At 45.3% G+C, this 71,590-nt stretch overlaps 1 protein-coding gene across 1 annotated transcript; it reads left to right on the top strand.

The window, feature by feature from the left end:
• The first annotated feature begins 18,598 nt into the window (after window positions 1-18,598).
• Window positions 18,599-53,938, top strand: CCDC3 (coiled-coil domain containing 3). The gene is made up of 3 exons (XM_084205508.1): window positions 18,599-19,303; window positions 20,260-20,434; window positions 51,658-53,938. The coding sequence occupies exons 1-3, from the start codon at window positions 18,891-18,893 to the stop codon at window positions 51,931-51,933; spliced, it is 864 nt and encodes a 287-aa protein (XP_084061634.1). The 5' UTR covers window positions 18,599-18,890; the 3' UTR covers window positions 51,934-53,938.
• The last annotated feature ends 17,652 nt before the right edge of the window (window positions 53,939-71,590 follow it).

The following is a 71,590-nucleotide window of genomic DNA, read 5'->3' as shown; positions in this document are numbered from 1 at the left end:
TTTGCTTTCATCCTTGAGCACAGGACTTGGCTCCTGAGCTACCAAGCTCCTCAGTCTCCCCACTGAGGGATGAAGCACAGAGAAATGATTCTCCAGAGAAACAGCAGAGCATGTTCCTCTTGTCCCACTGCTCTCTTCACTGAGAAAACATTATTTCTCAGTGCTCATAATGTGGGATTCCCAACCCATCTCAGCATTTCCAATAATATAAAAAATGCCTTTGTCAACACATAAGTTCTTCATGGTAGAGCCAGGCAGCACAGGGACCATCTATTTTCTCCACATGAAGAAATACCTGGGTATTAAAGGGAGAGACACTCAAGAAATCAAGTCCAGCTGCCTGATGAGATGCAGACTGATACCCAGATGTCAAATGGTTGAATTCACGTTTCAGCCTGTCAGATCTGTGGGGGGTGATTCAAACTGGATTTATTTCTCAAGGGGTAGCCTGTGGGTATTCCCAGTGGCAAGTGATCTCTCTCGGGTGTCTCCTGCTTAATATTTTGTCTGTCTTTGGCCTTTGTGTGCTCCAGCCAGCACCACAGCTATCAGACCCAGGGGCTGTTTGAGGGGCACAGGCCTCTGGGCAGGTCAGTATCTCACAGGTGTGATGACCCTTGAGCTCTGTGGGATGCAATGACACAAGACAGAGGCATTTTATCCCTCCAGCCAACCTTTCTGCCTTCCTCTGCAACTCTAATCTCTCTTCAGCCAGGACCAGATCCAGGTGGGGTTGATGGCTGGAGGCTCTGTATCCAGCTACTCCACTGGAGGCAGACTGCACCTCCTGAATCAGGCAGCCTTAATGGCAAGTCAGGGAGGGGATGGATGCCACAGCCGCCACTGTAAATCCCCACAGCTTCCTAAAGTGACATCCAGCCAAGGAACAAAGCAGATGAGGGAGCAGACCTTATGATCAGGTTTACAATTTGATCAATTATTATCATGGCTGCAATAAGCTAGTTACAGAGATGGGAACAAGCTGGTGTCATAGAAAGTCAGCTTCAAAATTGTGTTTCTAGACATGCTAAGTTCTGTGAAGACAGAGAAATAGCCTATTAAATGTCTTGTTAACACACAAGTTGTAGCCTCAAAGCTGCTGCTTGCTTTATATGTGTTTTATTCTTCCTCTCATTTTCACTTGTTTCTTTGCTGTCTTATGTAAAGGGATATTGTTTTATTTGGGTAGGTTATTGGATAATATAGTGTACAGGAGGTAAACACTTGTGGATACTTCTATTTGCTCAGCTCCCTCAAGGTGAGCAGGACATGATGCAGACCAAAACAGGAACCCAGGCAGTTTCTTTGCAGTAATTACTATCATAGAATCATAGAATATCCTGAGTTGGAAGGGACCCACAGGGATCATCAAGTCCAGGTCCTGACCCTGCACAGGACAAACCCAAGAATCCCACCATGTGTCTGAGAGTGTTGTCCAAGCACTTCTTGAACTCCAACAGGCTTGGTGTTGTGACCACTTCCCTTGGGAGCCTGTGCCCAGCCACCCTCTTGGTATGGTGTTTACTGTCTCACTCACAGCACTCATCTCTTCTTATTTCTGTTTTTCCCTAGCTACCTGATTTTTCTGGTTGGCCATTGGGTTAGAGGTTACAAAGGAAAAAGGATATCTGGCCTCAACTCCACGCTGAAGAGAAAGAAAAGTCACTCTTGTGCTTGACTGAATTACATCACGACTTCTGTCTGTTCATTGATTCAAGAGATAATGAAAGGGGAAGGAAATGTAAAAAAATTTAGGCACTTGCTCCTACTGAAGGGTTAGGATAATAAATGAGTATAATATTAGTTTGACTATTACCTTATGCATTTATTAGCATTTCAATGTCAGAGTAGGGTTCAACTGACAGAGTTCCTGTCCAGGTCCCATTGCTTTGATTTAGCCTATCATTCTTCAGGAAAGGGACCTGTGACAAAATCTGAATCAAGCCCAATGTCAAACATCACTAATATCAAATATCACTGCCATTATTTCCAACAAGGTTTCCATTTAAGAGATTGTTTCTACTTGCAGTTTTTCTCTAGTGCATCACTGTAGGTCTGAGCTCCCCCTGATGCTGTAGTAAAAACCTATAGATCTATGCACAACCTGTTCTATTTTCTGCAAAGTTTTTTTCTTGGCCTGATAACTTTCCCTTTGAAACCATCCCCTTTTTTATAGGCTGTGCTCTGGGTGGGGATTTAGTACAAATATCTTATTTAAAAGCCGCAATAGTTGCTCCTTGAGGCCAAATCTGAGCTGAACACAGTGCTGCTGGAGTCACAGCTGGATATGGTGAGTTTTGGCAGCAATAGTGTGTTCCAGAGTAGAGAGAAAATAGGGGAAGGTGCTTTAGGGTCCTGGAGGATTTTTGTATAGGATATGTGAACTTAGGACTGGGTCCGGAGACCTCAAGAAGGTCAACTTCTTAAGAGGCATTTTCTTTATTCTTTGAAAACAAAGAGCCATCTAAGATTTTGGGCTGCCTGAGACTGCAGCCAGTAAAGTACATTTTGGGATTAAGCAGTGGAAGATTGTGTTTGGGAGTGAGAGCTAGGTTAATATATTACTTTGGTTTTGCCCCTTGTAAGCTCTTCAGGGTGTTAACTCTACAAACCAAATCTCAAAGAACTTCCTAGATTACAGCCAGCTCCTGTAAAGGTATCATTGACCCAAACCATCACCTCAGACACATCTCATCCTTGAACCTGGGAAAGAAGAGTAATGTTGAGTGAATGTAACTAGAGGAATTTGAGAGAGAAAAAATATGGGAATGATTTTACACAGATTGATGTATTTCATGGACCACTTGGATTTCAGGTGACTGAACTGCTTTGGAATATGCTGTTTTCTCCCTGTTCCTGTGCTTGCCACTTCCATTTTTCAGCACTTGTTCACCATTAAGCTCAGAGAGGCAAAATCAATAGTGCTCCAACATTAATAATTGAGCAAAGTAGGCAGCCAGCTGAGTAAACCCCATCTCACTTGAAATCAGAGCAGTTACTCCTGGCTTGAGCTAATATATCTGAGAATTAGGTGCAGGCTGAGGTGGAAAATGGGATGAAAACACCAAAATAAAATAAAAAAGCCAAACAGCTGGTTCCCTCCTGTGCTGTGCTGTCATGATTCTCACCAAAGGAGTGGCAGAAGTGAATAAGGATTGCTCTCTTGAATCATTCTGTATCGGGATGCAATCAGGCAGAATGGTTTGAAAGCATCTTTAGTTTGGAGGAATGAACTCTCCAGGGGTCTGAGTGCTATTTCCAGGTTTCATCCTAAAGCATAAATCATGTACTTATTGAGAGCTGATCAGGTAAAGAACACAAAGAAGAAAAGAGTCGGAGCTTTTAACTTGGGGAGTGAAAAAAAAAAAAAAAAAGAAAAGAAAAAGCAATAAACACACTACTGGAAGTGTTTCTGAAGGGCATTTGGATACTTTCACAGTGCAGGGTGAGAACCCCACTAGAATGGGATGCTCCACAACATCCCCTCACCAAAATGCTGCCATTTCTGGAAAAGACTGCAATAAATTCCTAACATCCCTGGTGAAATTAAACAGTGCTTAAGTGACGGGGTCTCTTAATCCCAGTAAACTATTGAGCAATAGAATGTCACATCAGATTGTCATATCACCCTGGTGGCTTCTGCACTTTATGAAAGTTGCCTACATGATGTCTTCTTTGAAAGTACTGGGTTTGGGAATCTCTAGATCAAACCTGCTCATAAATATTGAGAAGAGGGGGCTTCTCTGAGGGATAGTCTTGTTTTAATGGGGCAGAATATCAGTAAATGCATAAATCATATCTGAGACAGCAGGATATACCTGGCAAAGGAATTCAATGAGAATTAATGCCAAGGTGTCAGCAATCCAGGAGATGCATGATAGTATCACTGCAGAGCCAACAGATAAAAAATACCATGTAAAATTTTCCTTTCTTTCAGGGAATCTCCTGGGTTCCTCTGGCAGTGTCTAGGAAAAGTGCTCTGAATCCTAAGTAGTGTGCGGAGGCAGACAGCCTGATTTAAAAGTGTTAAAATATTGCCAAGGGATGGGAGCATCCCCAAGGACAGCACTCTGGGGTGGTGCTGAGCACTCACTGCATCAGAGCTGTTCGGTGCTTGTTGAGGATGAGCTGTGTGATGCACCAAGCTATCCCATCAGGAACTGTGCCATTTCTGCAAGGAGTAAAAACTGCCTGTGATCTCTGTAAGGGGGAACAATCAAGAAAGCATTATGAGCTGGTGCATGGGAGAATCCTACTACTGTGTGTCAAAGTGTCCTTTAAAGGGACAGCACAAACTCCAGATGGGGACCCACTTTGTTATTTGGATGAAGCCTGTAGGAGTGAGTTTATGAAAAGCTCAGCTAGGGTGGAGTTTGTAGCAGGGTGGAGTTTGTAGCTTTTCTCCCAAACAGTAGAAGAAGATGGAATAATTTTATTTTCATGGCTTACAATGTTGGTTTTTATTATTTCTTTTCAATGGCCTGCAACGCAACAAAAGTTGCGGCACGAAGAGATATTCAGAAGCAAATGAAACAAAAGCTTTCTAGGATCCATCTGTATCTCCTCTCTGAGCTCTATCTTTCCCCTTTGGCTTTTTGTGCAGCATTTGGCAGTATGTATAAATCCAGAAAAGCCTTGCAGAGCCAGGGAAAGCCAGAAGGCAATTAATTAATCTTGAAACAGCGCAGCCTAAACAGTCACCAGTGACCTGGACTGTCTATACAGAAAGTTTAAGTAATTGTGCTGCCAGCTTGCCATCAGGGCTGGGTTTTTAAGAACAATTTTTTGCAGTGAGTAGCAAATATTGTCTTTAAAGATGTCAGTGAAGGAGCAATTGCACAGCAACCACTTCTGGTCTTGTGGGTGCTGCCCATTACTCTTTGAGACCAAGGTGGCTCCAGCAGAGACCACTAGGTTGAACAAGACTCTCCAACCATGAACTCAAGGGCCAGAGGAAAGGAAAATAGAGGCTTGTTTGTCCCTGATGATCCTCTTGGATGTGTGCAGCCTGGAGGTGTACAGCTGGAATGGAAAATAAGACCATATAGCATGATTCAGCTGATCCCAAGCAAAGGTTAGGGGCAAGGAATTCCTATGTGAGCAGAGGGAAGGCTTGCAGGGAATTTCCCCTGGCTGCCTTTCAAAGTTCTGGCTGCTGCATATTGACCTGTGAGGCATTTGTTTGGTTTGGCTTTTATCTTCTTTTTCTTCCTTTTTAATTTTTTTTTTTCCCTTTTGGTTCTTGTCTGTTTTGTTTCTGAAAGAATGACATCCTGGCCCCTCACATTTCTGGAGGCAACACACACATTCCTTGCAGCTCTCTGTTACCAAGAAGACAGAAAATATTCTTCATAATTACACATGATTTGATCATTCCATCTTTTCTACCTCTTCCCAGAAGTTTTATTATCATAATTAATTTCTCTGGCATCTACTTACAGCTCTAGGCATTTTCCCAAACCTTTAAACATACAGTTAGCAGTTCTGAACATTTCGCTGCTGTATTTCTTTTCCTCAATTTGCTAGTTATAAATTCTTTGCAAGTAGTCTTTCCTGCAACAGGAGCTTTATTCATGTAGTCCCCATCACTGTAATATCATCATACTCCAGGAACTCTTCACCACAGCACCATGATCAAAGAAAATGGAGTTATCCCTAGTTACAAATGAGAGTCTGGGATACAGTGGGACTAAGATTCATCTTTTGGTGACTTGACCAAAATGCCACAGAGGCAGGAAAGAGAATTACAATCTGGTGTCCCAACTCCAGCTCCTGCTGGGCCAGCTGGGTTTTGCTGTCTTATGATATATTTCTCTTTCACAAAATGTTCTGCAATTTCCAGTCTATGCAGAACGTATCACTTTCTCAAATGCCTTTAAGGAAAGATGAACCAAGAGAAGAGCGATCTTAAGATCCAAGGATTCCTCTCGGAAAATTGTTTTCTAGCTTCTGGATATTGGGCAGAAAATGATCATTTACTTAAGAGAGATCTGAATGCTGATCTAAACTGTGAAGTATTAATCATATGTTCATTATATCTGTATATAATTGCACTTGTCCATAGTAAGTTTCTTCGATCTCAGAGGGATGTAAGAGAGATGATCAAAAATACTGTTGTGTTCCAACAGGCAACCCAAATCACATTAAGGACATCAGTTTCAGCCTCCTGTTTGTTTCAGTGAGGGTTGATAGATTACTGAAATGAGAAACTCCAGTCACAATCCAGCACAACTCTTGGTGTGATTCAGTGTGATCTCTCAGTCCCCACTGTACATTAGCCTGGACTGCATGTCCCCAGGAAAAGCCATGTACTGCAATAGTGGAATTCATCCTACCTCTGTCATTGCAAATTAATTGTACAGGCTGCCAAAATTCCACAGATTCTCACTTTTCATCTGTTTAAACTCAACCCCATGTAATGCTCTTGACACAACTCACAAGATCCACAGGTATCCTCAGCACAGGCCACCTGTGCCTTGTTTGCTGGAATGGGAGCAACAGCCTGAAAACAAAGCTGCTGATGGAGATGCCAAAATCGTGCTCTTTGTCAGACAGAAACTGAGTCAAAAAATCAGGTTTCAGTCTATGCAGGACTTGGCCAACCCTTACTATTAATTTGGCTTCCAGCACAAGCAGCACAGCACTGTAACACAAAACTCCCTTGGTGGGTGAACCATTTTCCACATACTGTTGGGTTATAGCTGAGTAGGATTAGAGATGTCCTGGGGTGGGCAGCTTTCTCCAATGTCACAGAGAGAGCTGGGTCTCCTGGATTAGCACCCTGAGTCCTGGTGTGGTTCAGTGTGAGTAATCTGGGGTCTCCAGTCCCATCAGGTTGTGCTCCTCAGACTGTCACAGGGGAGGACTGGTCACCAAGTCCATCATGGCTGGAGACAGCAGCTTGCCAGACTTAGACATGGTGACTAGTAGTACCCAACAATGTCCTAAATAATTTCACTGCATATACTCCAAATATACTTTTACCAATTAACTGGGCAAAGCCTTAAAACAAACAAGTAAACAACAACAACAACATAAAAAATCCCCCCAAAAAACAAACACAGCCTCAAAAGAAGAATAAAAAGGACTTCAAAGCATTTCACTTCCATTAATTAAGCTATTTGTCTATGTCAGCCCCTGTCAGCCAACAGATATTCAGCAATCCTTATCTCTACACCGTTGAGCCTGATAAAGGTCTAATTGCCTGAGAAATGTACAGCCCTTGGGACTGCAGTGGCAAAAGCAATTTCCTTCTGCACAATGGAGCCTTAAGGAAAACACCTCCTGCTTAATGAAAGCCTGGATGATTAAGGGACAAAGGTAGGGGTGTGGAGCTGGGCTGCAGCCAGAGGGGTCCGTGTGGGATGGCTGGGGGCAGGAGGAGCCCCAGGCAGGGCAGGAGGTGCCTGTGCCATTCCTGCTGGTGCAGGGGGCCCTGCCGCATGCCCCAAATCCGGGTGCCACCAAGGGGCAGCCCCTGCCTCCAGGTGCTGTCAGTCCTGCGCCGCCAGCAAAGATGAGCTCAGTCCCCACAGCTGCCTCCACTTCCCTCAGCAAAATCTGGCCACTTGTTGCAGAAGCGTTTGGAGGTGAAAGGATTGAGGGCAGAAAAAGTGTTTGTAACAACAGTGTTTTCTTTGTTGGGAGTTAAAGAGCCGAGTTTAATGCAGGATGCAAAGCTGACCCTGGGGTGAAACATCACTGAGTGTCCTCAGAGGCTGCCTTCCCACGCAGGAGCCAAACTCAGAAAATCTTTGATGCATTCGTGTTTAAAAGCAAGGGCGGGGGGGGACCCTACAAATTATTCTAGAGGGAGAATAAAACAGCAGAAGCAGCAAAAGAGGTTAATGTGGATTTTGCAGCAGATACTGATAAGGGACAATTTCCCCATTTCCTTTCTGGTTTAGAAATAAGATTTCATGGACACAGAAATAGTTATGGTAGAGCTAATGAAGCATAAAGCTGAGTGACTTACAAGAAAAGGCTTTCTCCCTTTTTTTTCTCCCCACAACTAAAAAAAGAGGAGTTAACACCTGTGCTTGCTTTACTCTGCCATTTTTCGCATTTGCAGTTGTTCTCAGGGGAATCAAAGTGACAGATTTATGCAAAGCTGCAGTTTGGATCTTTTCTTGCCCCGGAGCAAGGCTTTTATCCAAGCTTTTCTTTCCCCCTTCATGAGGGGATGGTGAAGAGGAGGAATGCATCATACTTAAAAACAGCAAACAAACAAAAAAATCTTTTACAGCTGTTTCTAGCAGCTGAGATATATTTAATCCAAACTAGAGATTAATATGCACCTCTGTGGAAGAGATATTTTACCTCCCCCTGTGGTTGTTATCACCTGTTTAGCAGACAGGGCTTGGAGATGAACTCATGGTGAGAGGATGGAGGGCTGCAATGGGAAAGCTGTGAGCAAGTGACTTTGTGCTCTTATTCCCAGAAAGTCCTGCTATTGATTGACTCTCCAAATAAGGTGGACAGCTTCTTTGGCTATCTAAATTATGAATGTCACTTCTAAGTGCTTCAGGACCTCAGGTTTGCCTGTGCCCAGCTCCAGCAAGCCAGCTACAGCAGGGTTTTTAGCAGGTTATCTGCAGGGTTTTTAGCAGGTTATCTGCAAGAAGCAGCTCTGCTCTGTTGCATTGGAGATGGGATGAGCAGAGGAGGTCTCTCTCTGTCTCAGTGCTACGTGCACATAGATGCAAATGAGTAATGATAAATCTTCAGTAGCACAAGAACTCCTGCTGTCTCTTCAGGGCGCTGAGCCATGAGCAGCAGTTTGGAATGTGACCTCCTAGTGAGCATTTATGTTTTATCTTCACTGCTCAGTGTGCAAATGTCCTGAGATCCCATCCTTGAATCTGAAAGGGTTTGAGAGGCAGAACCTGGGAGGCAGAACTATTAACACCTGTATGGGCTTTCCAGTGGTGCTTGTCTTCATATCATCTGAGTGCTGCAAACAAGTTAATGGATGTGAAGCCACAATCCCTTTATGAAGTAAGAAGCTGGTACCCATGTGACCTACCAGGCTTGGCATTTTTGTCCCCAAATCTTATCATTCCAGTCAATCTCCTTCTCCAGCCTCATGTTTCAGCCAGATATGAAAGTCTTGCCTCTACTCATAGGAAAAAAAGTCTCCTACACAAGAAAAAAAAAAAAAGGCATTACTCTTTAGACTGCCATGATGAAGAGAGCATTGAAATCTTTTCTACAGAAATCTCACCCAAGATAAGCATGTAAAATGGCATATTTCAGCTCAAACAATTAATGCAATCCAAGGAGAAACCAGGCAGCTCTGCTGACAAGCCATTTAATCCAGCAAATCATTTGCTTTGGCTGCTGCTGCTGGACCTTGTAGCCTTCACTGGCTCCAACAGTACCTGTTCTGTACATGTGTCACCAGCCTCTGAAATGGTGGCCAGGGGACAGCTGTCCTGGCCTTGATATATGACTTTGCACTGGCTGCTGTGTGTGGGTGCAAATGCAGCAATGCCTGTGCAGCAGCACAGCCGTCAGTCCCTGCCACTGGGTCATCAGCAGCTGTGGGGGTGAGTTAAGGCTGAGGAAGGTTCTGGAGCTGTTTCCTCTTCCTTTGCAATTCTGATGGTGTGTGTGAGCATCTCATTGCCGAGGAACTTGGGAGCAGAACTAAAGTACCAATAGGAACCCATCAGCAGCATTGCCCTCATCACAAGCAACCAAGTGAATTCTTCAGGAATGTCGATGACACTGCTGACCCAGTTCTGGAGGAAACACATTCCCCTGAGTCAGGAGGATAGTTGTGCTTAGCACCAAGCCAGCTGATTGCCATGAGAAGAGGAGGATTCTTCTCCTGGAGAGGAGCTGGAACAGAGCACATTTCACTGCCTTGGCCATGTGCTTGGGTTAACTCACTGGGTTAAGTGAAGCCTTTTTATCCTTTGCAAAGGGTAATTTCTAAAATCCAAAGAGACCTCCTGCTCAATGGTGGGGGAATGTGCTTTCATGTCAGAGCTCTATTCTAGAGCGTGGCAGAGATGAACAAGACCTACTTAAGGCAGAAAAATACAAAGCCCATATGCTGATAGAGCAGGGCCTTGACCCATTTTGTGAGTTTTTTCCTAGGTGGTTTGATGCCCTCTCAGCAGCAGTTAAAGAGAGAAACTTGCTGCCTGGTGGTTGGGGAATAGGTGGCTTGTGGGGAGTGGACACATCTCATGTGAGTGTTGCTGGAAGTTGGTGGGAAGGTTATGACCCAGGACTGTCAGGGACACAGTTTATCAGGCCACCCCAGACATGAAAACTCACCTCCCTCCTCTTGGTACTTCCTTTAAAATGGCCCAGAAATTGAGGGAGGTGCAGGGATGCCCATGAGAATAAAGGTGGTTTGGGGGTGATGGTGGGGCTGTGATGGGGCAGGCACAGCAGCTCTCTGGCTGCAGGAGGGTCAGGAGCACAGGGAGCAGCTGAGAGAGGGCAGGAGGCAGGGCATGGCACTCAGGCCAAGCCCAGCTTTCTGCAGGACAAGAGGCCATGCATGATGGCCAGTGTGAGAGGGAAAGCTGGTGTTACAGAAGGTCTGACAGCTCCTGTGGGGATGTACAAGTTTCTCTGATGGGGTTTGGACACTGAATACATCCAGTTGGTGGCTGTGTAAAAAAAAAAAGGGTTTCGGGTTCTCACTGTTCTTTTTTTTCCTTCCTTTCTTGACCTTATTTCTCTAGTTTTAGCATATACTCCTCATTTAGTGAATTTAATTCCTTCATTTGCTCCCTCTTTGCTTTAAATTTTCCTTGACAAGCTACTTCCCTTAGTGCCCTTTTCTTCCTGTCCTGAGTCTCTTTCTCCCACTTCCTCTGCCTTTCCCCACTGTCTTTAGCTTTCTGTTGGGCTCTGCATCCCTGTCTGCCTCATCCCTCATCATTTCCTACCCCTTCATCTGTGGGGCTTCCTGGGGTGCAGAGGCACTTCTTACCCCATGGTAGTCCAAAGTAATCTATCCCTCAGTAATCAGTGCTGCCTTGCCCCTCTTTGCCACAAGTCTCCCCCTCCAGATGTGTGTGCACATCTGTACACAAGGCACACACAGCCCCAGAGCCAGGAGATTGAAGTCAGACCCAGTTCAAGGAAATGCCAGCTTCAGTGGGATTCCCCACTCCAAATCCAGAGCTCTTTGGGTGTTGAATGAGACATGGGATGGGAAGCAGCTGTTTTTCTTACCCCATCCCATGAAAAATAATCAGGTACTCCATTGATTAGTGCAGTTTGAGAGAAGAGAATTGTGCTGAAAATTAGGCATCCGTTGGTTTATAATGGAAAATATTTTAAATAAAAATGCTTTAAATTATATAGAGGTGTTTTGTAATAGAACTGTCAATGCCATGAGACAACTTCACTGGAAAGAACATCTATAATGAGAAACAAATCACACTGACCTTTGCTATAGGCTTGAAAGCAGGTTTCTTCGGGGTTGTGGGGACTCATTTGCCCTCCAGCAGTGGAAGAATTAAAATGTTATGTTTAACATAAACAAGAGAGGTTTAATCCCAAATCCTTGTGGGAGAGCACTTTGTGTTCTCTTAAAAGTTCAGTAATTCCATAAGCAAGATGGACAGTTGGGTTATTTTAGACTCAGTGAAAACAGGGGGGGACAGAAGGGACGTCAAAGGGAATTAACTCATCAGACTAAGAACCCAGTTGTGAAAACTGAGCAGAGAGTGAGTTCAATTGCATTAACCATACATGGTGCCAAGGTCTCTCATTTATAATGAGAGATGCCCTTTTTCCCCTTTTTGCTCTGTCCAGCCAAAGAGCAAGAAGAAATGTTTGTCTATGTGGGATCATCCCAAGCTGGGACTGGGCAGCCTCCTGTGCACAAGTGCCCATTGCTGTTCAGGCAGTAACAGCATGAGAGCAATGGTTCTCATTTCCATTTGGGCTCTACACTTGAGCCTCTGAGGGCAGGTGCTGGTTTCTGAGTGATGAAGGAAGGAAGAAAGGCTGCATGGGGACATTTGCTGTCTTGGATGATCTGTCTCTGCTGGATCTACCTGCACGTCTTCTCTGCACTCACAAAGACAGAGTGGGCTTTGTTTGGGAGCATCTTGGCCCTTTTGAAAGGGAGCCCCTTCCCACAGCTCTGATGTGCCCTGCTTCTGTTCTGCTGGGGGCACAGACAGAAGTCAGGCCCAGCAATCTGTTACCACTTAGCACACTAAATTCACTTTAGAAGAAGACTCTGTCAAACATGTTACCTCCAGCTGTGATTCAAAAACTGAAGAAAGTTCAACTCTCGGGAAGCATAGGAGGGACAAGATATAAATCCAGAGAACTTGAGCAAAGACAAAACATTTCACATCTCTATCTTTTAATTTCCAGAAAAGAAGCCAAAGTCTTACAATATGACTGTTACTTTAGGACTTAGATATGTAAGCATCACTTTCTTCATCCCTCTGCTGTGATCCTGCAGCTGAAGAGAACTCACCCAGTGTGAGTGACTGGGTGCTGGAGGGATTATTGCTCTGGCCCACAACCAGGCCAGAATTGCCTTCACTTGATAAGTGAAGTTTGGATTGAAGTTGTACTTTGCCAATACAATTTTTCTTCAGGAGTGACCAATGAAAATTGTTCCATACTCATGTAATGCTGGCTAGCAGAATAAATGTAGTTCTTGGTTGAAAGAACAGAAAACCAAAGAGATGTGGTGGTGCTGCTCTTTCCCTGGCTCTTTGGAGACCAGGCTTTATGATCCTGAGTTCATCTCTGGGGTCTGGTGAAGAAAAGAATTTTAAAAATCTGGGGCAATGAAGATACAATAATGTCCAGTTATCCTGCCACCAAGCAAAGGAAAGTGTATTCAATTTATTTAAGGGAGTACTTATATTGGAATATAAATGCCAAAGCTGGGCGAGAATATCTAATAAGAGGGTTTTTTTTCACATAGCAGACAACAGCATGACATGAAGCTATGGATGGAATCTGAAGCCAGGCAGATCCAGAAGGAGAAAAAGCACAAGATTTTAGCATTGGAACAACTGACCAAGGGATGACCTATCTTCTCCACCGCCTGAGATTTTTAAGTGAGAATTGTGTGTCTTCCACTTTCTTCTTCTAAATTCAGTAATGATCATGACACAGAAGTCCCTGGGTGACATCATCAGTGTGGACAGGTTAGATTTCCTGACAGTCCCTCTGCCTTTAAAACCTCTGATGCTTAAAAAGTACATTTACCTGAGCCAGGGTTCAGCCCCGGGATAGGGGAGTTAGATGTCTCTATTCCCTTCTCCCCAGCTGTGGGAATGCTCTGTTTGGATGTCTTTCCCATCACTGGTTGTGTCAGTGGTATGTGTTATGCAGATGCCTGTCTACTGGGAGCAACGTTCAGACAGCACATTTCACTCTGATTTATGAACAGACTTATGAGCACAGCAACTTCTGGCCTCTGCTGACTTGGGCTGGAATCAGCTTGCATGTTGTTGCTATTCTCGTTCTCAGACCTGCAGTCACAGCTCACAAACCATTTCTGCTGCAGAAATGCAGAGCTGAGGAAGTCCCTGCCTCGGAGCTCTTCTGTAAGCAGGGGTGGAGGAGGCAGGTAGCCAAGGGAACCCAGGGAAAAGATGGGAGGCAAACCTGCCTGGTCATGATGAGCTGGAAAAGGACTGGGTGTGGCAATAAGCTGGCGAGGCAGTGGTGGGCCAAGGCTGGGTCTGCCCAGGAAAAGATGCTGCAGGACTCCAGGCATGAGACAAAAAAGCATCTTTGTTGTGTGAAATAACAGGAAAGGGAGAATGACTGGGATACAGGGCTACAGGGAAAGTGCTGACACAACCTTGAGAATAGAGAGATCTCTATTCTCAAGTCTAAAGTGAGGATGTCCTCCAGGTTGTAAGTCCAAGTGATGGATAAGAGAAACAGTTCCCCTTCAGACAAGATGGGGCTGAGATGGGGACCAGATGTCCCCAGATGCTAGGGAGACAGGCTAAGATGGGAGATTCAGTGGCAGAACACAGGTAACAGGACAGAGGCCAGATCCAAAGGAAACTGCATTTGAATTGGTGACAGAATTTGAATTTGAATTCAATTTGAATTGAAGTGTCAGAGATCAGGGCAGAGCGAAAGCAGAGCAGGACTCAGTGACCGCAGTGAGGGCAGAATGGAGAAGGGGGATTGGTTTCAAACTGAGAGTGGGTTTATATTAGATATTAGGAAGAAACTCTTTACTGACAGGTGATGAGGCACTGACACAGGTTGCCCAGAGAAGCTGTGGATGCCCCATCCTTGGGAGTGTTCATCAACAGGCTGCATGGGATTTTGAGCAACCTGGTCTAGTGTAAGGTGTCCCTGCCCATGGCAGGGGGTTGGAACTTGGGAATCTTTAAGGTCCCTTTCAACCCAACCCATTCTATGATTCTGTGAAGATGGAAAGGGAAAAGGGTAAAGCCCAAAGAGGACAAGAAAGGGCAGAAAGATACAGTGAAGGTGTAGCTAAAGATCTCCATCTATACCAACTACCTGATCCTTCTACTCCATTTTAAATTCAAATTCTAATTGATATTACAGAAAGTCTTTTTACTGCTGTGCATAAAATAAATATTTCCAAACTCTTTGAGACAACAGTGTATTCCCAGCTGAGCCCAAAAGACAAGTCCAGTTTCTTAATGGTCATGATTACTCTTCAAAAGAAAAAACATTAACAGCTATGGCCAGGAAATGTAATTTATTTTTTTTAACAGGAATCAGCCAGCCCAGTATTGGTACAAAAATAGTTAAATACAATGGACCAAATGTCAAACTATGAGAAGAATGACTCAAATTAGAGAAGCATAGATAGAAGAAGCTAACAAAAACATCTCTTCCTGTGGGGATGCTAACACGGCCAAATACTCATCTTTGTAGGTCACCCAGTTTAAAGAGCAGTGCATGGGGGAAAAAAAAATCTGGGTTTGATATTTTGTACCCTGGACTACAAAGGAATCACTGCACATATATAAATAAAAGACAGCTGGGCTGAGGTTTCAGATCACCTACACCCATCAGAAAGGCAGCCAGACCGAGCACTGTGCTCTCCTGTTGGATATCTGGACTAATGCTCAACTCAGTCAATACTTTAGAAGCAAAGAGAGAGTAGAGCAATGTTTTATTAAAAGGTTTCAATCACCTGCATTGCCACAGAAACAGCAGAGAAAATTACATAACCCAGGGGAAGAAATCTTTGATTTAAATATCTGTAAAAATGTGGGGAAAAAAGGGAAGAGCTCCTGCCTGGGAAAATCGTGAGCCTGTCTCAAAGTCTACAAGACTATCTAAGCAGAGGAAGTGAATGAATAACTGTGGCACATGCATGAGTGGCTGAAAGTGCAGCCTGAGCAGTAATTGGCTCTATTGGTGCTCCTCTGATTAGCTGGTTTTGGCTACAGCACTTGTCAGACCCACGCTGAGTTCACAGTACAAAAGTATTCACACTGCACTGAAGAACGTCTCAGATCAGCTGGTGGATCCCTGCAGAGAAACAGCAAACACAGATCTGAAGGATGCAGTCTCCAGGGAGGGCTTTAAATCCTTACTTCATGTCACTAAATCCTCGTTATCTAGAGCTGGAAGAGAAAAGACTCCTGGAACGGATTCAGATGCTCCTGTTACTTTTCACTACTTCAGAAATGAAGGAAGAGAGAAGAAAATTGATGGTGCTTCTGTGGAGAGAAATTTAAGAACAAAATCACATTAATCACTGAACTTAGGTGGTTTGAATTCTTTACCAAAATACCCATCTGAGTTGCTAATGAACTGAAACAGCAAAGGGATCAGCTTATTGGTATGGGAAGGAAAGGTGACACACTGATAAATCTCCAGAGAGACTCCTGACAGGGAGAAGTCTCAGCTGGGGACATGTCACAAAGTGCAAGGGAGAAAATGAGCCACCCCAATTCCTTACAGTGACAGTGGGCACAGCACCAGCAAACATTAATGGAAGAGACCAAGGAAATCAGGCACTTCCAAACAAGAGATATTTTTATGTGTAGACTTGCACACCTACTGTGTCTGCTCCAGGGTTATGGCTAAGACCCCCTTTCAGCTCATTCAGCTCTAAAATCAACTCCATGGATGCCTGCTCTGTCCTCAAAATGCTGACATGACCACTCTGCAGAATGACAGAGAAATTCCAGAGGGCATGAATTACTTGCATCCACACTCTGGTAATCACCACCAAAAAGCAATTTGGAGAGCATCAGCCAGCACCACAGTATGCCAGCAAATGCTGTTGTGTTTTCAGAGCTGGCTCACTGATTCCAGCACCCTGATCAAATATGAGCACTTTAGGCTATTAATAGTAGCATTAAGGAGAGACTTCCACATTTTGCTTGTGAGCTGCCTGTCCTTTCTCACCCTGTCCTCCCTCCCAGCTAAATTATGTTATGTTTTGTGGTGGCTAAATGAAATGTGAGGAACAGCAGAACAGATCACAGCTTAGATCAGATATGTCCAAAAAGGTTTGAGGACAGTTGACCATTATTTACTTGCAACACACAGTAAGCAGTGATGAAGGTTAAATGTGAAGCTTTTCTACCCAGAAGATATCAATCTTGTATGTACACACAGAGGAAATAGCAACTGCATTTCACACTAGCTGAGAATTTGGTTCCCAGGACAAAACCAACCAACCTGTGGTAACAAACACCTCTTCAGCTTCTTGGGGCTCTGCCTCCAGACAAGTGGCACTCAAGTAATAAAACTCTATAAAGCAGCATCTTGCTGCCCACACTGAACGCAAGATTTGTGTGGGTGAAGCTGCCAGGCTCTGACACCATTTGCACCACTCGGAAAGACATGGACAGACATGGAGACACCACCCTGGATGGGCTGAACATCTCCCCCACCACTTGCAGCTTCTCTATTCATTGCCAGTATCCCAAGACACCATTTCTCATAGAAACCCGAGGTTCATATCAAAGCCTCCATTTACACTGGATTGCACAAAATGCCTCCAAAGCTGTCTCAGCTTTATCTGAAGTCAACATCAGCCTCAATTCTTTGTTTTACTCTTTATTTTTTATTTATTTATCTAAAATCTACTGAAAGGGGCTCTGAAATCTACCACAGTTTTGTCCCTTCAGGTTCCAAAGCAAAAAGCAGTTTTTCTTAATGGTTAACATTAAAGAAATACTGAGCTGGTTGGTCTTTTGGGATTTCTTGAGGGTATTTCTTAAAAAAATGCAAAATTGTCTTTAAAACTTTTTTTCCTGAAAGTTGGAAGCAATTTGTTGAAATAGGGGAAAAAAACCAGAAAAACTCTATCTGCCATTCTGAATTTTTTTTTAGGGAAAAAAAATCAAAATCTATTTATCTTTGAGCAAGAACCAACTTTGCTGTTCATGCATAAAGCTATGGTGAAATATATTGTAGCATCTTGCCATCATGAAATATGAATACTACTTTGTTAAACTCTTCAGCACACAGGTGAGACTGATGAAACTATTCCAGAGGAAGACACTTGTCACTGAAGCTGTTTTGTCTCGCTGTTATAAAGTTGACTCAGCATTATTTAACTGCTGATTCATTATTTTGCACATTATTTTTGAACTCCAGTCCTGCACAAGGACCCTCCTATACCAGGAGCAGCATGAACATGGAACAAAGAGGCACCTTCTGCTTCCAAGAGCTCCAAGTCCTTGTAGGGGACTGGAGAAGCATATGGAGACAGATGGAGGGTGAAATTAAAGGAACCAGCCATGACATGCTGCCAGACTTTGGGTAACCTTTACAGCCAAGGAGAGATTTAACTGTGACTGTGTCTCCATGATATTCATATCAAAAAATACTTCCAGAAGATTTTAAGTGTCCCATGCCCATTCCTGACTATTATTCCAAGTGAGATCAGATGTGGGAAAAGGAGAATACTGAAATAGAAAGAGGCTGTTGGAGGCTGTGAGTGGTGCAAGGCCCCCGGGGATCCTTGGGAGAAGCTCCACAGCAGTTTGTATGTAGGGAGAGGGTCAGTCTTTGAGCTATCTGGCAAAAAGCTGCGTCAGACTGCTCTAGGATGAAGCAGTGGGCAGCCAAAATATATTGAGACCTGACTTTTTACTTTTACTTTGCTCACCAAATGTATTTTGGAAAATGATTGCAGGCTGGTCTCCTCCACTTGCAAGTTTTTCTCCAGCCTCATTTGAAGTGGGAGAAGTGGATGACTAGAGTTACAAGTTTCTACACAAACACATTCTAAGTTTCCCAGGATTTTCTTTCCTAGGGGAGCCTTGCACAGCCCCCTGCTCCACTGGGACCCTTGCACTTCCAAAACCCTACGAGCCACACCTTCACCTTTCAAAGCCCGGGGTGCTCACCCCGAGTCCAGGGAGTGTCTGACAGCAGCTGGGCTCACCTCGGAGTGTGCCTGCCTTTCGCATCTCTGGTCTTCTACATCTTCCCTCTTTTGCAATCTCCGTCCTGTCCACCTCTTCCCTTTGCATTCCTCCTCTTTGCAACTCTGCCTTTGCATCCCTCCCCTTTGTATCCCTCCCTTTTCACCTCCCCCTTTGCACCTCTCTCACTTACAGCCCTCCCCTTTGCCTCTCTGCCCCCTTCGCATCTCTGCCTTTTCCCATCCCTCCCCTTTGCATCTCTGCTCCTCGCATCTCTGCCCCCGTACACCTCCTGCCCCTCGCCCCTTCCCGCTCCTGCCTGCCCGGCTCTCAGCGCTCTGTGCTCTGCCCCTGGCACCCTCCACTCCTCCCTCCCTCCCCTTTGCACCCCCACCCCTCCGCATCTCCGCCTCGCCGCCTCCCTGCGCTCTCGTCCAGCCCCGGTCCCCCGCAGCCTCCGGGGCAGCTCGCAGCGCCTCCGGGCCGTCTGTGCCCCGCTCCAACCCCCGAGCCCCGGCCCTCCCCTGCCCGCCCGGCCCGGAGCCGCCCGCGATGCCGCCTCTGCCGGTGCCGGTGCCGGTGCTGCTGCTGGGGCTGGTGCTGGTGCTGGGGGGCCGGGCGGGCGCCGGGGGCGGCTGCCAGCTGCCGGCGGAGTGGCGGCCGCTCAGCGAGGGCTGCCGGGCCGAGCTGGCCGCGATCATCGTGTACGCGCGGGTGCTGGCCCTGCACCCCGACCCCTACGGCGCCTACAACTACCTGCCTTGGCAGAGGGCCCCCGCCGGCGGCCCCCAGCAGGGAGCGGGGGACCTCTTTTACTCGGCCGAGATCGAGCTGCTGTGCGACCAGGCGTGGGGCAGCATGCTGGAGGTGCCCGCCGGTTCCCGCCTCAACCTCACCGGCCTCGGCTACTTCTCCTGCCACTCGCACACCGTCATGCAGGGCTACGCTTATTTCTTCTTCCTCCGGTGAGTCCCGGGGCAGCGGGGTCCGGGGAGGGGTTGGGATGTCGCATCCCGGCTCCGGCTCCGGGGGATGCGCGCCCGACCCTGCCCGCAGGGTTCGCTCCGTCCCGCGGCCGCTCTCCGCGCAGCGCCTGCTCCTTTGCGCTTCCCCCCGCAGTTTCTTAGGGAGAGAAAAGCCCGGAACACCAAACTCCCATGGTATTCCAGCATTGTCGGCCGGCACATGCACAGGGAGATGCTGTTGAGTAGCTCGTGGGTGCTGGTGCTTTTGTTATTACGGCGGGACGGTCACAGAGCTGGAAAGAGACCAGCGGCTGTTTGCCGAAGTTTGTCGTGGGAGTTTAAAACCCATCCCCAAGTACTCACCCGATAGCTTTCCATCGACTCTCCTGAGTCCCAGCCAGACCCTGAGTTTAGGCTCATCGAAAGAATAAGAAAATAAACCACAATGTGGGAACAGAGCCATCTCTGTGACCTTTCAATTTGAGAGCATTTGCGAAATACTACTCAGTGGCTTGTTTTGAAATACTTGGTATATTCTTAGACTGGGTGCACGACAGAACTCATTTTGATGCTGTCTAGGGCTTAGTCTGCAGCAACATCTTTAAACACATTTTATTGAGACAAGTTATTTATTGACTGCTTGAAGGAGTACTTAAACTCTGGGCTCAAGGGCATAGTGATGCAAATTCAGTAGAAACTATGGCCCAAAATACAGATTTACCTCCTTCATGGTGTCTGCAGGGTGGAAGGAGCAGCTTGGTCCTTACTGCTGCTGCCTGATCCAGTCCTTGTGGTGGAAATTGTCATTTTGGTGCCAGGAGAGCTGAGAGCTACTTGCAGGCTAAAAGTCAGTGTGACTTTTTGTCGAGCCAGGCTGAAGTAGGACAGGTGACTTCTGCAGGAGAGAAAGTGCTGCTCCTTCTCACAGTGGGCTGCCCCTGCAATCTGTGTTCCAGAATGGATGAGAACTACATCCTCCTGCCGCATGGAGTCAACTTCCAGGAGGCAATTTTCCCTGACACCCAGGAGAACAGAAGAATGTTTGCCAGCCTTTTCCAGTTTTCAAACTGCTCACAGGCACAGCACGTGTTGAGCTTCTCCAGTGACTGGGAGATTCAAGAGGACAACCGGGTAAGGGATTTGTTTGCTTTCCAGTGCTTGTTTTCAAAGTGGGCACAGGCATTCCCATGTCCTTTGTGAACATATGTACATGAATGCAGAGCAGCAGGTCCCTGATTTTCCTGTTCCTTGGGTAGTATCACTAGCAAAGTAACACACTGGTGAGGAAATATTAAACTGTTTTCAAAGCTGACCTCTCTATTAACCTCTTCAGCTTCCCATGGACCTGAGCAAAATTTGGTATCAACTTGTTCATGAACAAAATAGGTTAAAATAGTATTACTTGTGATCTTGTCCTCCCCCACCCAGATAATTTCTGGGTTTGCTATCTCTTGACCTCTTTTTTTAATTTCAGCTGAAATGCTCAAGAGCAGATCTTTGCTTTTGAACTTTGTGTTCATCTCATGTAGTGAGAGCAGTGCCTGGACCATGACAGACTGTAAGGGATTATTCTTGCCTGACTCCACATAACAGCATAAACATCTACTGAACTAATCACCCTGAGCTGCCTTTGTAGCAGCTGGAGAAAAAAAGACTCTTTAAGGGCACATTTCATGTGAGTGATGAGGGCAGGGTTCCTCTGAGGGATGCCAGCACTTACTTCTGAACAAGACAGATGAAATGTCTCTTTCTCCTTTCAGGGAAGGCCACAGAAAGCATTTCACCCTCTAGGCAATCCTCCCGTAAGAACATCCAAAGATGCTCACTGCTGGTGGCTTCTGGCCTCTTTATGGGATTGCAGTGTGTGTAATAAATGCAGGATTTTAACAAATGCTTACTTGCATTTGGCAGAGAGGAGCAACATGTTGTCATGTGTGTGCATGTTCTGGATGTGCATGTACTTTTGAGAAAGTGGAACTTGGAGAGCTGGTTTTATGCCAGACTTTGTTTTGTGAGACTGGTGGCTTCCCCTGGTGTCTGAGAACATTTTAAGCACCTCTCTAGGTCAGGATGGACAGGACAGGTGTCATTGCTTCTGTCTACTGTGGATTTACCCAAGGCATGATGTTTATGTATGACAGCAGATGTGTGAGTGGCTTGCTTGGGAGATGGATGGAGGGAATTCAGTAGCTGGCTGAGCCTTTTCCTTTCACCACCTGGCCAAATGCCAGCATACAAAGTTTGAGCTGCTGTGTGGCCATCTGGCCAGTGACACAGCTCTTCTCCTTGGGATGCCCCCTGAGCAAGTGTTTTCTTGATACTGATATTTTTTGGGGGGGGAGTGTGGAATGGTGCTGTTCAAATATATGTGTGGTAGCAGCAGCAGAAATTGATATTTAAGAGGAAGTTAGTTATCCTACAATTAAATTGCAGAGCTGTAACCCTGTCCAGGCAAGAAGGGGGAGGTGGAGAGTCCTGGTCCCAGCCCTGCCTCCTCCCTCCCAACCCCTACTCCCCAGTGCCACAAGCAACACACTTGGCAAGTAAAGGTGCTGCTGCTGCCAAATCCACAGATTTTAGTGGCTTTGGGAGGCCACCAGATCCAACTGCCAGTGTCTGTTGGTGATGCCTCTGCCCTGTTTATTTCATCATGCTGAGCTAAATGTAGGGGATCTTGATGGGCTGGTGCTCATTTATGCCAGTAGTGAATCTCACCAGTCAGCCTTAATGGAAATCACCAGGCAGAAACCCCCAGGGTAAGTTGGGGCAACCCTCAGCATATGTATCAGAAGTGCATTTCAGCTGTTGCACTCTTTGACCCGTGCAGCTGTGAGCAGACTGGGAGGGATCAGAGCTGCTGGTCTCACTGCTGGGGCCGGGGGCTTTACAGGCTTCAGCCCCCACCCATGCAGTGAACAAATTCAGCACAACTGATGGACTCTTGTCTCGCCCTCATAATGAAAAGTAAAAGCTTCCTCTGCACCAGTTAAAAATAGATGGGGCTGACTGTGCTCCCATTCAGCTCCTGCATCTGTGTTTGCCCAGCCGAGCCCCAGCTCCCGGCGCCCGCGTGCCCCAGCCTGGGAAAGGGATAACATTTCTGCTGCTCCAGGATTAGGAATTTGATCCTCAGCTCTTCCCAGGTACAGGTCTCTTTATGTCTCCCCCCTCTCTCTGCCTTTTTACCTGTAGTGGTGTATTTCCCAATTGTCACTGTGTCTGTTCACATCCTGTCACAGTGTGAACAGTTTCTGTTTCCGAATGCGCTCAGCCAAGCTGCCCCATGCTGGCTCCTAAGCTGAAATCTGTGGTGTGTGCCAGCTTCATGGCACAGACAGTGAACATAACTTACAGCATTACTCCTGAAGTTTTTGAAAAAGATCCTCTTTGGGAACTTGGGTACATCCAAAGGGAGGTTCTGTGATGGTGTCAAGTTGGGAAGAGCTTGGACAGAGAGAGAAGGGCTGTCTGATGAGGCTCATGCTGTAGTGAGGAGTCAGGGATCTCACTAGCTGCTGTGTACTGATGTAAATTGTTACTTAAAATTCATCTTGGATGTTTTGTGCAGTCACAGAGGAGAGGTGGAAATGTTGAGACATTCTGAGCAGAAGGCAGCTGGGATGAGAGTCTCATCCAGGAGTTCATAGGTAGGGTCCTGACTCCAGGTGTTGGAATAGCTACATGCAGGGACAACTTACAAAGCAGCAGGCCAGAGGAGGTTTGGAATAAAAGAATTATGAAATTTTCTGTTTACAGACAAATCCCATACTCTGAAAGTTTTTTGGAATCCTGCTCTTGATATATTTCTGGGGAACTTTAAGAGAGACTTTGGTGCTAGAAGCACGTGCAGTTGCAATGGATAATTTGTGTTTACAGCTCTGGGATGCTCAGCCAGAATGTGAGAAAAATCCCATAATGGATGAGTGTCTTTGCCTCATGTAATACTACACCAAGCAAAGGGTCCCTTCTGCAGGGTGTGCTTGAGCTGGCCATGGAGCAGGTGACCCAAAAGTGACCACTAGCATGTTGCCCTCCTGCTTGGCCTCCTCTGTCTGCAGTGCTCCTTGCATGCAGGCAGCCTTGTCTAGGCTGCCCAAGGGGTAAAATGAGGAAAACACTGACAGCTCCTTCTCCTCCTTCCAGCAAATGTGTCTGATGATGCAAAAAAAAAAAAGCAAAGAGATGTGCAGGAACTTTTTGGATGCACTGGGATGTGCCACCTGCCTTTTCCATCATGGTAAAATGCTTTTAATTTTCTGAAAGTCCCATGGTGTGTGATGAAAAGAGGTCAGACCCAAGGCACATCTCACTGAGTATAATACTTTCCTCATCCTGGGCCTGCTGCTTTTGCTGTAAGCTAATTCCAGCTGCATTTTTAAGCCCCTTGCAGTCTGGGCTATGAGCCAAATACTGCTTTCCATAGTTTTCCAATAACCCTACAATCTCATAAATTCACATAGGCTCTTGTTCTGGCCATTTCAGAGTGCAGTGATTGCTCCTGCTGTTGTTTCTTTAGGCACTTGCATTTTGGCCTCCATGTTTGCAGAGGCAAATACTAATGTGGCTTCATCTTGACTTTTTGTCTCAGCTCCTTAGTGATGTTTGCAGATCTCTTGCTTTACTCCAGCTTGTTGTTGCAGTGGTTTCCACAAGGTTGTTTCTAAAACCAAGGGATGATGCAGTACATTGGGATTGAAATCTAGCCCCTCTGCAGAATTTCACCATTTTAGTGCAAATCTAGGAGCTGTAATTTCTCCTTCTGGCCTTCTGCAGGGTTGTGTGATCTCATCAAGAGGACCTTGTTGCTTTGTCTGCATACAAGGGATTATAGGAGAAGTGACTTGAGGTCTGGTGTCAATAAGGACAGTAGAAATCTCTAGCAGCACTTGTAGTTATTGCTCAGAGGGGCTTGAACTGGTTTTGTCAACTGGTTGGTTAAGGAATTGTGTTCTTTTGTCCTCCCCCTTTATGTGTGCAGGAGAGCTGCAAAATGACCCCACGTGCATCACAACAAGGGATTGATGTCAAGGTGTCAGCCCATTTGTGAGCAACAGTGACAGCAGTGAGATAAAGTCCATGAAATTAAGGAGTCCAATAACTTCAGTTAAGCTCAGAGATTGCAGGGGGAGACTCTACCTTTTATTAAACCTCTCTCTCTGCATTGACTCAAGCAGCAGAGCCACAACCACACAGTTATCTCAATTGATTTAGATGAATGGACTTGCCTTCTGAGAGACCTCCAGAGCTTTATCTGGAGGTATTGTCTCTAATAACAGAGCTTTTATGGGAGTAGTCAGTGTCCCAAATAAAAAGCAAGGTAATTAGTGGGTTAGCCTGGCAGTCTATAGATATCTGTTTAGCATCTTTGGGTTTGGATCTTCTCTGGTGGCACCATGGCTGCTGTAACAGACTAATGACCTGACTGGGACATCTGGAAGACTTTGGAGCAGCTGAAAATGGAACTAGATAAGAAAAGCAATGTAACTGCATAAATGGCCTTGCCATTACTATGCAAATCAAAAATTAAATTAAATTACATTCTTCCTCTGTGGAAGTAGAGGAAATGGTTTCAGAATTATTTGTATTTTAGCAACTCCTGTGTGCATAGACTGGGTGCCACTGGGTTGGGTGAATCCCTGAGCCCATCTGTGGGCAGCAGCATATCTGCTGGTCCCAGCCTGTCTCTTCCCTGATGCTCTCAAACAGGTGAGTGGTAGAGGGTCTCAGTCAGGGACACTTCACAGCACCACGAGGACAGAAGCCACAGAGAAATAGCTCCTTGCCTACCAGACAAGGGCTTGTTCATATGATGTGGGCTAAGGGGAAGTTGGGGAAATCCCTGTAATTTGTCAGATCACCCTGATTTTGGAAGTGATTAAATAGTGTCTTGTCCAGAGAGAGCCTGAGCTGCCTTGGATCCGTGGGCCAGAGGTCTTCGTGTGGTGGCTGAGATGGACACTGCTGATGCCAGAAGTGACTCTGCTCTGTGAGTCTTGCAAATCCTGGCCACTAGGAAAAATGAGCTGATAACTGTGTTCTCCATGTTATCCATAAAATTAAAATTAAAAAATGATATTTTTTTTCTCTTATTAAAGTTAAGAGCTTCTGCTCTTACAGAGTTCCCTCTCTGCCCTGAGTGCTGGGAGATGAATTTCAAGACTGGAAAATGCTGCTCAAGGAGTCCAGAGCCAGCTGTTTTAGGAGAAGAAGCAGTTTGAAAAAGCAGGTAGCATCCAGGCTTGGTGGAAACAGTTCTCTTTAATTCCCACTTACTGAGTTTTTGTGTTTGCTTGTGGCATGAGCTGCATAAGACATTCTCCCTTCTCTGGTCTTAAGGCACTAGGGAAACACAAAAATAATCTCAGTTAAAAACAAGTGCTACGTGACAAGGGCAGTACAAAAAGACCTCAAAATAGAATTGAAGTGAGGTCCAATATCTAGAAGTTTGAAAATCTTCTTTTACATGTGGTTTCCTGCCCTGCCATTGGTTAGAGGAGCTGTTTCTCCATGAGCCTAATAGCATGATAGAAAGTGCCATCACTTCTGGGTTGTTTTCATAGTGATTTACAGAGCTTTTGTTTTCCTCCCAGAAACCACCCAGGGTGAACCCCCTCCCTACGATCTGTGTTTAATTTGAGTACATGTAAGCAATATCAGATGAAATGGAGAACTGCTGACAAGTGTCTGGGGCAAGGGAAGACCACGAGACAATTGATACATTTGGGTAACATCCCCAGGAGCCTTTTGGCACAGAAGTGGAATTGATTCTTTCCCAAATCTTCACACCCAGGCTGTGGTAGGGGACTCTTAAGAGTTCTGACTGGCATATCCCTACCAGTTTTCTATCTTTCCACACGTACACAGGCTGATAAAACACAGAGTAAAAGATCACAAAGGAATACACAATAGCCTTATCCACAGGATGTTTCCATTGCATATGGTCTTTATAATATTTATAGCACCCAGAAGGTGCTCTGAGCAGTGATTCCCAGAAGAAAAATGGGCAACATCTCTGGTTTTCAGTTGTTTCTTAGAGGCACATTATTTCTGTTGGGGTAGATTGGCTGGTTTTCATACACAATGCAGGAGGGATGACCTGATATAACATGGGAGCCTTGAATTTGGTATCATTTGTGAACAGTCAGAATTTGGGATTGAAAATGGAGCTTTTCCCCACCCATCTGAACTCTTGTCCCCCATGGCAGCCCTGCTGGCAGGGAGGTGCTGAGGTGAGACCCCCCCCTCCTGGTACCAACAGGGGAGACCCCCAAAGAGTGCCACAGCTCCTGCTGAGTGTGTCTGGACCATTGCTGCCTATCAGGCACTGCAGATTGCTCCAGAGCACAGCTCTCTCTTGCTGTGTCCCAGGAACATCCAAGTACATAATATCCTTAAAAATATCCAGTTTCCAGCTCACCAAGCAAGGAAATACCAAGACAATCAGGGGTATGTGTGTGTGTGTATGTATGTGCTGGTGCCTCCTCGAAGGGTGAAGCAGCAATCCTTCCAGGAACTGGCAGGGAAGGGAGACCCACATGGCTCCAGGCCTCTTTTAATTATCCAGAGTCACACTTTAATGAAGTTCTGCCAGACTCTCTAATTCATTCCATATTTCGTGGCACAAGGCTATCTGCTGCTGTACTTGAACTTGGTGGTGAGCAGGCATCTGACCCCAGCCCCAGGACACCTTTTGGGTTCTCTGCCTGGCTGGTGGCCTCAGAGGCAGTTCATAGTTGTAGGCTGAGCTCTGCATGTTGAGAGACCCAAAGGTGGGGCTGAAGGGACCCTGTTGTCCCTCCTCTGTTTCAGATCCAAGGCTGTCTGCAGGGATGCCATAGCCTTGGGCTTTCCCAGACATGGCTGGGACAGACATGGCTTTTCAAGCCCAGCAGTGCTTTCTTAGCTGGATGAAAAGTTTTTTGGGAACCCCTGACCTTAGGAAGCCTCTTAGCCCAGGGCCAAGGCACTGTGTAGGTAGGAGAGATGGAATTTTGATTGAGCTGGTCATCTTCCCTCTATGCTGACACAGAAGTGGCTGAGGGGGGTGATACCTCCCTCGGGGTGGGGGGCAGGTTAAAGGTTTAATCCCACCCTGAGCATCCACATGTGAAGATGGGCTGGGAATTGCAGCACTGTAGTGAGCAGTGGACCTCTCATCCATCCCCTCTGGTCATGTCATGGGAAAAATGGCAACTAGAAGACATGAGGAGGCTGACTTCAGTCCACTGTCTCCTATCACTCCTTGTGAGTGATGCCTCTGCTTTCCTGCCCTCCTGTTGATGGCCTCCCCAGAGTGTGAGAGTGAGAAGGGACATCCCACCACTGTGAAAGATGAAGGGAGAGGTACAGGGAAAGGGTTGGTGTGGATCTGGGCTGTGAAATTGAGTAGTGCAGGGCAATGGTTGCTTGAAAAAGCTTGTGTCCACTGCTAAATCCCCTTCCTCAACAGAGGTTTGTGTTCTCAAGGTGCCCCCCAGATACCTGGGACATGTTCTCCAAGGAGATGAGTTGAGGCTGGTGTTCCTAAGGTGGATGTATCATCTTACTAACCCAAGGAAAACAGAATGTGCAGTCCAAAGAAGCAGATCATGGATTTTTTTGGATCCAGTCATGCTTACAAGTCATACTTGTCCCATGACATTTCAGTCTCAGTGGGTGGAGGTGCTGACTTTGCCTGGGAGCCACTGAAAGATGCTCAGATATGAGTCCTGGCATCCTGCTCACAGCAACACACTGGGGCTACTCCAGTGCTTTTGGCTGGGCTGGGAGCAGGAGGGGGAAGCAAACATCAGAGCTGGCTGCACATGGCTCTTCACCTGCTTGGATTTCCTGGAGCTTGTTTTGAGCCAACTCTTGGGGAATACATTCAGAATGAGTCTCAGACAAGTTTTCTGGAACAAGATCTGCCAAAATTAATGAGGGAGGTACCAATAATTTGTGTTGTTCAACCCAGTTATGGGAGCCACCATGCCCTTCTGTAAATATGTGAGTCTGTAGATGAGTTGGGTGGCTTTTGTGTGCAAATTGATACTTTGTGTTGGTCAGCAGGTGGAAAGGATGATTCATGTAGATCAGCAGTCCTGGACCAGGATCTCTCCTTGATGAACATGATCCTCCTACAGGCACTGTGGGCAGACCTGTCCTTTGGGTTAGTTGCTGTTGACCTTGAAACCCAGGGAAAGTATTTTCTTTGACTTTTTCTCTCTCTCCTGACCCACCTGTGAGATAGATACAGAAAAAGATGAAGCAAAACATTTTTTAAGATCAACAGCCACCAAAATCCAGCTGGCAGCCGGCAGACAGGACACCTGTGATGCTGCCTGTAACCAGATCAGCCATTGTGGCTTGAAGGGAGATGAGGTCCTTTAATCTGGGACAGATTTTCTCCCAGCCCATACATTTTGATGTTTATTTTCACAAATGACAAGCCAGGCTGGCTCTGAGGCAGCAGGAGTTTGAGTCCCTAATGGAAGCTGCAGACAGAGCCTTTTACAGCCAGTCCTGCCTCTGCCAGCCAAGAACCTTTCCAAATTCCCCTGGAGAAGTGTCCTTGCCCTGTTGTGCTCAGCCAGGAGCAGCCACGTGGTGCCAGGCTTGGCTTGGCCACTGGCCCTGGCAGTGCTCAGCCCCTTGCAGCAGCTAATGTGAAGTGACAAACCAAAGTGCCTGGTTTCCAGGGACTGGGAACATATGGTTTTGGTGGACCAATTGCAGCTGGTTGCTGAGCAAATCATTGCAGGTGCCTCCAGCAGCTGATGCAGTGACTCCCTCCTCTTGCTGCCCCACTCTGTCAACTTTTTTTGGAACAAGGCTGCTGCAACTGTTAGTCGAGTCATCTGTGAAAGGAATGACAGCAGGGAAAAACACACTGAGGGAGAGGCAAGTTTCCATGACACTGTAAAATACAAAAGGAAAATAATAAGACTAAAAAGCCAGGTCTGAATTTCGGCCCAAAAAACTAAAGAGCAAGCAAGGAAACAAATATTTCCCGAGATCTGAAAGCACTTAACGGACTTCTTCTGTAGTATTTTTGCATTTCCTAGATCAGAAAGGAACCAGCTGCAACTGCAGTGAGGAATGTTGGTGCAGTGTTTTATATTGAGGCAAGATGTGGGACTAAAATGCAAGCTGGTATTTACATACTGTTATCCTCAAACTGACCCACCTCCTTCACTATGCAGGGGCAGCAGGAGAGCTATTTCCATTCTGCAGAGGTAAAAGCAAGGCAGGTGTGTTGAGCTCTGCATCCCAGTCCAGTGGAGACAATTCTTTTTGCTCCCAGATTGCTCTGGGATTAGAAACAATTGTCTGATTTTTTTTTTTTTTGTCTGTAAACTGAATTGTTGCAATCCTGTGCCCCTCCCCTCCCATGGCTTCCAGCCTTATTGCAGAGGTAGTGCTTTGAGTAGGGAGTTTTCTTCAGGTGGGTTTAGCATGAGCAGCTGGGGTTTAGTTGTTTATTCAACCAGATCATCTTGGTGGTATGAAGTCTGGCTTCCTTCTTCGGGTGGATGGTGTCTTGTATCCTCTTCATTTCCTCAAAATGCAATGAGTTTATTGCCTTCATTTATCTTTGCTGTACACCCATTTCAGAGCACAATTGTTTGTTTGGCTTTCTTTTTGTATTTCCAGAGCCTTTAAATGAGGTACAAACACAAATATGTTCTTCTGGATGTTGGTTATTAGTTGGTTTTTTTTTTGATTGTGGAAAATTATTTAAATGCTTAACTGAATGGTGGCTGGGGAGAGAAAAGAGGGAAAGTCAAAGTGGAGGAACAGCTTGTACTGACAGTGGCTCAGGGATAGGAATAGAAATTCAATGCTTTAAGTCCCAATTTCCCTTACATGGAGAAAGATAGAAATCCCATTTCAGAGCCTTTGAAGCAAAAACACAGCAGCCACATCCACTTAAAATTCTCCATTTTGTTGCAGAGGGAGGAGGCTGTTTTTCCACCTTTAAAGCAACATCCTTGGGGGTGGGAGATGAGCAATAATGAGGAAGGGGCTTAGTCACAGTAACCATAGGGCACCTCTGCCACATGCCTACTCATACTTGAAGAGTTCTGAGGTCTGGGTTGGCTGGGGGAGAGTTTATTCATGGTCTATAAAAGTTGTCTTAAGTGATAATTTGTGTGTACATGGATTATCTGTGGGAAAGAAACTTACTTGGTCTGTAAGTACCTCTGCTGGAGAGATTTCTGTGAGTAGAGACAAAGAAAAAATAACAATGTAAACGAGAGAAAACTAAAAGAACTCATGGGAATAGGAAATTAAGAAATAGCCCACCAAAATGTGTGTCCCACCGACGTGGTAAAATCTCAATTGTTTACAAAGCTTGAGTCTAGCTGGGAGATGGGTCAGAAGAAGACACTGTCTGGCTGCCTGCCTCTGGAGGAAGAGCCACTGCATGGCTCATGGCATGGCTCTGGGAGGGGCTGTACAGGCTTTCAGAGCCCCCTGTCCCTGTCCTGTTACTCTTCAAACTGGATGTTTGTGCTGCTCTCTCTGGAGAGGGTTTATGTCCCCCACTCTGTGGCTGAGCAGCTCCAGGAGGTACCAGGTAGCATCCAAAGCCAACCTCCATCAGGATTCAAAAAGACAACCTGGATGTGAATTTTTCTAAAAGTCACTTCCAAGCTCTCTGTGCCATGCTGGACATGAATGCTGGTGTTGTGAAAAACTCTGAGGATTGGAAACAAACACTTTTAAGAAGACTCTACTGAAAGGTTGTTACGACCATCAATGATTTGGGTTTTGTCCTTTTACACATTTTAGGCTCAGGCATGTTTTGTTTGAGTTGAGTGAACCCTTCACTATCTGTCCCTCGAAATCCTAATTGAGCCTGTGTTTTCTTAAGTCTTGGTTTCAAAGGGCAGAGGAGCAAATGTGATTCTTGGTTCTTTTCCCAAAGGTGTAGAATTATCAACTAATTGTGTCCTGGAAAGAATACTTTGTGCTCAAATCTTGCCTGCCATACAAAAAATGGCTTGAAACCACATCCAGTGACAAAATCCTCCGATATTTAACTGAAATATAGGGTCTGAAAGCAGCTGAACTACTGATGGAAAATGTTGTGGTGCTTCCAAATCAGTGGCACTCTGGAGCTGCTGGAACACATCCTGTCCTCACAGACAGCCATTGCTCAAGAAACACATCACAGATGTCGAGGATATGAAGGAGCAGAGCCCTTCCATCAAAGCATCAGGCCAGAGAAGGGCTAAAAACACAATCCCAGACTGGAGGCATCCCTGAGGCATTTGCCTGCCTGTTCTGTGTCTGGACTTCAGGATCAGCCTCTGGTCCTGCTCATTGTCAGAAACTCTGAAACTGGAGAAGCCTCCTGTGGTCTCTGCTAACGAAGTGGTGTTTATCACACTCTGGTAATTGCATTTGCCATGGTATTTACAGCATTTCCTATGTTTTGAAACAGAGAAATCTCAGGCTTGCCCAGGGCTCATTGTGTACTTTAATCTGCTCCTAAGCCCGCATGTATCTTTAAATATTAATTTACAGATTGGCAGTGTCCTGGGGTGGCCTCAACCCCACAGCTATGGGCTGGGAATGTGGCTATTGAAGTGTTAATGTTTGCTCTCAGTATTTATCAGATCCAGTATCCTTTTTTCCAGGTCCTAGGAAATATTTTTTCTTCTTTTTCTTTTTCTCCTTTTCTTTTTTCCTTCCCTTGCAGTTTCACTTGCTATCAGTATTCCTGACTTCTCTAGAGCAGCACAGGGATTTGGAAATCCTTGCCAGGCACAATATGGGAGTGGAAAGATCTCCTAATATTGCACCCACTGCAACATTAGCCCTACAAATAACTTTTTTCAGATTCTGCTGGTCTTTGGGGCAAAGGCAATATATTAATTGCAAGAACAGAGGTCCTTTGAGCTCACTCTGTGGTCTGGCCTTGGCCACATATGAATTTATTTGTGTCTAAAAGGGACTGATATGGTCTTGGGCCATTTATGCCACAACACCTTGACCCTGACTATGGCTCTGTCTCACTGGCTTCTTTTTCTGGATGCAGCAGTTTCAGCTTAGATTCAGTGGATGAGGAAAAGTCCAGAGCTTGAATGAAGCAGTGCAGCATGCCTGGAGTCCTCCTTTTGTATCTCTGGCTGGGTGGAGCAGGTGGCTTGAATTTGGCTGGAGCTTATGATGCATATGATGCATTTTGGAGACTTTATCTTCTAGCTCATAAAGCCTTTTGGATAAAATTTTCTGAGCGCACGAAGGATGTAGAGTTTTGTTTTAAAACATTGGATTTAAAAGATTGGATTTAAATCCAATCTTCTAAATTGCTTTAAAGCAATTCCTTGTGTTTTGAAATTCTGAAACCTCTGTCTCCGTTTTAAAGGTCTGTGGTCAATCATGAACTGATTTAGAAAATGGTGCAAAGAAATTTTAAAAAAAATTTAAATGATGTTAGGAAAAGAAATAAAAAGAGAGGACACATATGTTATCAATACTGTACCAAAGGGGAACATTGTCTCTGACACAGAAAGCCTTTAACTGTAAAGCTTGTAGAACAACTGGAATAATCTTTCTAATGCAGTCAACATTATTGGAGGTGTCATGGGGCTGTTTGAATTGCTTCAGCATTGATTTTAGGGCCTTTTCTGCTTGAACTTCAAGTCTACACTGTAGATGTGACTCTGAACATGTTTTTCTATGCATTTTATGATAAATATTCTGGCTTTGCATTGGCTTCTTGGTTGGATGTATTTAAGTATTAGTTGAATGGACTTATGGAGCTTGTCTACTTCAGTATTGACCTTAGAATGTGAGCAAAGATTGAATTTCATTGCATACAACATTTAAAAGTGCTTCAGCCAACAGCAGAGAGGGGTACAGGAGTCCTTTTGTTAGGTGCTTTATTATTAGAAGTCTTGAACTGGTGCAAAATGGCAGTTTTGCCAAAAGTTTTCCGAGGAAGTAACGTAAAAGACTGTCAGCATTCTCCCCATCCCAAGACCCACAGTATGCCAAGAGATACCTAAATCAGGTATCTATGAAAGAGTACAGGAAGAGAATTCTAGCTGATGCTCTCCCATTCTCCAGTGTTTTAAGCTGAAGAGGTCTCTGTGGTGAAGCAATTTCCATCTATTTATTTGTTTCTATATATTCAGGGACATCCTGTCAATTTATCTCCCATAAAGCTGTCCAGCCTTCTCTTGAAAATTTTATTGCCTTTTTGATTTGATTGCCAACTTTTAGATTGCTTTCAACCTGTTTTCAACCTACTTTATTATCTGATACTTCCAATTCTTCTGCTGGAAGATGTTGTCAGTCTCTATTTTCTCCCTTCATGGTTGTGTAAACCTTTATCCTCCACTCTCTCACAGGACAGGACTCAAAATTACAGACCAAGCTTAATGTCTGAGCCTCAGAGAAGGTTGTTCCTCCCCTATCCTGGATAGGAATCAGCTACTGCTAAGACTCTGCAATGCAAGGCCTTGAGAAGAGAGGAGTAAAGCCCCTTCCCTGGCTGTCTGGGACCTCCCACTGCTATTGCCACAGGGAAATTTCAAAGTTTTGCCTAGACTGTTGGAAGTGCCAACAGGGAAAGCAAATATTTGTGTGTAAGACTTAACCCCAAGAAGATTAAGTGCAGATGAATGTCAATAGTGCCAGCAACCTGTGAGAGAAAGTGAAAACTGAGAAAGATGTAAAAACAGAACATGGTTCGGGGAAAAAAAAAAAGTAGAAAAAGAAAGAATAAAATGCAAAACAGATTAGAAGCAAATCAGGGAGAAGGAAAATTTCTATGGGGCTTTTTGCTCTCCCAAAAAGGGCAGCATGAAGACCAGCAAGACAAACATTGCAACAGGGGCTCATCAGTGTTAGCAGGTTGGGAGGTTCCAGGGGTGAGCACAAAGTAGGAAGGGGGTAAAAATCAGGGATGCAGCTTGATGGGATGGTAATGGACAGTAGGTGCCTTTGGGAATCGGGAAGGATCCTGGAGGCAATGAATATCTTGCCCTGTCTTTAGTTCCTACCTCTTCAGTTCTGGAAGTCAATTGCTAGCTGGGGAAATGGTGATCTGTGGGAAGAGGTTTGGTTTTGTGAAGCTTGGCCCATGTTCTGTGGGAGGAGAGCTGTACTGTTTGGAAAGCATCCATCTCGGGAAAATCATAAGTGGTAGGGCTGTCTAGACTAGTCAGGAAGGCGTGAACAAATAAGCAGAGTAAAACAGAAGAAGAGAAAAAAGTGTGATTCCTTACCTAGAATTAAATTAAGATGTCAGGAAAAAAAAGGACTCAAGGCTTCAAAGGATGCAAACAGAAGATGTTCTTAGCTGGCTTTACTCTGAGGTTAACAAAGAGAGGAAATTAGACATGCTCATCTCTGGATTTACATGTCGCTGCTAGAAGCGGGCGGGGAGATGCGTGATAGGAATGCTACAATTAATTATTATAAATCTCTTTGTAACAACCGTGTGGGCAGCGTGCAGGTGTGTGTGAGGACCTTGGCAGCCTGACAAAAATGTAATTATCGGTTACGGAGGTAGCAGCGCTCCCTCCTTGGCACTTTGTCAATCAGCAGAGTGGTAATTAGCCATTGCTAGGGGCCACTGTTTCTCTGAAGAGGAAAGTAGAACCTCCTCAAACACCTGGATGTGGTCTGGGTGAGAGCACGGGGGGAAGTGTGTCTTACCTGGCAGACTGCAATTACAGCAAGGATTTCCTGACTCAGAAATCAAACCAGAAGTATTCTGCCTTAAATATTTTTCTTTTTTGACCTGCAGCTTGAAACTGGCAGCAATCTGTGTCGACATAACCCAGCCTAAATACACTGGGGTTTTGAAGTGAAGTAGATCATTAATCTTTAGTTTGCCAGGGGTCATGATAGATTTTCTATCGCTGAAAAAGAGGTTGGAACTCTTTTCTGGGAAAGATATGCACCTGCTGAAGTAATTTCATGAGCAAAAGGAATCACTTCCAACAATTTTATACAGGAAGTCTGATATAATCTGGTTTAAAGAGAACAGATTCTTGTTGCCCTCATTGCCTCTTAGTGGACAGCATGTTATTTTCTAGTTTGGCTGACAGAAAATGTGGGGTTTGGGACTACACTGCATATAATGGAGAATTCAGTGTCCCTGCCCCAAAGCCCATTCTTAGGGATTTCCCTCCCTGTGGGTCCTAGGAAATCATGTACAGCCATGTTTACAAAGAAATCTGAACCACAGGATTGAATAAGAAGCAGCCTTGAGAGGAGGGTCAGAAGCTGTCCAAGGCACCATCTTTCCAATTTCTGCTATAGCTGAGGAGTCATGGTAAGAAAAAGCATTGCTCTATGGAGCTTTTTAAAGTTCCCCATCAAATGCAGTAAAACACACTTTAGAGCAGCTTTAAAAACAAGGGGAAAACAAAGGCAAATATATCTCTGACACAGAGTGACAGCCAAAAAGAGCTTGTCAGGCCTGGGTTCCTTCAAAGATGTGCACTGAGCCCTTTCACACTCTTAGTGCTGTTTGCTGAAGTATTAAGGAAGTGGGAAGGCATCCAGAAAACTGGTTCAACTCAGCTGACACACTGGAGTTTGAAAAGGAGCAGGAAGGAGATGGAGATCTGCAGCACTGCTGACCTGCCACAGCTGGGGACACAGTGATGCATCACACTGCTCCTGCTGGTGCAGGCTGTGCTCAGAGGTGTCCAGCAGCTGTTGAAGGAATGATGGAATAGCATCTTCTCACAGCTGCTACAGGGTTGGGATTTTTTGGTCCCAGTGAAACACAGAGACAGATTTTTGGGGCAGCCTTCAGGAAGCTCTTGACCCAGGAGTGAAAGTGCCTCCCAACTCTGTGTTGCCCTGAAAGACATGGACAATCTGGAACAGTGAATTGATTGTAATTTGTCAGAGCTGAGCAGAGCTGTGTCCTCTTCCTCTGAGCTTCTGCAAGCCCCACAGATGCTGTGTGAGAATTACTTGTGAGCTGCAATGCCTGTAGTGGTAAAACTCAGACACACAGGGTGAAGATTGAGGAGTGCTCATTTGTGGTTGCTACAGACATTCTTTGTCATGGCCATTACTGTAACTTTATTGTAATTTAACCACATTTTTAATGACCAGGCAACCCATAATTGTAACCACTGTGTCACCACCCAAGATTCAAAACTCAGCTCAGAATCAATGAGATTATAACTGCATATAAACCCTTCCTGCAATTTAACAGCAAGGAGAGTTGGCACAAGAAGACACTTACCTATCTTCTCAGGTAATGCAGAATTTATTATAGCACCCCTCCCTTTTCCTCTTCCCTTTGATGTGGTTTTGTATAGCTCTCACAAACTGTGAGTTATACATAGAAAGCAAAGTAATAAATGAGTTTGAAATATGAAGCCATGTTCAGAATTTTTTGGATGAAAGTAGTTTTGTTAGTTTAGGGTATTGGTCTACTTTGAGAAGTGGAACATTGCTTCTTTCACCTGAACTTCAGGGGCTGAGCCCAGTAATTGGATCAACTGATGTTTAAGTTGAATTATCCCTATAGTTTTTGTGTTTCTTTATTATTATTACATATGCATCAGTTCTAATTGACTGAAAAGTTTTTTTGAATAATTAAACTTTGAAATACCTGGGAATTATTCCCTCAGCAATGAAAGGATGTGACATGCATTTTCAACAGTCTTCATTAAATTTAAGTATTTAAGTCACTAATGTAAAACATGAGTTGACACCTTCCCAGCAATGACACCACTAACTCCAAAAGGCATGACTAAGCTGTCATGAGCTGTTGGACAGATGGCAGCTTCTTTAGCTGCTACCACATTCCTTTTGTTCTCCTTTCTGTTGCTATATTCAAATTGCTGCCTGGCCATGTAAGCAAGTCTTGGACTCACAGCCTAGAGTCCCTAGCAAAACATCTTCTCTGGTCTGTCACTCTCCAGCCCCAAAACCAAAAGGTCAGCCACATTTCTTGACATTTTTTAGTGGATCTGAACATCTGTGGAACTCTGTCCAGCTCCAGCCTCAGAGTTGTTCTGGTTGTGTCTCAGGAACTCCTGAACTGGAGTGTCTAAACAATTTTTACCTGGCTTTAAGGCATGGACAGCGATTAGCAGAGCTGGGAGGCAATGTCCTTGTATCTACTGAGTTCTTTCTGCTGCTAGACATCTGCCTTCCTTCCCATGTAACTCTGAAACCAATATGCCTGTCTGTCTGTATTTCATGTGTGGTATTGTGGAGAGAGCTCATTACAGACAAGCTCAAGTGTAGCCAGCTCTTAGCTGCAAGTGCAAACACATCATGAACGTCTGTGTTGCATTAGGATCTTTCCAGAAGACATTGAAGCACAGCCAAGGTGGCTTCACAGGCTCAGTGTTCTCCCAGCACTTGTTGGTTCAACTGTTCTTAAAAAATGTAGGAGTTTGGGAGAGCATGGATGTCAGCAGCAGTAAAGATTTGCAGTGCACCAAGTGGCAGGAAATGGGTGAGTTGATTTAGAGCTCAGCAGCCTTCTCCTTGCTTGAGCCTTCTAGAGGAGCTTCATGGAGAGAAATGTAGGGAGCTGTGGCAGGAGATGGCTCTGGGGAGCCGCTAGCTGCTGTTTCTGAGTTATAATTGGATTTCACAGTCCCAGAGCTGCACAGCACATCCATCCCCGCCTCCTGTCCTCAGCTGAGCTGTGAGGGGCCTCCACAGCCCAGTGAAACACCTCCAGAGCCTGGAGCTGGCCCTTCAGGAAGGATGAGAGGCAAATGTGAAACCATTGCATTGCAGGCTTTGCAATGGTTGTGAGGTCTCCTGTTGGAAGTTTCCCAAGCCACAGAGCTCAGGCAAAGCACCTGAGGGAACAAGAGCTGTCTTAACTTGCCAGATGTGTCAAATCAGTGCAATCTCCATCCTGACAGGGAATGAGTCTGGTGAGCAGGAGACACGTGATTTTGCTTGACAGCTGTTGGTTCAGTTCACAGGGAGGTTTTGCTGCACAGTGAGGGGATTCCTCCTGGGGGAAACACAGCCAGACTGCTCCAGATGCCTGTGCACCAGCTCTTAATGGGAACATGATGAGGGATCCACAGATGGTCCTTCATACACCTTCTGAGCCTTTTCTCTGTTTGTTTGCTCACCCCAAACACATCTGGAGCTTCAGTCTACAGATGCATTCATCTTGCTCCAATTGACTTGCTCATGTGGATGCAGCCAACAGCACAAGCCTTTTTGGGGTGTCTCACCTGAGACCTCGAGTTTCAGGCACACAGGTCTCACTGTGGGTTTCTGGAACTTTCAGTTACTTGTTTCTTCTTCCTCTCTAGTCTTTCCTTTAAGCCTGTCCACCTGACACCTCCTCTGGCCATTTTACTGTTCAGACGTGGGTCAGCCCATCAGGGTCTGGCATGGCAAATGTGACAGAAGATGTGGAGAAGTACAACATTATCCATGGCTTAGTGAGGCATATCTGTGTCCTTTTGGTAGAAAACAGACCATCATACCTTCCAGCTGAACTGAATAATCTCAGGAGATCAGGAGCATCTTTACAATATCACACCAAGGCATTTGCTCTTAAGTTTCCAAAAGCCTGATGTCTCCAACAAAACTCAGCTTTGTTTTGTCCACAGGCAAGTACAACCTCTGCTTCACTCTCAGTTTGCATCCAAAGCATTAAAAAAAACATGGGTTCATCAACATCAACGTGTTCATGAGTTTTTAGTAAGCTGGGATTCTGCTTTCTGACAGCTCTGTTTAGGCTGACATATGTTCCTGCCTTTTCCTTCTGTGCAAGAATGTGTCTCTTCATTTCCATGAAAACCTCCATGGTGAGGAGTTTCCTTTTATTCCTGCACATATCCTGAATTGCTTCATAAAAGTCACTGACGATGAGAGCTGGAATTATCTTCGGATTTTATAACTTGGCTAAAAAAGTCTGGCTGCGAGCTAAATCTTCACGCATAAATCTCAGCCAGGAAATCATTTAGTTTCTCTCTTTCCATCAAAACAGCAAACAACTCGGCCCACTCCCAAACAGTTGCAAAGTTCTCAATGGTAAAAGGGTATTTTAGGAAGGGATTAAATAAAGAAATGTTACTAAGTGGCAGAGTCTCTAGGGCGGGGAGAATGTGGAAGGAAAAACATTTGGAATGACGCAATTTATTAGGACTTTTTTCTGTTTGTTTTTCTTCACTTGAAATGCCTCACAAATACCTGGAGGGAGCAGGACAGATCATCAGTTTGGTTGACTTTCAGTAACACTGACTGCCACGGGAGTTGTAGGTGCTGTATGCCAGCACAGGGATGTACTTATTAACAGGATTAAACAGAGCAAGGCAGAATTGAGAGATCACCTGGGTGGGGCTCAGATTAAACAAATTGGTCCAGTTTTATCAGCTGAGTTTGTGCTGCACTTTACATGTACTAACCCTAAACCACATCTGGCTGGTGAAGGGAGGCCTCAAATATCTGCAGGAAAAGGTCTTTACCATTCCCTCCAGAGGCTTAGTGCCATGTTCTTGCTGTGCTCTTCCAGATTAGCTCACACTCCCATTGATTTCTGACCTAGGTAATGAGTGAGAATAAAAGTTTTCTTCCATTCCTGTAAAAATGTATTCTGCTGACTTTTCTGCTAATTTACTGATCCTTAGGTCCAGAATAATGAGAGGAATGACCATTACCACGTTGTTGCGTAACCACTCACATCCATTTTGTTGGTGAATGGTGCCCAAGGAATGGTTTGTTTTGTTTTCCATGGCCCAGCAAAGGCAGTTGCTAGAAGTTGTCCCTTTGATCATGCTTGAAACCTTGGTCTTGGGACCATGGGCATTGCTCATGTACCTGAGCCATATCTGAGCCATGTTCACTAAGCCAGGATTTTCCCCTGCTTGGATAATGTAGACTTAAATGCCTTGATCAGGGACACAGAAAGATACAATTTTTATAGTGCAAACTTGTATTGACTAAATCCCTCAATACTGAAAGTTCAATCAATCACATGGTCCAGTGATGGGCAGTTTGCCCAGGATCCTTACTGAACAATATGTTTGCAGAGTGCAGGAGACAAGGCTGCAGTTATGAGCAATGCCTACCAGCACCTGAGGAAAAACATGGTTTCTGGGCTCATACTCTGAATTTGCACAGAGAAGCACTGTGGCCATTCTGCATGCAAGTCAAGTATCTGCCCATGAGTCCTGGCTCTGCTATTGCTCCTGTCCCATCCACACCATTCAGGCTTTGAATAGAGACCTTTCTGGATTAGGTTATAATGACTCAGAGACTGTAAATGACAGGTGTTCTGTAATCCCCATTTTTGGAGACAAGGAATAGAAGCACAGGGAAGCTATTTACTGCACCTACTTGCCCCTAACTAGTTATTGTCCTCACTGGAGTGGAGACCTCCAGTCCCATTCCTCTGATTAGGACAAGGATTTTATCTGCCCTCTCTGATGAGGTGTGAAGTGCACGTGTTGTTTAATGAGAACAGGCTGTTCAGATAACACAGCTCAGAATGATAGAGGTTTTGTTCTTCCAACATTATCATTGCCAAAAGACAGGGCAAGTGTCCTCATTATGGAACTAGACTGGAGCCTAGGTCCTGACTTCCTCAGAGTGGGTTTGCCATCTTTTTTTGTCTTCTTTTTTTCTTTTTTTTTTTCTTTTTTTAAAATTCTGTGATGTTAGGCAATTTTTGTGGCATTGTGGGGATGGTGTGCCTGGTGTGGGTGCTGTGCAGGAGGGGTGTGAGGCAATCCAGATCATCTGCTCCTCAAGGCTGTCCATTCCCTGGCCCTTGCTATTGCTAATGTGATGCAATACAAAGCTGGTGAAAGTACAGATAACTTCTGTGTCAGAGAAATATGGGAAAAACATAACAAATTCCACTGAAGAATTTTGGACTGATAGAGAAAATTAATTTCATAATCATGTTTAAAGCTTGTGCATACACAAACAGTAACCCAGACTTACAGGGGGAAGCATTTACTGCCTGTCCCTAAGTATTTGGCCAGGAGCAATAGCAGATTTTACAGGCAAAAAGACATAACAGCAGGATATGATGAGATTTTTCAGACCTCAGTGCAGTTATTCACAAAAGAACCGAACCCCAAGGTAGTCCATGACTGAACTGTAGCTCTAAGGTATCACCATGTGCTCACTGTGCAGTGGTGTGGCACTTGCTATGTAATTATCTCTCTCCAGCACAATTATTAACATAGGATTAAACAGTTGAGAGCCACCACTGCAACATTAACCAGCAGTGGGGTGTGTGCTCTATAATTTAGATGCTTGGAGGGAAGAGTTCACCACAGGGCATCCACCAGCCCTGTGAGCATTTTGTCCTGTGTAACTGTGGCTGCAATCCTCCTTCTCCTGAAGTCAGGCTGGAAAGAGTGCTCCATGCCTGTGTGTATGGGGAGGCCTGACTCATGCTGCCCTTGTGACCTTATTTTCTGCAGGCATTGCAGCCAGCCCCGTGTGAAAAGCTTTTCCCTGGACAAGGCAGTGAGTTGTGCAGCACATGGTGGGAGTTTCTGGTGCTTCTGTGTCTGTATGAAATTCAGCAAAGCAGCAGGGAGAGATTCTGGCCACTAAATATGACACTGGATTTAAAATATGATCCTGTATTTCCTTGACCCTGTATTTCTGTTGAGAATTGAAATACTGGCTTAGGAAAAGAAGCTGATCTGAGGAATTGTACTGGAGTGAAAACAGCTTTTGTCTCCTATAGAAACAGTCATTAATGCCCCGAATGCTTAGGGTCATCTGAGCACGTGCAAGCAAGAGGGTGGTTCCCTAAATACCACATCTTTCCACATTGAAAACTGTCTATTTGCCAAATCCTGCCATCTTCAGAGTAGCCTGTTGTCCACTTATCTCACCCAGGGTGGTCTGGGGCCCTTTCAGGATTTACAGCCCACACAGCAGCCAGAGCTGTGGACAGGCTGCTCTGGGCTGCCTGGTGGGACAGGAATATCTGTGAGTAGCAGTGAGCTCCCAGCAGCCAGATGTTAGTGCTTGGAGCTTGTTGTTCAGAGCTGCCGATCAGCCTCTCAGGCATTTGGTCCCTTTCTCAGCACTGACATTATTCAGAGAGCTCCTGCAGATCACAGATGTTTGTTTTTCCTTCCCTTTGTCTTTGCTTCTTCAACCTCACCAAGGCTTTTCCACTTCATGCCGTGGCAACCTGTGGCACTTCCGTGCTTGAATAAGGGCTGGACCTGGTCCTCAGCCCTGCTGGCTCAGTTCTCAGCCCTGCTGGCATGGGGCACAGCAAACAGCTCCTTGCTGAGGTCTCCTCTTTGCTCTGGGCTTGCAGAGCAGCTCAGGAGCAGATGCAGATGCCTTTTGTCAAGCCCTTGTGTTTCACCCAGCCTGACTTCAATGCTGCTGCCGTCATTTCCATGCAGGATTCACAAATCCCTTCCTGCTTGCAGGGAAAGGCTTCATTAGAGCCTCTTGTCCTGCTCCTGCCATGACAGGGGTGTCTCCGCTGTGTGCGTAAGCGCCGTGCTGGAGTTGTTTCCGTACTATTCAACTCAGTTTCAGTGCCTGATTCCCTGCTCTAAATTAGTGCCTCTGACTCATCCTCCAGAGGAATTTCTGTCCCTGTAAAGACTGTAGAAAAAGATCAGAAAGCCAGTGTTTCCTACCCAGGACTGAGGGTACCTATTTTAGCAGGGTGATGCAAAGCCCACCACAAGGGACCCACCGAACACAGATAAATACAAGCCTGAGTGTGGTCCCCGTGCTTTTCTGGACCCAAATAAAAAATTGGAAGATAAAGTGAAATGTCTGCAGAAGTTCCTATGGATGCTCAGGAGAGATATGAACATTCCCCCTCCCCAGTGGCACCATAGGGCAGCAGGTTGCCCTGGGGCACCTGCAGTTTTTCTTTGAAATCCCAAAGCCATGCACAGCAGCAGGGCACACTCAGGGCTTCCAGCTGAGCCTTCAGCCAAGGAAATCCTATCTGTTTGTAAAGGCAGCTGAGCTGCAGCAGCTTGTGAGCAGTGTGAAGCCAACACATCCAGAGCAGAGGGATTTATAGGGGAACTTGACTTTTATAGATGTTGCATTAACTTTAAACATTTGCCTTTCTCAGCGTGGGTTCTCCCCCTGTGCATACAAGTGCCCCTGGGTATGATATATTGTCTGGGGAGGAGACATGGCCTCAAATTACAGTGAATGTCCATTTCTTTGCTTTCTTGAGAGGCAGCATTTAGTGCATTGCAGTCACGCTGTGGCCATTTGCCAATACCCACCCACAGCCTGCTGGGATGTGCTCAGCTTCTCTCTTTCCCCATTTTGACTTATAGGTGACAGAGAAACAAAGGTTCTCTTCATATTATACATAACATTTATTTTATTATTTATTTACTGATCCAGTTCTTCCCCCATCAGGGACAGAGGGTGTGGGCTCTGAGCATTTGCACTCTGAACTTGCTGAGGGGTACAGGGAGGTCTGGCATGGCCTCACCCCCAGGAGGTTCTGAATTCCTTAAGACCTTAATCAGCCTTGTTTCCGTGTGTCCCCTGTTCTCCCACAGTCCATGTCTCCCACCTGCTCCTCTGTACCCCTTACACCCACGTTTAAGTAAACCCCAGCTTACAGACACCCCTGCAGCACTTGCCACACCAGAACATCAGGCCACCTCTGTCAGGACTCCCAGGGAATCCACAAGTTATAAAACATTAGACTGAAGTAAATCATACTTAATGTAAAGACCCCAAACCAGGTATAATGCTACTTTAAACCTGTGTTGTTCTCATCCAAATTAATAGTGCTAGAGATAAATATTTTTCTTCACCATCTGATTCTGGGTCTCAGCTTCAGCTGCATCTGGGCATGGTGTATTTGGATATACTGTATTTCCCTCTCTCCTACTGTGCTATAAGGTGTATGCCCTCTACTTGACAGAACACTAAAATAAAGGAGGTTTCTAGAAGCTGTAGTAACACAAGGTAAAGGTCAGTTAATTCAAAAATTTCAATAAATAGGAACAAATTATAAGATGCTGTTCCGCTCTGATCAGCATTTTCTCCTTTTCTCCTGAGTTCCCATCATTGAGAAGCAAGGACACAATACACTGATTTTGGATCTTGCTGGTTTTATCCCTTCCTGGGTATTTAATTAGTTCTCTGTGTGTATGTATGGGGAGAATGGTGATTTAATCCTGTTGAAACACAAGCCAAGTAAAACAAGTTTAGATGGAGACATGGTCACACAGCAACTTCAGTCAGAGAACAATACACTTGGGGTGAGGTATATTAGCAAAGTAGTTTTAGGCATGTCAGACCTAATTGGTTTTATTGTGAGAATAGTAATGCTAGGTGGGAAAAAAGCTGAGTTGAAAATTAAAGTGGATAGCAAGTTTTGGTAACTTTGGTAGCTGTGGTAATGGAAAGGTTCTGTACATATTGCTGGGGAAAAAAGCCTCTCACAGAGACTTTTGAAGCCCTGCTAAGACTGCAATCACTCTGAGAAAAAAAAAAAAAAAGTGACTGTAATTTGGACATTTTCAGTGTTCAGCAGAGCAAAATTCAGAAATCTCTGAAGCGGCCTGTCCTGTAAGGTAGACTTAAACACACATTTGCTTGTTAAAACCATGGAGAAAAGATTTTGTCTGTCATCCCTCAAAACATTTTCCTTAAAGCTCAGCTGGGTAGTGCATTTTAACATTCAGGATCATTTGCCTATAACTGAGCAGATCAATCCAGAGCTGCCCTGTGTGCTCCTGCCCAGGAACAGCACAGAGGTGGATTGGGAATACCCACCATGCTGCTGTAAGGAACAAAGGCAGATGCTGCATTTGCTTGGGTTGTGTTTCTGCCAGGGTGTCTGTACAAATCACAAATTGGATGTGACTGCTGAGGAACGTGCCTTGAGCTGTTTTATTTTCCAGCAGCAGTCTCATTACATGGTTATGACAATGGGAAGATGCCATCAGCTGACATCCCAGGCAGCAGACCAAGAACTTAATGTTACAACTTTATAAGTTTTCTGACCAATCACACAAAGCAAAAGCACATTGACAGTAGTTCTATCCAACCACTATAAGCACATGTACCTTTGGTTAAAACAATGCTTGCTTACTTAGAATATAATGCTTGCTTGTAAGCCTTAAAAGACAATGCACAGAGCTCCATTATTAAGCTTAAAACTTCCTAATATCTCGCTAGATAAACTTTTCTGTAGCTTAGGGAGTTATTCTAGACAAGCATTAATACACAGATCGTTGTTCTATTTGTCCTTACTTTTCTTACTTTTCCATAATTTTTCTGCTGACCTATCTCATGGCTACTGCTTAGCTTTAATCACAGTTCTGCTGTCTCTGAGGCCTGCCTTTTGCAGCTTTCCCAAACCCCTCTGATTTTATGGATCCTCACAAGCTGCAGAGCCTGTGAGCTCGCTGTCCTTGTCATGAGCTCTGTGCGTGCCCTGTAGCAGCGGTGGAGAGCCAGGAGTGGTGTCCTGGCTGCTGCCTCTGCTTTTGTACACCACGGAGGATGTGCCACCCCTCGCTTCCTTACTCTGCTGGCCAGCCTGAGAAGTTCTGGTGCAGGGAGTCCACGGAGGGGGATGTGAGTCTCAGCAGAGGCTGGCAGAGCAAACCTGCGAGGGCTCCAAGACCCTCTGCTTCCCCAGCCCTGACCCAGGTACGCACTGGTGGGAGCTGGGAGCGCTGCTGCGGCTGGGAGGCTCCTGGCAATGCAGAAGGCACAAGGCATGGGGCAGGTGGGGCTGAGCACCGAGCTCAGGGGAGGAGCAGGAGCCCGGCTGCTCCTGCTGAACAGCTTAGTCCGAGACTTGCCTGCAGCTCCCCTGGCAGCTGAGCGCCGCATTCCTGCGGCATCCCGGGCGGAGCGCTCGCAGGAGCGCGTTCCAAGGGAAGGGAGAGCGGCGTCCCCGCCCCTGCCCGGGAAAGCAGCGGGCTGGCCCCCGTGTGCCTCCCTGCTGCTGCTGCGTGGTCAGCGAGCACAGGAAAGAACTTGGAGATGCCCCAGAGTGAGGTCGTACCCCCTTGATTTATTTTTCTCTTCCTGGAGACCTTCTGTCTCCCACTGCCTGGGCAGGGAATTTAGGGATTTACTGTCAGGACTGACTTATCTGCTCTCTTGGCACGGGTGAGGTGCCTGTGGTAGGCAGTCTGGCTCACACCCTACACCTTTTTTCCCCCCTTTCTTGTCTTGATTAGTGTGGTTTCTATACTTGCTAACCCATTGACTTTTTTCCTTCACAAGTACAGGGAATAAGGTGTTGATCCATTCCTGGGCACTGGCAGTGACTGTGACGACAAATTCCCATCCCCATTTCCAATCCTGGCAGAGGTGACTTGGTGTGACTGTCATCATTTGCTATCTTTGTTTCCATCCTCTCAGCAGCTTCTCAGGCTTCAGGGCTCCAAGTGCCAGGGGAAAGCAGTGCCTCAGGACAAGCTCTAGGTGTGGTTTTGGGGCCAGGGACCTCTCTTCAGGTACCTCCATGGCTGAGGCTCTTTTCACCAGTTCTGAAGTGCCCCATAATGACCCTCCCCTGTAAAACCTCCCCCAGCCAGAGCAGGGGTGGAAGGGCCGTGAGTTTGAAGGGGAAGTGTGGGGTGTTGAAATTGATGCCAGCAACACCCACTACAGGTTAGAGCCACCAGCAGTTCAGATATCTTCACACCAAGCAGTGATTTGATACAGGTCATAACAGAGCTCTTTTTAAAGACCTCCAAGTGCACATGGACACGGATTTGGGTCTGTTTCCAGGGCAAACTTCTTCAAACTCCAAGAAAATTATCTGTATCCTGCCCTTGCAGCCTGCCCTGGGAAGTCAGTGCCATTCAGAGGCCATTTGATGGGACTCACAGTGACATCCATCCCAGTCTGAGGTAGTTATCTAGGCAGGAGTCCCCAAAGGTGGTCCACCTAAGGGAAGTGCCTCAGGTAGGCAAGATGTCTCCTCTAGGATGTGCCCCTTCCTCTCTGATGACTGTTGGGAAAGATGACTTGCCTTGACTAGCTGCCTTTAAGGAGCTTAAAGAGAAAATCTGCTTGTAGTGAGGAGTGAAGTGAGGAAGAAGAGCACCTTGAGAGTGGATGTAGCCTGGCAGAGACTTCCTGTAGGCAGTGCTTCGTACCCCACAGAAATTCACATCTCTAATATTTTGAATGAACTGGAGAGCTGTGCTACAAACATGACATTTCCTATGGCAAATGCTGACCCTGCATTCAGCAAGGTAACAACAGCCACAACAATTTCTTACTCCATCCAGGTCCTGTGCATCTTGCTGATGCATATGAGGTCCTAGGGTGAAATCCCAGCTTATCTCCGTTAATGCCAGTGGTGTTGGATTGTCCTTGGGACCCCAATTCTGTACCTCTGAAAGCTGTTCTTGAAGCAAGCAAAGGTTTAACTCAGCACTGCCATGCCCCCACCACTTCACCCAACACAATGCTTTAACAGTGCTGACAGGGACTTTTCCACACTTCAGCATGGGTGTTTGTCTTGGCTGAAAAACCCCAGTAACTGGAGGTTAAGTCACTCCATCCCAAACCCAATACTCCCCTCTGCCAGACCTCCCCCATTATTCTTTGATTCCTTGTCTTTCTTTCCATGCAACACACTCACTCCCACTGGAAAGACTTTAGGTAGTGGGACTCCAGTGTTTTTTAGCACTGTTGCCATAAGGAACATGCATGAGGAATCAACATCTCTCCTTTGGGCAGGTGAAGGGCAAGACTTGGGTGTCACTGCTGGGTTTGAGGAACTGGAGTTCTGTAACACTAACTTCAACCACTTGTGGACATTTTGTGGTGGATGAACACTACCATCACACCCTATCCATGGCACCTTTATCCACTCTGCCCTCAAATCAAGCTTCCAGCAGGCAGGTGTGTGTCTGTCAATAAGAAAAGTGTGTATATATATCAGTTTAGGGTGTTTGGTAAGGGGTTTCATGCCTATAATGTGATGATCCAAAATCAGTTTGTTAGGTTAATGATTGGGCTGGATGATCTTTGAGTCTTTTCCAACCTCAATGATTCTGTGATTCTATTCTATTTATTACAGAGCTGGTTTCTTTGGCAGGTTTTGTGTATCTCCTAGATATGGTGAAACTTCAGACTTGGTATATTTGTGATATGCAGACTTGGTATATTTGTGATATGGTCTCTCAGACATATACTCAAACATATTTAATAAGCAGTTTTACAGCTGTAGGCTATCTGGGATAAATCCTCAGGATTTGTATAGTTCTTGTGCCACTTTTCTCATTACATCTCTGGTACTGCTCTGAACCTGAGTGTACCACTGCTGAGAATGCCCTCCTAACAAAACTGTGGAACAAGCAGACATGCAGACTGATCTTCAGACCAAACAACTCTTCTGAGTTATGGGCATTAGAGAATCCAAAATTTGAATGGAATTTGGAAAATTACCTAGAAAGTTTGCCTAAGGAGCCATTTCCTCATTCTTCTCTTCATTTCCCAAGCATCCAGGTAGCAACTTGGACTGGTTAACTTCTCACCAGCTTGTTCAGCTGGGTTGGTTACCCAGGCTGTGCTGAGCTCACAGCTGTCACAGTTACACAGTTCTCAGCACCAGTTTGAGGATAACTTGGTTGCAGCCCAGTGAATCACAGCTCCAGCAGTAACAGCAAGGGCAGGACAGCACTCACACTTAAACATCATCATCATCATCATCACCATCACCATCATCATCATCATCATTCCCACTGCAGAGTCCTGTGAAAAATGCTGTTTGTAACCAGCCAGTGAGAATGAGAGGACTCCACCTCGTTATTTTTCCCTATGTAGAAGGAACAAAGTGTTTATTTTCCAGCTGGTAGTCTTGCAGTTGCAGGCAGGCATCCAGTTATCAAGCTGGGCTCTTCCTATCACCTACCCTGTTGGCAAACAAAGCTCTGCATGTCAGATAGTACCTCATTTTTTTAGAACTGTGCTGTTCCTGTGATGTCTCTGGATATCTCCAGATGATTTCAGCACTAAACTGTGTGTTTCAGCTGGAGAGGGAGAGCTGTGGAAAAACAGTATAAGCAAATGAGCTGGTTAGCTTTTTGATAGTGTTTGAGAAGTTTCTGAGTGGCTCTGTAGAGCAGGTCTACCTCTGCTGACAAAGAACCAACCTCAAAATGTTTGGGAGTGACTCTGGGATGAGGATAATACTATCCCTGATGTCTGCTATCCCCCATCAGCCAGCCCAGACGGATGAAATGCAGTTGGGTTCACACAACCTCCCACTTCAGCTGCATGAAGTGTTTGTTCCTCTGCACTGGATCTGGCATAGGCCATGCCTATCTCTGCATCCAGGGAAAATGCAGGAAATCCCTGGTGAAGTAGATTTTCCACCTCATGTCTTCCCAACAAACATATTTCCCTAACTCAGTGTCCTCCTTTACGGGGATTTGAATTCAAGAAGTGTTCTGCTTGAGGTTTTGCAAGGGTTTGGCAAACACAAAAGCCAAGATGTGCTGGCTGTTTTCAAAGACCACTTGGACTGAACAGTGATCAAAACCCAACTCTCTCCTTTTCAGCACAAGTTCTGGCCCTGTATCTGTGAGCTCCCCTTCTTGCTAGCATGCATTTATAAAAGAGCCCTAGAGAGAGAACAGTTGGGGCAAGAATTTGCCATATAGCAAAACCCCACGGTGCTTTTGCACAAGGAACAAGAGCTTCCAAGGGAGTGGAAGCAGTTGCTGTGTTTGTGTTGACTGGCCATGGTTTCCCACTGCTGGGGGTTTCCAAAGCAAATGAAATGTTATTCATCAAGGCAGGCTCCCTCCCCAGCTTTCAGTTGTTGAAAATACTACAAAGTAAGATGGAAAGAAACATGTAATCCTTCATCATCACAGTCAGGATTTACTTGTTTATTTAGATTCCCTGTCTGTTCCAAATGTTCTGCCAGAGAAAGCCCATCCAGACTCCAGGAGTTCTTGACACACATAGAAAAAATTCTAGATGTATTTAGAAGTTAAATCCAGCAGAATACACTGCCTGGTCTCACAATGCAGCAGCAAAATGAAAGTCCCACATGTGCAATAAAATATCTCAGGATGTTTTTTGTAGGGCAAAAAAAAAGCAGGAGGCACCTGAGGAAAAATTGATTTTGATGTGGATCTTCTAAATCAGAAACTTTTTGGTTGAGCTGTCCTTGAGCTCCAGGTACCTCCTCTTTTTCTGCCTGGAAAATTTTTCCCAGGTAGAAAAAAAAATGGAACTTTGTGGTCAGTAACAGGAGAGAGCTGTGTTCAGAGGGTGATTCCTCCATCTGCCCTGGGAGGGGCAAATCAGCCCCTGGAAGGGTGTCTCTCTAGCAGACACTACAGGGAAAATGCAAAGAGAGGAGCCCAGACCTGAGTCTCACTTTTAGCTCAAGAGAAGGCAGCTGAATCCCATTCTGAGTCAGGCTGTGTGTTGGGAACTGAGTCCTCAGCAGCCCCAGCTGGTGTTTGCCATCCCACTCCTGTTGCTGCACCTACAAACAGGAAACCAGTGAGACCATCAACATACCCATGAGATAAGAGAGACCTTTTGGGTCATCCCAGAATGAGGTAGTAGAAGATGAGCACTTGTCCAGCAGATGTTTTGCAGTTGTACCATCACCCAACCCAGTGGATTTGAAAATGTCCTGTGAGCTGTTCTTCTAGTGATGCCTTGGGGGCTGCACCTTTGAAACCACCTGTCTTTTTTATCTCCTATCTAAGAGCCACTGGCATGAGTGAACATCAAGAACTTGATGTCCCTTCTGGGGGCAATATTGCAGTAAGTTGTATGGGGTAGAGTGCAAGGGGCAGTTTTCAGGCAATGACCCCCCCCAAATAATTTATGTTAAAGTTATGGGATCATGGATGCTCCTAGAGACTGCTGAAATCTTCCCCTCTAGGGTTTTATCTTAAACAGGCCAATATAATGAGGAGTTAAGGACACATCTGTTCTTGGAAAAGCAAAATAACCAGTTCTGGGTTTGGCAGGTGCTGTCCTTATTTCACATGTTGACATAAAGAGCAAAGGGCAGGCTCTTATCAGAATTGGGGGTTTCTGAGGGGCTGATTAGCCGAATCAAAAGTAGAGTTTTCCAAAAGTGACATCCCTTGACCCAAACTCCAGTTTAGTACCAGAATTAGGGCAGCTTTTCTCCATAAACTCAATGTAGCCTCAGTGCACTGGACAGGTCTGACAAAACAGTTCATAAAAGTAATTTTGAATCACTAGTATCATTAAGATCTACAATTTTGGGTCTCAACTAAATCCGTAAGTGAAAGAGAGGATTTCACTTAGAAGAACATAAAACCAAAGTAAAAGTTCCCCCCCCAAAAAATTCAGCTTTTGAAAATGTGTGAGGTGTTTTCTGCAAAGCCTGAATTGATTGCTGTGATAACTTTTTGTGCAAAGCTGACCTGCTGCTGTCCCCACAGCTGATGTGCTCCTCGGTGCAGAAGGCCCTGTTTGAGGAGGAGGACAGGGTGAAGAAGCTGCAGCAGAAGGTGGCCACGCTGGAGAAACGCAACAAGCAGCTGCGAGACCGAGTGAAGAAAGTCAAGAGGTCTCTCCGGCAAGCCAGGAAAAACTCCAGGCACATGGAGCTGGTGAACAGAAAGCTCAGTGAGAAACTTTCCTCTGCAGGTGGTCAAATCCCCTATATTAACTCTTTGAAGCAGGAGAACTCCCACGGTACCTACCTGAAAGTATAATGCGAGGGCGAGCGCTCAGGCCAGTGAGTTTTGTCTGCATTAGGTCAGCGTCTGGCCCTCCACCTTGTCTGTGCTGTGCTTCAAACTTTGCATGGAAAATGAATCTGAACTTGTTTTAGACACATTAAACAGGAAGGCCAGCTGGATTTGGCACAGCCCAAAGCCATGTCCTGCTGTTCTCAGTGGACACAGGGCCTGACAGTCATCTGTGCTTCTCTTCCCTCACCCAGCTCCACCTCCAGCTTTAGGTTGTGTTTGATGGAAGTGCCAGCCCAGACCTCTGGGCCATTGCAGGCACTTGACACAGGACCTCTTCCTGCCAGTTTACCTCCTCCTCATGGGCTGGGCAAGCAAGGCTTGGGATCTAGAGCTGGATGTGGTGGGAAGGATGAAGGCATGGATGCCCTTCGCTCCCTTATCCCCCCAGGCTCTCAGCCTTGGCTTGACTGAAGTCTACATCCAGTGCCTGGGCATAGGCTATGTCCAAGACTCAGGCAGTTTGTGCCTCTCTTCAGCACAAAATATAGATGTGCCCATATTGTCTTAAGACTGTTCCTCTATATCTTTAAGTATTCTAAATTGAATATATAACAACTCTTATTTTTCCAAAATGTGCCTCAAGGCTCTCAGTAACTCCCTCAGGTGCCTTTATCACTGGTCAGCCAACTGAGTTGGAAACCACATCATTTTGGGACTGTGTCCAAGACCTAATCCTGCAGTCAGGAGTGGACTTACCCTATGAATGGGTCTTGGATCAGGCCAGCAGGCAATTTCAGATCCCATTCTCAAGCAGGTCTAAGTTACAGTGTGGACAAAGCTTCAAGATTTGTAGTCACTGAGGTATAATGGAGGTTGCTGGGCAGCCTCACTTAGTTACATTTAAAACCTGTAGAGACCACATCAATATCAACAGGGCATTAAAAATGTAGGTAGTTTATATATGTATATATTTTAAAATCCTATAGAAAATATTTTTATTACACATTTGATATAGTCTAATTTCTTAAAATATGAAGTAAAACCTGTTTCTTGGTTATCTTGTAAAAAAGAAAAGGCCATCATATCCTTTATTAGGTATTTACAAACTGATTTCTTCTCAAACAGTGTGGGTTTAGGCCTCAGTATCCATGGCTGATAATGTTAATGCTTGAAACTATCCCTGCACTTGGAAAAGCCCATATCAGCTTTCAAATGTCAGCTTCAGTCCAAGCAGAACACAGAAGCTGACTCTCATTACCTTCCAGTTTTGCTTCTTTTGGAAACACTTTTTCTTTCCCTCTTGAAATAATATTGGCATTTCTCAAGGTTCTGACTCCTCCTCAAGCTCCACTGGTTTCAAAGGCTCCACCTTCCACATCACCACAATTTGAATTGTTTTCTGCTGGAGTCAGCAATGCTGCTTCCTGAGAATAGCTACAGAACTTAGGCTTCTCTAGAAGCCATCAAGAGATTTTTAACTCCAAAATTTAAATCCATAGAAAAGTAACTACTTTTTATTGTTTTATTTTCTGGCTTCTAAACTACTGTTTAAATAAATGAACTGGTTTTCCTGGTGTAGGTATTAAAAGCTTGTGTTTTAATTTTTTGTTAAGAAAAGTATTACCTCTGGTATTCATGTTTTATAAGTGTTTGCATAAAGCTGAGAAAGTATAATTAATATAGTTACACCTTTGCTATTCTTACAGATTTTCCAAACACATGTTGAATATATTTTTCTTTTGGCTGGTATTTTTGTTGCTTGATGAAAAGATTGGAATTTTCCTCCTGTTTCTCCCTTTGTCTTCCTTAAAAAAAAAAAAAAAAAGTAAAACATTTTGTTCTCCTTGTAAGTTTTGTGAGAATTCTGTTTATTCTGCAAAGAAAATGAAAAGAACCTCCCAAAATGCAAAGTCCAAATGCAACCCAAAATGCTCTCACTGGGTACAAAACCCAAAAAGTTTGTTTCCTTGTGAGTTTTTTCCCTTTCATTCCTGCTTGGGTTTGGATCATTTCCAGAGATAAGGGCTAGCAGTCAGATCAGGTCACAGGTTAACCCTCTGGACAAGTAACAGGGGATGTCAAACCTAAATGAAAATGCCATTAAAGTGCCAGCACTGATTGCCTGTCCCTGCTGGTGACACTATCCAGAGAGTGACTAGGAAGGCTGCACATGCAGGAAGCACAGGAGGAATGAGGAATTTGGGTTCTGTCCACCCAGGCTGGTGCACATCACACAGGGCCTGCCTGACACATGCTATGATTTTTAGACCCCCTCCATAGCAATTCAGGGATCAGCTCATCTGGAGACCTGCAAAAAGGGCAGAATTTCATGTCATTTCCATGAGTAATGGGAAAGGCATGGTTGAGTATGTTCCTCTTGAAGAGCTGTGAGGGAGGGACTGAGATGCAGAAATGAACAGGAGGTTGGCATGGCTGAGTGGGTTCACAAGAGATGGTGTAGAAACCCAAAAAACATCCTGGTAAGAAACAGAAAGACAAAAAAAAAAATCCTCATTTGGTTAGAAACAACACCAAATGTGTCAGCCCCCCTTGAGAAGTTCAAAGATGCTTTGCAAATTAGTAACATCTGCTTTTTCAAAACATACCAGGAGCTTGAAGGCTGCCAGAACATCTGCAGGACCAGTGCTAGGGGTTTCCAGAGCAGCTGGACACAACTGGAGACAAGGATGGGATTTTTGGCATCTGTGTTCACTGTGGGGATGTTTTTGTGGACAAATAAATTTTTCCTGATTGATACAGAGGATGACAAGAAGTGAAAGAGGAAAATGAATATTAACAGGGCAGAGCAATTGCAAGAAGGAGAGGAGAGGAGAGGAGAGGAGAGGAGAGGAGAGGAGAGGAGAGGAGAGGAGAGGAGAGGAGAGGAGAGGAGAGGAGAGGAGAGGAGAGGAGAGGAGAGGAGAGGAGAGGAGAGGAGAGGAGAGGAGAGGAGAGGAGAGGAGAGGAGAGGAGAGGAGAGGAGAGGAGAGGAGAGGATGACAGAAAGAAACAGCAGAAGGGAAATTTGTTCTCATAGGGATTGGCCCCTTTTAACCATCAACACATCCGTCTTGTACAACTTTTGCAGGACTTGTGTGTCTCACCAGAGTGTAAGTGGATAATTCAGACGGTGATCCACATCCAAAAATACCTTGAGTTTTTAGACTTTACAACTGAATTTTCTGGGTTTTTTTTTTTTTGAAAGTGGATGTTTATAGAACAAAGTGTATCAAATAAACTTTTCTCATAAATTCCAATATCATCCTGATTTAAAAACCCTACCTGAATAACTGGGGAAGAACCACAAAGTGAAGCAGGATTTATGGGGAGCAGACACTGTTAGTAGCTTTCTTTGCTCCTTAACACCAAAACCATTGGGGAAAAAATTACTTCCTTATGTTTGAATAATAATTTAGGGAAATAGCCATGTTATTCTATTTGGGTTTTGGCAGAAGGGGGTTTTGGAACCAAAGAGCACATCAGGCTTTCAGAGTTGTATCAGTAAAGCCCATTTCTAATACACAAAACCTCTTTCCAAGCTAGGTAATCTCCCATTAATGAGGCAAAGGAGCCCAAATTAATTTCTGAAAGTAGGAGAAAAAACATAGAGGCAAAACTGTAGAAAGCAGATGAAACTGAAAACATGTGTCATTCTTATAACAAATCCAAGTAATTGCAAGGAAATTTCATTTTCCTCCCTATTTAACCCCAATTATTTTCATTTCATCACAGACATGCACCTATTTCCCTCCAAACCAGCCTGCTTTGCGTGTGAAACGTCGTTTCCAGCATGTGCTTGGGTTCAGGCATGTTCCTAATCCCCTCAAACAAACACAGAGAGCAGGACAGCACGTCCCAGCACATGTGGCACCGCTGGGAGAGCTCCCTGGCCCTGCAGGAAAGCCGGCCAAGCCTCCCAACAGGGATGTCTGGGAAGGCAGGCACAGCAGGGATTTGGTGGGGCAGGAGCAGTGCTGTCTTTGTCAGGAGTCATCTCTTGGGGGATCAGGATTTGGCACAGATGATACCAAGCTGGGTCAGTTGGGAGTGTTGAGGGTGTCCCTGCAGTGGGAGCTGGACAGGCTGGTTTGATGGGCTGAGATTAAAAAAGGTGAAATCCTGAACTTCCATTTCAGCAACCCCACGCAGCACCACAGGCTGGGGGAAGAACAGCTGTGTCATGGACATATTTTCTGAAAAATCCTTTGCTAGGACTTTTTCTCCTGAGAAGCTGAGAAGCCTCGGAGGAAAAGAAAAACAATAATTATCTGCTGCTGTAGGATGCAACAGGTGCATCTTTGATTGGTCCATGTGAGTTGTTTTTTCTTGATGACCAATGACAGCCACCTGTGTGGAGGCTGTGAGCAGTCACAAGATTTTATTATCATTCCATTCCTTCCTTTGCTATCCTTCTGATGAAATCCTTTCTTCTATTCTTGTAGTATAGTTTTAATATATAGTTTTCTTTTAATATAATGCAATATATATCATAAAATAATAAATCAACCTTCTGAAGCATGGAGTCAAGATTCCCATCTCTTTTCTCATCCTGGGACCCCTACAAACACCACCACAGAGCTGGAAAGCTTTCCAGTGAAACAGGACCTGGGGGTGCTGGTCAGCAGTGACTGAACATGAGCCAGAGAGGGCCCAGGTGGGCAAAAAGGCCAAAGGCACCTGGCTTGTACCAGCAACAGTGTGGCCAGCAGCACCAGGGTGGGTTTTGCCCCTGTACTGGCCACTGGGTTCAGTTTTGGGCCTCTCAATTGCAGGAGGACCTTGAGGTGCTGGAGTGTGTCCAGAGAAAGGAATGGAGCTGGGGAAGGTTCTGGAGCAGAAGATTAATGAGGAGCAGCTGAGGGAGCTGGGGAGTTCAGCCTGGAGAAAAGGAGGCTCAGGAGACAACCCATGGTTCTTTACAACATCCAGAAAGGAGGCTGTACAAGGCTCCTCTTGCAGGGAACAAATGAGACTACAGGAGAAAAGAACCTCAAGTTGTGCCAGGGGAGGTTTGGCTTGGATATAAGGAGAAATTTCTTCACCACAATGATAGTCATGCCCTGGAAAAGGCTGCCCAGGGAAGTGGTAGAGTCACTGTCACTGAGGGTGCTGATGTGTAGATGTGGTACTTGGGGACATGGTTTAGTGCTGAGCAAGGCGGTGCTGGTTTAACTGTTGAAGTAAACACTCTTAAGGGTCCTTTCCAACCTAAAGGATTCAATGATTCTATGGCTTTGTTGGTTTTCCATTGGCTGGGTTTGGTGGCATCACACCACTCCTGAGGTGCCTGGTGGTTCCTCCTGGTGAGGGTGCCCCAGCAATTGCTGGCTGCTTTGGTTAATGCTGATTGCATGCAATGGCATCTCCCCACTATGGACAGTAACTTTTTATTTTACTGAATTTTTCTACAAACACAGAGCTATTTCTCAGAACAAATTTTAGGAGATAAATAATTGTTTTGCAATGTTGAAATATAATCAGTGAAGTGTCATTTTCTTTGGCAATCCCCCACTTTGGAGTCATGACAAAATTTGGCAGAGGTCCCTTCTATGTACCCCTTGCCCCAAGAAAAATCAGCAGGAGGCCTTTGGAATGTTTTGGGTTTGCAATGCACACATGCTCAGCAAAGACTTCGTAGTGCTGCACAGCTAGAAAAACCCAGCAGATGCACTAAATGAACCTTCCTGAGCCTGCCCTTCCCTGGACAGTGCAGCTGCCATAGGTGGCAGCACAGACAGCCTTGACAGGACTGAGAAAAGCAGATTTTTATTGCATCTTAATCTCCTGGATGCCTCTGCAGTGCCCAGGGGTTTGTGTATGTGCCGGGGTGGTGCCATAAGGATGAGGATGCTCAATAAGCTCAGAAAGGACATGAGGAGTAATTACAGGAGAGACACTGGAGCTGGGAACACACAGGGCCAGAATTGCTCTTAGAGAAGTGGCCACCAGTACCTGGATTGGAGACATGGCAAAGGTCCTGGAAAGGGACAGCCTTTTGCTATACAATGTCCATCAGGAGGCTGTGCAAGGGAGCCCCAGGATCCCCACTGGACAGAGAGACAGCCTCTGTCACTCATGTTATGTATCAGCAGATGCCAGGAGCTGCACAGCTCCAGCTCTAGCCCCAGGTACAGGACCAGGCTGGAGAGCAAGGGATAAGTGATTCCATCTGTGCTGGGAATGGCCCAGGCAAGCTGACCTCGAGACATTGCTGGCCTAGAGACACTGCTGACTTAGAGATATTGCTGATATAGAGACACTGCTGATGTAGAGACATTGCTGACCTAGAGACACTGCTCATGAAGAGACACTGCTGATGTAGAGACACTGCTGATGTAGAGGCATTGCTGATGTAGAGACATTGCTGATGTAGAGACATTGCTTTTGGGGGGCAGCCTGGCAGCATGGTGAAGAGTAGAGGTGGGCTCAAGCCATTGCTGTCAACTCCCAGAGCACACAAAGTGGCCTGGCTCCTTTTCTTCATTTCTTGCTCTTACAGACTCTTGGAATCTTTTCTGCGAGAAGGAGACCAAAAACCACATGGTTTTGGAGTGTCACCAGCTGCCAACGTGCAACCTCTATACCACAGTCTGGGAACAAATGTGACAAAATACTTCATCCTTCCACTGACTACACTGGGTCCTTAAAATGCTCTAAAATCAAGACTCTGCATCCACTCAGAGTCAAGCAAAGGCAGCAAGGTGCACGTAAATCACTCAAACCACACAGCAGTCCTGTGGCAGGTCTGTATTAGAGAATTCAGGGGTCCTTGATTTTGGCACCTGCTCCAGTTTCTAGAGCTGTCACCTTCTTGAGTGGGGCAGGAGGGGAGGTGCCAGCACATCAGAGATGTAAGCCTTGCAGAGTGTGAATCAGAGCAATCTGCATTAGGTGCCAAAACTTGGATTGCTTATTTAGACAGGAAAGCAACTTCTCAACAAAAGGGAGGGGACAGACATCCTCTTGGCTGGAGCAGAGCCCAGAGATGTCTCTTCTGTTTCCCAGTGTCAAGAGCTCTTTTGACAGCCTTTGACTATTGAAAGTTTTTACACAGTGCCCATACAGTAAGTGAGTCCTTCCCCAGGTCTGCCATGATCTGGGACTTCTCACACAACCAGACTGGCCAGAAGGAGGCAAACTGGGAAATCCTTCCTGACAGAAACCATGTGGCCATGCATGGAGGATGAGGAGCTCTAGGGCTGGTAAAGCAGCACTCCAGGTGGAGTCTCAGGACAGCTGACCAGAGGGGCAAACCCACTCCTTTTAACCTCCATAGCCCAATTTCTTCATCCCCTTCTCACCCAGGAGGTCAGAGTGGGGCTGATGGGCAGATGCTCCCATGGGTGGCTTGGGAAGAAGTCAGAGGGATCCCTGTGTGGAGCTGTGCCAGGATCCACCAGGGAAGGGCTGGACTGAGCAAGAAGGGAGGAGGAGAGTGCAGACCAGCCAGGTTGTCTCAGATGACATTTCTGTTCCACTTGCCCTGCCCAGAGAAAAGCAGAGAGCCCCCAAGGTCAAAGGCATTTATTTATCTGCCATGGCAGTAAACCCCAGGCAGACCAGGGAGAGGATGAGCTGCCTGATCTCTGCTCACCATCCAAGGACAAACACATGGCCACATCAAAAGGGTGCTTGCTTGAACTCTTCCCATGCATTTCCATGGGAACAGGGCAGCTGTTTTGTTTTCCTCTCTTTAATATTTCTCTTATGATTATTTCTGAAATATTCTGCTTGCTAGAGACTTGGCCTAAAGAGATAAGGAAGAGAAAATGTCACAGACTGTTGTCAATGAATTATTTTTCCCATTTCTTGATGCCAGGAAAAGCAGTTCTTGCTGTAGGAAAGCAGATCATGGGTTATGCTGTCTTCAAATTACTTGTTTCAGAGATGTTAGAAAATGCAATATGCACCTGTTAGTACAGTCAGTGGGTTAGTTGGAAGCTGGCAGCAATGAAAACCATTTCTTTAGTAAAAAGAAATTTTGAGTAAATTTTTAGTAAAAAAATCTCATAACTTGATATTGTTTTTCTTATTCTCACATAGGTGATTCACGTTCATTTCAGGATTACAATCTATTCTTTTTTACACATATAAAACATTTTGGTCCCCATGAACAGAAGAAGAGCTAACTCCTGCCTTAGGAAATGTACCTTTTAATTGTGTCTGGAAGCAGCACTGCTCACCAGGAGAGCAGGGCAGTTGTGACTTTACAATATTTTCAGTAGCTGCATTGACACTGTTCAGGTTGAAAGTTTCTGTGCTGATTCTGGTCTCTGCCTCAGTGCATGGAAAAAGTACTTTCCAAACTGTGAACTCTTTGCAACTGAATTTTTTTTTTTTCTAAATATTTCTGCTGATATCTAGTCTATTACTTCTGTGGAGAATCCACAACAATTCAAGCAGGTTACAAGCAATGGCTGAAAATTCTTCAGCTGCAGACAGTCAGCCAAATCTCCTTTTAACCACTGGTCACTGGTGGATCCCCAGCATTGCACCGTGGCTGGGTAATACAGTGCAGTGTGATGGTCCCACCTGCTAACAGCCTCTGCCAAAAATCACCATCTGTAGTTACAGCCTGATGTCACCTGGGAAGTCCATTCTGTAGCCACATATTTGATACCTCACCCTACAGAGACAAAAACCATCATCAGTCTGAAATTGCTGCAAGACAGAGTGCATGGCTGAAAAACAAGGAAGGAATTCTTTCCTGTCAGGTTGGTGACACACAGGCACAGGCTGCCCAGAGAAGTGTGGATGCCCCATCCCTGGGAGTGTTAAAGGCCAGGTTGAGTGGGACTTTGAGCAACCTGGTCTAGTGGAAGGTGTCACTGCTCAGAGCAGGGGGACTGGAAGGGCAGTCAGAGCTGTGGGCAGCCTGGGGACAGGTTTGGGCTTCCAGATCCAGCCCTGATCAATGGAGAGTGGTTAGTGCTGCACTCAGAGTGCCTCTGACACATCTTCGTTCTGTGCACTGACTCAGGGGCTAAATGGGCTGCAGAAAGCAAAATGTAATCACACTGTTTAATTAAAAGATAATGGAAGCTTTCCAGCCACATCATTACAGCCCATGCAGAGACAAAATTCCCTGTTCTCCTAGAGGGATAAAATGAAATGCATTGTCACGCTGGGGATCAAGCTGATCTATCTGAGCTTCGTATTCCTCATCTGCTGTATTCTTAATTCTCTTTGCTTTTAATTGGCTGCAGATTTTCTTTGGTTTTGCAAATTCAGTTTTGAAGCAGATTCTTTGTGTTCTTTATGGAACAGGCTTCAGGGTATATGAGCAGGGCTGGTGGGGGGCTTTGCACTGCTGGTAAGTAATGATGTTTTCTCTGCAGCAGGAGCCAGGGTCAAGTGAGATGAGAAGTTCACTGATGAGCAAGGAGTGGGAGGAAGCAGCATATTTCCAGCCATAAAACAGGGGGACATGAAGAAGTTACAGGCAGCTTTGGCAGCACAGAGCTCATTAGCCCAGTGGGTAGAAAATGCATTGCAGATGCAGCAGCCTTGCTGGAAATCCAGAGGGGAAGAGGTGGAAAGGAACTGTGCAGGCAGCAGGAAGCTGCCAGTGGTGATGGGGGGCAGCCACACCCATGCTTCTCATGAATGTCACAACAAAAAATAGGGACAGAATCGTCCTTCTCACGGGTAGTGCTGAGTCCTCTGCCTAATGTGTTCATCTGGGCACCAAACTGACAGCAAAGAGAACAGGGCAGGAGTCAAACCCCTGGGGAAATGATGAAAGACCTGAAAACCCACAGAGATTTGGGCTCTCACAGCAGGAGAGATCCCAGCATGTACTCCAGCCACTGGGCTGAATTTCTCTTTTGGGATATAAGTAGGTTTTTAGGTCTTCTCCTAAATGAATTGCTTGCAAAGATAAAGGAAATCTGAGAAATGGGAACTGGAACCAGGTTTTAGCTTCGTATTTTACTGTTTTCTTTCTCTCCTTCTTCTGTAGGGATGTTTGCTGAGGTGCTTAGTTTTCTCTTTCTGAAAACATATTTGGAGGAAGAGCTAAGGACACTGCAGATTGATTTTCTGAGCTTTGCTCAGACTCCATAATACAAGTGGCAATTTAGTAGGATAAGCTCATTCCTTTTTTCACTTTTATGGATTTCATTAATAAGCATGAACAGGCAAGAATTCCTCTAAGCAATCATATTACCAGCCTAATTTGCTAGACTTTCATTAAAACAATTAAAGATAGAATGATGCAATGACCCAGTTCAGGACCCAGTTAAGACTGAATCAATAAATCAGTAGGTTTAAATCACCACCATAAGGCCACAGATAATCAAAACAAGCTCTGAGGCTGAAGCTGAACAGAATTACTGTATCCCATTGCCATAGGAGAATTTAAAGAATTAAATACTTTGCAGTGGAAGTGCTCAGCTCATCCTACTACAACCAGCTTAGTGGCAATGGGCACAGCCTGGTACAGGTCCATCAGCTGCTGGGGAGCATGGCTGGGGTGCACAGCACAACAGCCCTGCCATGGCTGTAGGCATCCCTGGACAAGGGGACTTCCAGGAACAGGTGTCAGGACCCTGTCCATCTGTCCAGCCACATTTGGGGCTAAATCATCTCATCAGTCTGTCACCACCTTCTTTGCACAGGTAAGTGAAGCCCCCAAGGTGTCCTGCTAACAAACACACCTTAACCACAGCTGCTGGCTCTTTCCCAAAGGTCTCTCGCTTTCTTCCAGAGGAATTGCTGGACATTCCACTCTTTCCATAGATTTTATGGGAACCATCAGTAAACTCAAGCACGTGGTGCCCTCTGCATGCTGCAAATACTGAGAGAGAAGTTCCTCAATTCAAGGCTCCAAGGTGACTGTCAGTGGGTTCAGCAGTGAACTTGATGTTTGGTGGCCACAGAGCCACACACTGTCTTCAGAATTCAGCCCTAGCTTGATCACAGATTAATTCCCTCTTTAGATATTGTGACCAAAAAGTAATTGAAATACATGGCAAAATCCTGTCATTTGAGTACTGACAAGGCACAGCAGAATAGTACCAAACTTTCAATTGATGTCATGTTTCCTTCTGCTTTAGTCTGATAGAGACACTGCAATAATATAATAAATATAATAAAGACAATATAATAAATAGAAATAGTATAATATAATATAATATAATATAATATAATATAATATAATATAATATAATATAATATAATATAATATAATATAATATAATATAATATAATATAATATAATATAATATAATATAATATAATACAATATAATACAATATAATACAATATAATATAAATTATATAATATTAATTATATAATATAATAATATAGCATTCTATTGTATTACCATATATTATAACTCCAAGTGTTTGTCCACACACTGTGTTCTGTTTGTTGAGGAGTTCATCTGTCAACTCCCACTCAAGTAGGGGCTCACCATGACAATAATTTTGGTTTTTCTTTGCAGTGGAACCTGGATCTGATCCCCTTAGGTGCTACACTGAGCTGCATTGGGTCAAAGACTGGGAGGGAAAGTTGCATTTCAGATGCTACTTTGAGCAAGAAGATGTGATATGTGATCCTGAATATGGTTGGTACCTGCCCAGCTGGCCTGCAACAAAAAGAAGCGTTAGTTTGAGATTTATTATGCCTTTCTGGTCACTGTTAAGACTGCAAGCTGAGGCACAGATGTGAGCACAGCTCTTTCTTCTGCCCTAAAGAAAGAAAATGAAAAACATACAAGAGTCTATATGGCGCCAAAGAAAGCACAAAGTTCGTGAGCTTGATGGGAACAACAAATTGCCTCTCAGCTTTATTATTATTAATTTCCCTAAACAAAACACTTTCATGAAGAAGGTAAATGAATCATTAATGGACCATAACTTTATCAGAATATTGAAATTACAAAAAGAAAAACCCCAAAAATTAAAAAAGAAAAGAAACTCTTGAAATCAGGATAAGCAAACAAAGTTTGGAAGGCAGGAATTTATCCCAACGTAATCCAGAAAGCCCAAACGCCAAACAGTCTGGAAATACTCAATTGAATACTTGCAGTGATAATCCAGATGGTCCCTCTTCCCCACCCCCACAGGAATGAAAAATGGTTATCACCACAATAATTCAGCATGGTTGAGAGGGCCCACCAAACCAGATATGCTAGGCAGGGCACACACCCACGGTGATGTAGGTGGATTTTCTCCCTGAGGAATACCCAGAGCTGGGAGGAAGCATAAAATGGTGGGAAGAGTGCATCCTTTTATCCCTATGACAGCTTAGAGTGTCCTGGGATTGCTTTTGTGCAGTGTTGTCTCCCCATGGAAAGCTGCCCAGAGGGATCCTGACCAGACCAATATGGTTTTGTGGATTCACAGGGCTGGGGAGGTTTGGCCTGAAGGAAGAGATTCAGTGTAGGCTTGGTCACAGAGGGTACAGTGCACAAGCAGTGATTTGAAAGCTCTGTGCAGAATGTCCTCAGCATCACCTGCTCCTGGACCACAGGGGTCTGTCCCTACTCAGGCTGGATGGCCCTCAAAGCTGTGCACCTTCACTTTCTCTGCTTCAACTGGTGTCACTCATTCCAAACTCCTCTTGGCTGTAAAAGAGCTGCCACAACCCACTGGAGCCTTGGTTCTGGGAAAGGACAGTTCTGGAGAGCAGGGGTGAGAAATGGTGTAGCACAAAGAAAGGCTGAAGTGTGGCATAGGGCAGACCTCAGTGCATACCAACACTCTGAAAGCCTTCAAAGTAAGGACAGTCCCCTTCCCTCCAGGGCAAACATGGCTGTGGATTTTGGCAAGGTTGCAAGCAAAATATTTTCTACAGTTGCATCTTGGTCTTGTCCCTCTGGCTTCTCTGTATTGATGTTTTATCTCCCTTGTTGCAAACAGCCAAGAATTTGTGGCTGAGCACAGAGCAGCGCAGAAAATGTACAAAGTTGAAGTGAATATTGACATGACATCACCAGGATATCATGCATAAGGATTTCAGTGGTAATGGGGTGACCTTCTGCCCAGCCTCTCTGGGAGCTTGGAAGAGCCTGGTGGGCTCTGAGTGACCACTGAATCTATGGAGGAACCCATGGCTTTAAAACCAAATCATGAGAAAGTTTTCCTGGCTGAGATTTTAATTTCATGGTGAAATGTGGGATAGACCTTAATCTACTGTAAGTGCCCAATTTGAGCTAAATCCAGCTAGTTTACACACAGGTGGGAATGAGGTCCCTAGTGTGAAAGGAATGTCAGAGTTCAGGCTTATGTCACGTGGGAAGACTGCATAGTCTTTCTACAGGATCTGCTGCTCCTCCTGACACTGCAAATCATGTGCTTGTGCCTCAGTGTCACACAACACCTCCAACAAACTCCCACACAGCATTTTTGTACATGGATATGCTTTTCCAAAGGTGTATCTTGCCATGGATGTGCTTTTTCCAGAGCACAAACTGGAGGTTATCTCACCTGTCCTGGTACAGCCCACCATCAAAATAATTCTGAGAACACAGCTGCTCAGCACAGGGTTCAAATACTTACCATGTTGGTTCTGGGGGTTGTTTCTTTATGCACAAAATAAAAGCTTTATAAGTAATTTGCCTTTCTCTTTACATTGCTGTGAGCTGGCCATCATCATTGGTGTTTGCTTCAGCTCTGTTACTGAACCAGGTGTGTAAAATTGCCTAGCTTTGGTCTCAAGCACAGGCCCACCTCCCTGCTGGGCATGCTGGTTTTGCCACCTATTTTAAGGGAGGAGGAATTCTTGTATGCCAGTGAGTAAAAACCAGAAGATAAGGAACAACAGTGGAGAAAAATAGGAGGGGAAAAATGAAAAGCAAGTCATAGCACACCCCAGGAACACAGTCTAGAAGAAGATGAAGCCAGTGATGGAGCACACTCAGCAGCCTTTGGGGAGTGTGGCTGCTGCAAAGGGACTCAGAAATTCTCACTGATGAAAATCCTGTCTCCTTTGATGAATCCCACCACAGGGTGTGCAAGTCACCGGGACCAACTCGAACACGCAGCAGTCTCCAGTAAGTACATGTCCTTTCCCCAGCCCCACACAGATATTCTCAGTGCCCAGGAGACAGCCATGTCTCCATATGTGGACAGTCAACACCATTTCCATCGAGAGCTTTAGGAAAAATCCAAAGGACAAATCATCCTTTTTATTCCTTTCCCCATGGAGTGAACTGGGGAGAAAGAAAATCTTATTATTCTCCTTTGGGACATAAAGGAACATCATTGCATAAAACACAACAGGGCAGTGGAGCAGCCACAGAAATTATTCACTCCCTTTCTTGCATGTGGGTGGAGACTCATGCACTCAAAATCACCAGACTTCACATCAGGCCGATTTAATTGGATTTATTGGAGGAAAACAATTAGTCATCCCTTTAAATTGTCATTATGATAGAAATCTTGATATGTATACATGATTGTCAAGGCAGAGAACCACTTGCGATGTAGCCCCATGAACAATTTGCAGAATTGCAAACTCATTACGCAGATAAAACTTTTGCAATGCCTTAATACATGCATGGAGTAAATACACATTCTCCCTTCTTCTTGGACATGGATGCTGTTATGAACTTGTTATCAATCACAAGACCTGCAATATTAGGCACACTGACATTCCTTGATTAAGATTAAAGCCTTTGTAGAAAACATGCTTGCATTTTCATTAGAAGTCAACTGAGGGATGTTTTGCAGTTGGGGATATTTGGGGAGTCACTATTCTGGGCAAACTAGGCTCTTTTTTCCCACTGTTTTCTGGCTCAAATAAAATATCTATCTAAAAAAAGGCCCAAACGAGCCAAAATATTGTTTCTCAACCAGAGGTCAATGTACACCAGGTCACTGATGTTGTGTTGACCAAAACATGAGTTGCACCAACCGAGCTGCTACCTTCCACACTCTCCACTTTGGGGGTCATGCTTGATCTAGTAAGAGTCAGCATGTGTGATGCCTTGCTGGGCTCAGGGGATGCAAGATGAGAGATGGAAAAGCTCAGAGCTGCTCCGAGCAGCCCCCGAGGGGTTCCCATCCCCCAGGACCCAGAGCACACATCCACCTCCTCAGAGAGCCTCACACCAGGTGCTGCCCCAGCAGCCTGAGCTGGTTTTCAGCTGTAACTGATGGTTTGCTGTGCTGCCACTCAGTGATTTGGCAGTGGCACAGCCCTGGCTGAGCACCAGCCTTGAAGGGGGCTCAAGACTTCTCAGTGTTTTTGGCCACCATGGAGAATAATTTCCAAGGATGGTGCTTGCTCCCCAGGGCATGCCCCTGCCAGGGACACAGATCAATTCCCAGTCCTTTCAGATGACTCTGCTTTGAGTGTTGGGAACTCAGGGATTTTCCACACAGCAGCCACTCAGGAGCTGGGACCAAAGCCCACAAGAGGTTTGGCCTGGAGCAATCCTGTACCCTGCCTTGGAAAGACCAGCACAGACGAAAATGGGTCAGTGGCTAAGGGAAGAGAAGGCAAGGGCATGGTTTCCATGTGGAAGAAGGAAAAGTACCACACCAAACTCTTCCATGGATAAATGGTATTACTTGGAGGTTCAGGGATTAAATGGTAGTGTTTAGGTGGTGATGCCTTGGAAAGGATGGGATAGTTTAGCTCAGCTCTCTGCCCTATTTTGTGCAGGCAAAGGATCACAGCATCTTGGTCCCCAAAATGCAGTTCATTCTGCAACAGGTGAGAAAGAACTATCTTGCAGGAAGAGAAAAATACTAAGAATTGAGTGATCCAATCTGAATTTTCACTAGGAAAAACGAACCAAAAGGAAAAAATAAAAAAAACCCAAAGAGACACACTGACATGTTTCTTGGCAGCTCTGAGAGTTAATGACCCAGGGAAGGAATTTTTGATGCAGATCAGATTTGTAAGTGTTGTATTAAAAAAGGGATTCTCACCCCCCCAGCTCCCTGCTTCTACAACTGTGTATGTGATTGCTGCCTAATTTTAAGCTGCTCTGGATGGTGACTCTTCCTCTACATGCTGCACAGCACTCAACAGAAAGAAAAAATACATTACCAGGTTTTGCAGTATATCTTGTTTACAAAACATCAACTTTTGCATTTACTTAAACTTAACAATGGATTTCGAGTTACAGATACATTGAGTCATTTAAAAGCAATACATGGAAGTAACTCCCTCAGAGAGAAGGTTGGGTTGAAGGTGGATAAAGAAAAGGCTCAGGAAATACAGAAACAGTGACCAGCAGTTTAATACATGCAGTGCAGTATCATGCATTTATTGGACAGTTGATGCCATCACTGGTTCAGCAGTGTTTTTCACAATGCTTGCGAGCACACATGCCCTGATTCCACTCTGGAGTATGGAAAAACTGCAAGAGCCATTCGACTGACCTTAGCATTCATGAAGAGGAGGGGGGAAAAAAAAGCTACCTGGACAGGTAAGTGGCACTATTTGTGGTGGGGAAGGGAGTTTGAAATCCAGAGTCCAGGCTAAAGAGCCTCTACCCTCTGCTACAAACACTATTTACACAGCTTTGACCCAACCACCCAAAGTCAGACCAAAAAACCTGGACCGACTCCTGATGACCCATTGGGGGGATCTGTGATCCCTGGGGCCACAGTGTGCAGGGGCACCCACAAAAACACACGTGTGTCACAGAGAGCAGAGCACCCCACAGGCTGGGAAGGCAGGACCCTGCTGCAGGGATGGGAGGGAAAACAAAAGGGATTGGGTAAAACCTGCTGCTGGGCATGAAATACGGGATGACTGGTGTACCAGGGGAAATAAGAGTTCATGCAGTGTTTGTGAGCAGGTTGCTGTTCCCTCACTCAGCCATTGCTGGCAGTGATTTGCCAACTAATCCTCCACTCTTCGTCTTGATGCTGTTTTCCTTGGATACCGCAGTCTCCGTGTGTTTCTGCTTTTTGCTTGAATGAGTGTTGGAGTTCCTGGAGCAAATAAGCACAATAAGGAAGGCAAAACTTCCTTCCCATTAATAATTTCTGGGATGCACTCACCTCCCAGTTCAGACAGGTAAATATTAATGGCAGCAAGAACAGGAATAATTGCATCAAATGAGAATTTCCATATGCTGAATGGAAGCTACTTCTGTACCTTGGGGCTCAGCCTAGAAACTTATTTTGCCAGTAGATGAATCCCCTGATTCTTTGGGAAGAGCAAAAGGAGCAGGCCATAGCCTGCATGATCTTGCTGGCAAAGTCAATCTGGTGTTTTTATCTGGTGCTCATTCAGTGCTGCTCAGGGCTGGAGCTGTTATCACAGGAGGAAGTAATAGCACAGGTTTCCCCAGAGCTGATCTTGTTAATGCCAAGTTCACATCAAAGGGCAATATCCTCTCTGCTTGCCAATGGCTGAAAGCTATCTGGCTTTCTCTGGCAGTTTACTTCCCTAAAAATAGGAAGGGGACGACCTTGGGGCCAGCTGCAACTGCATTTCATGGGCACCCTGGAGGCCCATGTTCAGGTTTGCAGAGGGTTTGGGGAGAAAAGCCTGAGATCAGGGGTTATGCTGGCCCTGGGACAGAAAAAAACTTAGGACAAGACCTGAATTTCATCAGATCCAGGCAGGGACCCAAAATAACTGGTAACTCAAAAAAATACTGCCAATAGCCATGGAGGTATGGAGGGCACGTGCACAGCAGAAACCCCTATTCATTGCCTGCAGCAGAACTACATGGAGATGACTACCAGTGGGATCACACCCCTTGTTGTAGTTTGATTCATGTCAGGAATGAACCAAATTTCTTGGTTTTATTTCAGCACCACAACCATAGCACACACACAGGCCATAGGTAAAATATAGGTTAAATCCTACTTCTATTTTGTTTTTCCTTTTTTTTTTTTTTTTTTTGTACCCACTACTCTACTGGCACCTGTACAACAGCAACCAGGACAGAGGAGAGAGCAGCAGCAGAGTGACACAGAGTGACACAGTCTCAGGAAAGCAACACTGCCAGGTTTTCCCCACGCTCCTACTTCCCCACCAGCCGTGTCGCAGGGCCAATATCCATTTTGTGCTGCAGAAGGGGTGATCCAGCAGAGAGTTAGGATGCACTGGGAATGAAGTCACATGCAAAATCATCAGCAGAAGCCCTTGCCACTGCAATACTGACTTTCAGCTCGCAGAGTTCACGGGCAGCCTGTCCTCACAACTTCTTCTGCAGGCTAAGGGGCCAGCTGGAGCTTTTCTGGATTTTTTTGTTTGTTTTGTTTTCCCAGCAAGAGCACTGCTGTTGGCATCAGAGATGGCCTCTGTGACTCTGGAGGTAAAAATCAACAATCAAAGCTGCAAGCAAAGAAAAAGAAGGGGAAGGAGCTGAGGAAAACAAGTTACAAAGGAAAAACCCATCGGTACCAGTAAAGTAAAGCAGAAAAGGGCAACAGAGTCCAGGCTGAAGTCCTCATGCAAGCAGCAAATCACAGATTGTTTAGCAGGACACTTCATTGGAAAAGAGCCCAGAGTGATTTTTCTACCTTGTCCTTCACAGCAAGGCCAGCTGGGGATTTGTTTTGAAGCTTCTACTGTGGGGCTATTCAGCCTTTTCCCCATGTCCACGTTATTCTCTCTACCTTTGCATTCTCCTGTGAGAGTGGCTGAGCAGAAGCAGGCTGGGGCAGGGGAAGGACATGCAAAAGCACTGGAGCATCCCTGGTAAGCAAGGCTGGAGTGTTTGCCCTAACAGGCTGTGCTGCCAAGGGGCAAATGTCTCCAGCTCTCCCCCAGAGATGTGGCCTGGGTGCTGCCAAGTCTCCCCTGTTAACAGATTTACCCAGATTTAAACTGAGCGGTTTTAACCACGTGATGCTTCAGGAGAGATCTCTAAGCATTTGGTGAACCTGGGTCAGGTCTCCAGCTGTGTTTCCCTGATATCAAAGAAGAGCTCCCCACCACCAAAACTGTAGCAGAAAGAAACAATTTTGCTCATAAGTGCTTCTGTTTCTTATCTTATGATCCCAGCAATTGATAGCAAGCCAAAGAGAATGATGACAAATTACACGACCAAGGCAGAATGTTACTCGCAGAAACAAAACCAAATCACACTAATTCCAACAATGGAAGGAAAGAATGCCCCTCTCAACAAAAAACCACAGAAAGCACCCAGCAAGGAGGGACAGCCAATGCAGGGGAACCCCCCTCTGCAGGACAGCATGTCTGCCTTTGCTCCCGTCACTGCTCTTGGTTTTGGAGATGGAAATCCACTTGCTTTTCTTTTTTCTGCAAGACCCTTCTGGATGCTGTATTTTGATCAGTGGCCACAGCAACTGCTGAGGTCAGGTTCAAACCAGACCTCAGGTTTCAGAAGAGGAGGCGCAGGGGGAACATTTGAGCCCTAACTTTTAAAACTGCTCTACAGAGACAAAACTATTTCCTGACTAAATCCTGCTTTTGGTTGCATGTGTGTAAATGTGGGGAACTCCACTGATCCCAGACAGATGGGAGACTGTCTATTTACAGCCTGCAACTGGAGCAGAATAGGGCCACGCTTCTGAAGTCATAGGGGTTCAAAATATCTTGAATTTCTTGGAGTTGGAATCTCTCAAAACTAAAACTTCCTTACTCAGGCTGATAAAATAAACTGGTCTTAGACTGAGTTTAAACTGTTTTCCACTTGTGTTTTCACGCTTTTGCAGCAAGACATAAAGAGCTCAGATGTAAATGCCAATAAAAAGTGTGCGGTGGCACTGGCCAGGGTATGGGGACAGGAGT

The sequence above is a fragment of the Fringilla coelebs genome (assembly GCF_963513975.1).
Source record: "Fringilla coelebs genome assembly, chromosome: 5".
Lineage (NCBI taxonomy): Eukaryota > Metazoa > Chordata > Aves > Passeriformes > Fringillidae > Fringilla > Fringilla coelebs.
Note: the sequence above shows the minus strand (reverse complement) of the source record. Positions and strands in the feature narration are given on the sequence as shown.

What these genes read in the sequence shown, in the direction of transcription:
- CCDC3 (XM_084205508.1), top strand. Translation starts at nt 18,891, where the DNA reads ATGCCGCCTCTGCCGGTGCCGGTGCCGGTGCTGCTGCTGGGGCTGGTG. An exon ending in GCTTATTTCTTCTTCCTCCG is followed by an intron (nt 19,304 to 20,259) that starts GTGAGTCCCGGG and finishes TCTGTGTTCCAG; the next exon opens with AATGGATGAGAACTACATCC. An exon ending in AGATTCAAGAGGACAACCGG is followed by an intron (nt 20,435 to 51,657) that starts GTAAGGGATTTG and finishes CTGTCCCCACAG; the next exon opens with CTGATGTGCTCCTCGGTGCA.